At 34.9% G+C, this 65332-nt stretch overlaps 10 protein-coding genes across 15 annotated transcripts; 7 read left to right on the top strand and 3 right to left on the bottom strand.

Moving 5' to 3' along the window:
• The first annotated feature begins 5770 nt into the window (after positions 1 to 5770).
• Positions 5771 to 9946, top strand: LOC101208506. Its single transcript, XM_031881571.1, has 3 exons — positions 5771 to 6543; positions 7690 to 8799; positions 9420 to 9946. Exons 1-3 carry the CDS (start codon positions 5834 to 5836, stop codon positions 9469 to 9471), a joined length of 1872 nt encoding a protein of 623 aa, XP_031737431.1. The 5' UTR covers positions 5771 to 5833; the 3' UTR covers positions 9472 to 9946.
• A 491-nt stretch (positions 9947 to 10437) lies between these two features.
• On the bottom strand, positions 10438 to 10896 carry LOC105434626. The gene has a single exon (XM_031881181.1). The coding sequence runs from the start codon at positions 10894 to 10896 to the stop codon at positions 10438 to 10440; it is 459 nt and encodes a 152-aa protein (XP_031737041.1).
• A 2209-nt stretch (positions 10897 to 13105) lies between these two features.
• LOC101208989 (protein RNA-directed DNA methylation 3) lies at positions 13106 to 37413 on the top strand. 2 transcript variants are annotated; one of them, XM_031881096.1, is made up of 19 exons: positions 13230 to 13363; positions 13689 to 13888; positions 15127 to 15389; positions 15507 to 15662; positions 15747 to 15905; positions 16003 to 16086; positions 17399 to 17466; positions 17554 to 17895; positions 18001 to 18055; positions 18181 to 18336; positions 18431 to 18574; positions 18653 to 18755; positions 18830 to 18982; positions 19098 to 19155; positions 19259 to 19311; positions 19487 to 19556; positions 33877 to 33913; positions 34018 to 34069; positions 34160 to 37413. In XM_031881096.1, exons 3-19 carry the CDS (start codon positions 15132 to 15134, stop codon positions 37099 to 37101), a joined length of 4890 nt encoding a protein of 1629 aa, XP_031736956.1. In that variant the 5' UTR covers positions 13230 to 13363; positions 13689 to 13888; positions 15127 to 15131; the 3' UTR covers positions 37102 to 37413. The 2 variants fall into 2 exon arrangements, with proteins under 2 accessions (XP_031736955.1, XP_031736956.1); XM_031881095.1 differs by lacking the exon at positions 13689 to 13888 and having other exon boundaries at positions 13106 to 13363.
• Positions 21853 to 29124, top strand: LOC116402111. 3 transcript variants are annotated; one of them, XM_031881097.1, is made up of 3 exons: positions 21853 to 22439; positions 22533 to 23265; positions 28219 to 29124. In XM_031881097.1, the coding sequence occupies exons 1-3, from the start codon at positions 21887 to 21889 to the stop codon at positions 28220 to 28222; spliced, it is 1290 nt and encodes a 429-aa protein (XP_031736957.1). In that variant the 5' UTR covers positions 21853 to 21886; the 3' UTR covers positions 28223 to 29124. The 3 variants fall into 3 exon arrangements, with proteins under 3 accessions (XP_031736957.1, XP_031736958.1, XP_031736959.1); XM_031881098.1 differs by having other exon boundaries at positions 22533 to 23290; positions 28244 to 29124; XM_031881099.1 differs by lacking the exon at positions 28219 to 29124 and having other exon boundaries at positions 22533 to 24258.
• Positions 29271 to 33198, top strand: LOC116402112. The gene is made up of 2 exons (XM_031881100.1): positions 29271 to 29425; positions 29510 to 33198. The coding sequence occupies exon 2, from the start codon at positions 31673 to 31675 to the stop codon at positions 32822 to 32824; it is 1152 nt and encodes a 383-aa protein (XP_031736960.1). The 5' UTR covers positions 29271 to 29425; positions 29510 to 31672; the 3' UTR covers positions 32825 to 33198.
• Positions 37414 to 37636: 223 nt separating the features above from the next.
• Positions 37637 to 42048, bottom strand: LOC101207535 (probable pectate lyase 12). Its single transcript, XM_004150323.3, has 4 exons — positions 41413 to 42048; positions 40256 to 41162; positions 39494 to 39699; positions 37637 to 37933 (listed from the first exon to the last, which is right to left on the bottom strand). Exons 1-4 carry the CDS (start codon positions 41553 to 41555, stop codon positions 37720 to 37722), a joined length of 1470 nt encoding a protein of 489 aa, XP_004150371.1. The 5' UTR covers positions 41556 to 42048; the 3' UTR covers positions 37637 to 37719.
• Positions 42049 to 44247: 2199 nt separating this feature from the next.
• Positions 44248 to 47514, top strand: LOC101209479 (SHUGOSHIN 2). Of its 2 annotated transcripts, XM_031880558.1 has the most exons (13): positions 44286 to 44431; positions 44644 to 44679; positions 44762 to 44940; positions 45018 to 45055; positions 45231 to 45339; positions 45458 to 45481; positions 45576 to 45644; positions 45725 to 45760; positions 45838 to 45937; positions 46021 to 46072; positions 46152 to 46307; positions 46415 to 46570; positions 46682 to 47514. In XM_031880558.1, exons 3-13 carry the CDS (start codon positions 44794 to 44796, stop codon positions 46977 to 46979), a joined length of 1185 nt encoding a protein of 394 aa, XP_031736418.1. In that variant the 5' UTR covers positions 44286 to 44431; positions 44644 to 44679; positions 44762 to 44793; the 3' UTR covers positions 46980 to 47514. The 2 variants fall into 2 exon arrangements, with proteins under 2 accessions (XP_011649425.1, XP_031736418.1); XM_011651123.2 differs by lacking the exon at positions 44644 to 44679 and having other exon boundaries at positions 44248 to 44431.
• Positions 47515 to 52678: 5164 nt separating this feature from the next.
• Positions 52679 to 54073, top strand: LOC101207777. 2 transcript variants are annotated; one of them, XM_004150324.3, is made up of 2 exons: positions 52679 to 52888; positions 52989 to 54073. In XM_004150324.3, exons 1-2 carry the CDS (start codon positions 52835 to 52837, stop codon positions 53691 to 53693), a joined length of 759 nt encoding a protein of 252 aa, XP_004150372.1. In that variant the 5' UTR covers positions 52679 to 52834; the 3' UTR covers positions 53694 to 54073. The 2 variants fall into 2 exon arrangements, with proteins under 2 accessions (XP_004150372.1, XP_011649427.1); XM_011651125.2 differs by having other exon boundaries at positions 52684 to 52892.
• A 3747-nt stretch (positions 54074 to 57820) lies between these two features.
• LOC101209724 (zinc finger protein ZAT5) lies at positions 57821 to 59889 on the top strand. Its single transcript, XM_011651870.2, has 2 exons — positions 57821 to 58129; positions 59219 to 59889. Exons 1-2 carry the CDS (start codon positions 57877 to 57879, stop codon positions 59770 to 59772), a joined length of 807 nt encoding a protein of 268 aa, XP_011650172.2. The 5' UTR covers positions 57821 to 57876; the 3' UTR covers positions 59773 to 59889.
• Positions 59890 to 60787: 898 nt separating this feature from the next.
• On the bottom strand, positions 60788 to 64602 carry LOC101208023 (ras-related protein RABC2a). Its single transcript, XM_004150325.3, has 6 exons — positions 64102 to 64602; positions 62930 to 62998; positions 62611 to 62676; positions 61956 to 62077; positions 61632 to 61760; positions 60788 to 61294 (listed from the first exon to the last, which is right to left on the bottom strand). The coding sequence occupies exons 1-6, from the start codon at positions 64244 to 64246 to the stop codon at positions 61178 to 61180; spliced, it is 648 nt and encodes a 215-aa protein (XP_004150373.1). The 5' UTR covers positions 64247 to 64602; the 3' UTR covers positions 60788 to 61177.
• Positions 64603 to 65332: the final 730 nt, after the last annotated feature.

Genomic DNA, 65332 nt, shown 5'->3' with positions numbered 1-65332 from the left:
AAAAGTATTTAATTCAAAAAATAAGTTATTTTGAAAAGAATTAGAAACATAATTTTTTAAAGTATATTTTAAACAACTTTTACAAAAATGAGTTTCTTCAAAAATATTTTTATCTTAAGTAAATCCTCAAACGAACTCTAATCCTTTGAAGATCATGCCAATTATCGTTTAACTAAACCAACTTATGTGATACATCTAATAAACAAATAGACTTTATATTAGCATTTAATTGTTTTTGTTTTTATTAGCCAACTATTTTTAAAATGAAAAAAATGTAATGATTCATTTGTCCACAAGTAACATATCATCTTCACTAATCAGTGGCTTCACTCAATCAAAATCCTCAACTTGTTTATACAATCAAATCAAAACAAGACTATGTTTCTTGATTCACTAATCAAATGATAAACAAACAAAAAAAAAAATTAGGCAAGACCACAACCTCCAATGATTTTTGTTTTATTTTATTTACCATTTTGGTTTACATGAAAAGATAAAGTTGCAAGAAATAGTGAGGAGTTGTATGTGGAATTAGCTGTCAAAGAAAAATATTATATTTGAGGAAGGACTTCAAAATTTGTCGTTATTTATTTATTTATTTTTAAACATGTAGGTGTGAGAATCGATCTTATTTTACCCACGTATATATTCGTCTTCTTTTAAAAAAAAATTTAAAATCCCTAAAGATAACAATAGTTTGTTAATAGATTATGGATAGTATAAAATTTTACTCCCATTTATAAATATTATTTTAATTTATTTTGATATAAATATTTAGAAAACTGTTTATCACAATAACCTCATTCCAAAACTATTTATTAAGGCCATAATTTCTCTCACACTGCTCCCTATTTCAACACTCATCATTTCTTTTACCATTCCTATATTTTTTTTTCACGTCCAAATATCATAAGAGGACGAGCGATGAACACTCATCTTCTACCCTTTTATGTCCCTATCTCTATTTCAAAGTGCATTCAATATATAATAAGTTTTTAAAACTACACTATTTTAATAAATTGTCCTATTTAAGTACTGAATGTAAAATCAATTTTAAAAATAGAAAAATGAAATTAATTACTAGTATTGGTAAAATGATTAATTTGATGAACTTATATCACTGTGATGTATTAATAAATGAAATAAATAATAAATTTTAAAGAATTAATAAACTAATTATAAAGTTATTAAGAAATAAATTGATATTATATTAATCACAATCATCATTAACTAATTACAAATATAATCAGTACTTTTATTATTGCATCCGTTCTTTACCATTTATGTAAAAATAAATATGAGTGTATGTGTATACACATAAACTAATTTATTAAAAAAAAAAAAAGTATATATTAAATTGTTTCATTCAAATCGAGCATTTTAAATGCTTACAGTTAATGGAGATAAATGATGCAAGTTAATAGCTTATTCTTGTGTTTAAACTACAAATTTTGTACCAATGAAGGACATATACGTATTCTCAACGTCCTAGTTCTCTCAATCTAGACAACTCTTAAAGTGTAAAAAGAATATTTCAAGTAAGTCAAAAGTGATTATGTTTTGAAGAAACATTTACTTTTAGTTTTTTCAATAGGAACACAAGTGAAAGCTAAATTTATTTTCTTGTTTTAGCACTCAAAATTTAAGTCTATGTGAGGTTACAGTTAAAATCAAAACTTTCCAAATTTAGGTGTCATTTGAATTATTTAAGCTTTATTAAGTAATTCTTTCCTTTTTATTTTTGGATTTTAAAAGTTAACAATATTTTTTATTTATTTTTTACAACAGTTTAATTTATTTTGCAAAAACAAAATTTTAAAAGCTACAACCATCGATAAAAGTTTTAAAAATAAAAAGCAGAAATAATTTAATAAAACAAAAACAAAATATTAAAATGGTTACTAAACCGGTGAAAACTACGGCTTTAACTTTAAATGCATTATTATTCTTCTCTTTTCTTCATTTTACAACTTTTTTCTTTTTCCATTTTTTTTCCAAGTGTCTTCTTCCTTTATTCTTCTTCTTTTATTTTAAAAGTTTTTTTTTTTTTTGTTGTTGTTGTTTTTCTTTTTATTTCTTCTTCCGATTTTTTATTTTTATTTCTTCTTTCACTTTTTCTACATTTCTTTTTTACTTCGTTGGGTTGAGTAAGTATTAGGCATATTTAACATGAATAAATAAAGTGCAAATAACCAAGTATTAAGCATTCAGTAGCGAGTATCTTATGTTTAGCTAGTATTTAGTATATAACATAGGGTATATAATCTAAAGCATAGAGCATAGAACATCAAGCATCATGCATCATGCATCATGTACCGGTCAACATTCTTAATAGCAGGTTGTTAGATTATTTAAAGAAACACAAAATATCTTCATTATCTTTAGGATCATTTATAAATAGGAAGTTAAAAGATCTTTCTCAAATATCTCATTTAAAGAAAAAGATAAAACACATTCTTTATATTTAAGAAAATTTTAAGGTAAATAAGTTCTCTTTCTTAGCTCCTTAAAAGGCAGAAGTTTTGAACGTAAAATTCATTATTCACAGTTGTTGTTTTTATGTTTATATTTTTTGTGAAAATTTTGTACGTAGGTAAACCAGTTTATCTTCTGCATTATGACAAATTATTGAAGATCGTCAAGGGAGTTGGCAGAGTATCGATTAATAAGAGAGTTGACAGTTGTTGCTCTTACGTTTATATTTTTTGTGAAGAGTCTGGATTCGTCTTCAAAGAGATTCAAGTTTACCATCAGTGAGAGTCTGAGTTTATACGATAAAGTTATTAAGTTATAGTGATAACTTGTTAATGTAACTTTAGGGTTAAGTTACAAACTTTTGAATCTAACTGATATTTCTTATATGAGCAAAGAAACTCTCATATGTCGTATTTGTCGAACTAGATTATCAAAACATTCTGTGTTATATGTTATTTTGTTACTTGCCTTCTGTGTACTTTAACTATACTTGTAGTTAAATACTTTTGATATAGCTAAATGTCATTTAACCTTTGTTATGTTAGCTATTCCTGAAGTTAATCACGTTAGTAATAGCTGGAGGGTATTATTTATCATCTCACCTCTTTTTCACACACAACTGGTCTTAAATTCACAATGTGCTAATGCAAACAAAATGCTTAATTTAAAAATGAAGCATGGTCTTAAAATGAAGTTTAATTTTTTTAAAAAGGAAAACATAGTTTTTTAAAAAAGTTAAAAACAAAAAAGTCTTATTAATCAATTGTCTTTTTTAAAGATAATAACCGACTACTTTTTTTTACTTTTCTTTTTAAAAGTACAAATTCACACCACACAACAAAACCGATGTCTATACCTTATCAAATCAGCGTCATTAACCAGTTGAAAAATCTCAATTTCCAAAAATACGATCTAGAACTAATCTAATCTCATCCAACTTACAATTTCGTAAAGCATCATAACACTCTATATTGTATATCAAAATATTCCAATTTTTGTTAGCTAAACTAGAGTTACTTATCATATTTTTCATTATTATAGCAAAAACGAAGAAGAAAAGGGGAGAATAATAGTTAACCCTCCCTTTAATTTTAGAATATTTGAATAATGTTCAAAGTGTTGAAATGTCAAATAGACTATATATTACTAAACTTTTTTTTCCCATAACTTATCCAACTCTTTGTTAAGATGGTAAGTTAGAATCTTATATGTTATTGTTGTTGTAATGTTTTAAAATAATACAATAAATTCAATCTATTATAATTGAATTGGCCATTGGATATTGTTATTGTATGATTATCCACAATATATCCGAAAATTAAAAAATTAATAATAAATTTCAAACTTCAAATTTAAGGTCAACACTTTGAATGATATGAATGATGTCAATATCATCATGTCTTTAGGAATAATATCTTATAATTTGAGGTAATGAATGTATAATAATTCATAATTAATAAATGTAATATCATATACTATAAAAAAAACAATATCAAACATTTATCGTTCATTTTTATAGTATAGATTACCAAGTTGTGCCTTAAAAATTATTTCAAAATAAAAGTGTCACACCTTATAAGTTTTCAAGTCAGACATGGATGGAAACTCATATTTAATAATATGATCGATTTTAATGAATATTCGATGGACATTAATTCTTGCAATATAATTAGAGTTTTTCTTTTCTTTTCAAAATAGAACAAAACTTGAAAATATTTATACAGAACAATTTTTAAATAAGAAAAGCTTACAAACCCACAATATAAAATAACAAAAATACCTTTATGATTAATCAGTCACACACGTGAAAAAAATGATTTTTTACTCAGTCTAAATGATCTCGTAGCTAGCAAGTATAAACGATCTTGTACCATTCTACTTAATCTAAACGATCTCGTAGCAAGTCTAAATGATCTTGTACCATATCAAAACGTTTTGTTAGTGATGATAATCTATCTCTATCTATTTGGAATAGACAACTGATCGTTTAGATATTAGTATATGATCGTTTAGATCATGTACTAATATCATTTAGATCTTGTACAAGAAGAAAAAAGTGAAGATGATAAATGAAGATGAAAAATAAGTAAAAATGGTCAACATTATTTAAAGAAAAACCTAGAATTTATAAAAATATCATAATTGTTAACTACAACAAATATTTTGATATTTTGTTATAAGTATGAATTTGGGTTTTTACAACTTTTATGTATATTATAGATTAGCACACAAAATATAGAAAACACAAATACATTAATTGATAGGAATTGCAGTGACACCACATGAGGTGTATAAAATGGAATTGTTTGAAAAAGTGAAAACATCAACTTTTTTTCTTTGAAAACAAAGAGTTAATCCACGTGAGCATTGAAATTTTGAACTTAAATTTGGTTCATACACGAAAAAGCATATATATATATAGAAAGAGAGAGAGAGGATAACTATCAAACTAATAACTAAAATAAATTAAATTTTATAGTAAGATTATCAATACAATGATTTCAATCCTCCCATGCATTGAAGTGCTTAGAAAAAGGTTAGACCTTTTGTTTATCTAAAAATTTTACGTACCCAATAACTAATCATTTTTATACAATACTACATAAACCACTTTTAACTTTAAGCCATAACCTTCGTATTTAAAGGAGAATTATTAAAAATAAAAATTTTAACCATTTATTTTATTTATAAAATAATACAAAATTTCATAAACAAATTTTTGATTGAGACTGATGTCCTTTTATCAAATATTCTTCTTCTCATGTCTCATTGATAGATAGTAATATAAAGTTATCAATTTTTATGATTGATATAATAAAAAAATTTGTTCGTTATAATTTGTAAATATTTTAATTAATTTTACTATATTTAAAAATATTTCAAACTTAAATTGTCAATAATATTAGTTTAGCTTTTAAAAACTTTTAATAAATATATTTTAACAAACCTCTAATCGAGCTTAACCAACATTTTTCTTTTTTAGATATGTGAGAGGTGGGGAATAGGTCATCTCGAAAGAACATGAAAAGTGACATAACATCCCTAGTTATCCACATCGAACATCTATGTGCATCTCATCAAATTGTTCACATGATGAAATATTTGTTTGTTGAAAATATGATGAAGAAGTGAAATACACACGAATATTATTCACACTTGATATTATAAATAAATAAATAAATAAAAAAGGGAAAAAAACGACCAAAATTGGGTAAACATGAAGTCAACTCCCAAAGAAACTAATCTCTATATAAACCCATATAGTATCAATAATAATCAAAATCCCCAAAACTTATATATATATATATATATATATATATATTTGAAAAAGAATAATAGAAAAACCTTTTAAAATATAATGGAGGTTACCGGGAGCGGCAGAGCAAGGGACCGCGGCGGAAGTTCATCAATGGAGATAGAGCGTCGTTCCCTAAGAGCAATAACGACCTCCTTCTTCGTCGAAGTTCTAACCGGACCTTGGTTCATGGTATTCGCTTCATTCCTAATCATGTCCACCGCCGGAACGCCTTACATGTTCGGCCTTTACTCCGGCGCCATAAAATCAGTCCTCGGCTACGACCAGAGCACTCTGAATCTAATTAGCTTCTTCAAAGACCTAGGCACAAACGTGGGCATAATTGCCGGACTAATCGCGGAAATCATGCCACCGTGGGTGGTTTTGGCGATCGGAGCAGGGATGAATTTCGTGGGATACTTCATGATTTGGCTATCGGTGACGGAAAAAGTGGCGGCGCCGCCGGTGTGGCTGATGTGCCTTTACATTTGCATAGGGGCGAATTCGACGTCGTTTGCGAATACGGGGGCGTTGGTGACTTGTGTGAAGAATTATCCGGCGAGAAGAGGAGCGGTTTTAGGGATTTTGAAAGGATATGTGGGATTAAGCGGTGCAATTATGACGCAATTTTATCATGCGATTTATGGAGATGATTCGAAATCGTTGATTCTTCTTATTGCTTGGCTTCCGGCGGTGATTTTGGTGGTGTTCTTGAGGACGATTCGGATTATGAAGGTTCAACATCGGCCTAATGAACTCACAGTTTTTTACAGGTCACTTGCTCCAATGATTTCCTTTCTTAGTTCTTTGTTTTTGATGGAAATAAATCTTTTTCATTTCATACCTATGTATATATTGGATTTTAAAACACCTCTAAATTTTTAGTTTGGTATATTTTTATTATTCGTCGGTTTTAAATTAGGATGGTCATGTTCATAGTTGGTTTTTAAAATCTGTTTCTTTTTTCTCTACAAATTTTTGTATCATCTTTTTATCATTTTTTCTAACTAAAGTAGTTGGATTTTTAGTTGAAGACTCTGAGATTTGCTTTTTAAGTATTGATATTTTCAGTGGATATTCAATTTTAGTTTATGGTATTAAAGTCTACCAATTAATTTGGAACTTACATTAATTTTCACCTAATTCTCTTTATTTTTAAATTTAGTCAAACTTTTACTACATAATTATTTTTAATTGAATAATGGAAAGTTAACAAATTTCAAAGGAGATATTAGCTAGTAAAAACTCAAGAGTAAATAAACGTATAAAATAATAAAATTTAGAGATAAAAGTGGATTGTCTTAATTACATAAAAACAATCGTCAGAGTTTATTAGAGTTTTTCTTTTTTAATATAGATGAAAAGTTGCTTTTTTTTGTTTCCCTTGATTTTATTACATAGTTGAAAAATGGAATATAATACACTCCACAAAGATAGATGCACCTTCGTGTTATTGTTATAAATTTTAAAGTACAATAACAAGGGCAGAAGTAAAATAAATAATAATAATAAAAAAAAGAAAAAGTGTTTGCAGTGTTAATTATACGCAAACCTAAGAAGTAACGTATTTACGTTAAAGTATATTTAATAGATATATAAAAGTAGCAAAAAAAGAAAAAAAGTACCGACCAAATTATTATTACTACTTAAATTAGAATACATGGATAAATATTTATTTGGAGTCTCTTATTTATTATTTGAAAATGAAATATTTGTCCTCATCTGCTAAGCTGTGTTAGACTCTGAAGTCAACAAGATTTGTTAGAATTTTTATTTTTCATTCCAAGATTTCTTACATTGTTTAGATAAATTATTTACATTTACATTATTTATTGAATATACTAACTTTAATCATTTAATTAATGGTTTTGTTTTGTTTTGTTTTTTTCTCTAAAAAGATTGAATTTTATTATTGACAGATTCTTGTACGTTTCTCTTGCTCTAGCCGGGTTTCTCATGGTGATGATCGTTCTTCAACAAAAATTTAATTTCTCCCGTATTGAGTACAGTTCCAGCGCCGCCGTCGTCGTCTTTCTCCTCTTTTTTCCCGTCTTCATCGTCATCGCCGAAGACTACAAATTCTGGCGCATAAAACTATCTCAACTCCTAAATCCTTCTCCACTCACAATCATCACCCAAAAGCCAACACCGCCGCCGCCGCAAAACCTCGGAACCTTCGGCATATCTCCCGCCGTGAAACCGACGTCATCAACGCCGTCCTGCTGGACAACCCCACTGAAGCCCCCTCCAAGAGGTGAAGATTACACGATTCTACAAGCGCTCTTCAGCGCCGACATGTTCCTTCTTTTCCTCTCCACCGCGTGCGGCGTCGGCGGCACTCTCACCGCCATCGACAACCTCGGCCAAATCGGCGCTTCTCTAAAGTATCCTAAACAGAGCATTAGCACATTTGTATCATTAGTAAGTATTTGGAATTACCTAGGGCGCGTAGTTTCGGGTTTCACCTCCGAAATTTTCCTCAGCAAATACAAATTCCCTCGAACCCTAATTTTAACCTTAATTCTCCTCCTCTCCTGCGTCGGCCATATCCTAATCGCCTTCAACCCTCCTGGCGGCCTCTACTTCGCCTCAATCGTAATCGGATTCTGCTACGGCGCTCAGTGGCCGATTCTATTCGCCATAATCTCAGAGATCTTCGGCCTCAAATACTATTCCACGCTTTACAATTTCGGATCCGTTGCGAGCCCGATCGGGTTGTATTTTGTGAATGTTCGAGTCGCTGGACATTTGTACGACGAGGAGGCGAAGCGGCAGTTGGCAGCGTCCGGGATGAAGAGGATGCCTGGAAAAGAATTGAACTGCGTTGGTGTGGATTGCTTTAAAATGTCGTTCATTATAATCACCGGAGTTACACTGCTTGGTGCTCTATTCTCATTTGTTTTGGTTCTTAGAACTAGAGCCTTTTATAAGACTGATATTTATAGGAAGTTTAGGGAGGAGGTTGATGAAGGTGAAGCTGCTGGAAACGACGTCGTTTCCAATAATGACAGAAATGTTGAAGCCAACAAGTAAATTAAAGCTAGCTTTACAAAGTATTTTGATCGTTTTTTCCGTTAGATTACTTTAATTAGGTTGTAACTATTGTTGTTTATTATTTATCATTTCATCTTGTGGAATGGAATTTTTATTCACATCATCAAACTAGCTAATCTATCCATCTTTGTACTAATTTAAATTGAAATACATTCGAGTGTTTGGGCTTATATCCATAAAATTGAAAATTGAAGTAACCTTTGGAAGTTCAATAGAGAAAAATATACTATTTTAGACGTAATTAGGTTTGCAAAATTGATCTAACTAATTCTTACATTGATTTGGTTATAAATTTACTAATGGTAGGATGATTTTGTTAGCTTCTATTGAAGTCGTTACCCTGCTGACGAATATTACCACTTCATTGCATACGTATCTATAATAAACAAGTTGTGTATAAGAGAACTTTGTTTCAACTACGGGAGAGTGTATGGGTCAACAACAACTATGTGAATTATATGATAACTATGGGTAGCTTGGGAGGGGACATATTTGAGGGTCTAATTATTAACCGCATTTATTTGTACATTAAATATTATTTTGCAATCATTAATTCTTTACTTCTCACGGATGATTCAAACATTATTCTTTACAGCTTTGGAGTTGTTCTAATGGAACTAGCAACAGGAAAGCAACCCATTTTCTAAGACACCTGCCAGGAAAGCAACAAGAAAGCAGAATGAGAGAACTAAAAGGTAATCTGAAAGAGATGGTAGATCCTAGCATATCAGAGGCTCAGGTGGAGAACGCAGTCAAAGTGCTAAGGATCGCACTTCGCTGCACGGCTAAGATTCCATCTACAAGGCCCTCCATGAAAATGGTGGTTCATATGCTTGAAGAGGCTGAACCTTGTAACTTTATTGACATTGTTGTCAAGAAAGAATGTGAAAACTAAAAGTAATCAGCAAGATTTGCATCATTACTACTGCAGTAGCAAAAGGAGAGCATTTATTGAGTTTAGTGTTAGGTCATAATAGGATTTCAAGTCTTTCTCAAAAAGCTTGAAATGCCAAAGGAGAACATTTCTGTTAAAAACGACCTCCTGCTTTAGCTATGAAGTTCTACCTTATTCAAACTTTATAGAAAGATGAGATTAAAGTGAAAAATATTCCTTAAACTCAAGAGCACGACTGTACGGAAACTTGTGACACAGTTGTACAATTTATAAAACAGATCCGGATCAAATAAGGGCATAAAACAAAATATACACTCAGAAATTCATATTCTGCACAAATTTCAGTCAACAGAAATTTATAGAACAGATGCCAAAGGAGAGCATTTCTGTTAAAAACCAAATACCATATAGAATGGTTGTTACACACAACGTAATACAAACATTGTAAAAAAAAATACAATGCGTAAATATTCTATAAACAGTTCACAGTAGGATAAATAAAAAGAGAAGGAAAATCTTGAGGTTGTAGAAGAAAAGTCTTCAACTTAGAATTGTCAGTGAGATGACTTTAGTGATCTTGCAAACAACACATGACACAATTTTATAACCATCTTCCACTTGCATTAAAACAATGAACCTTTTTTACATCGTGATCATGCAAACAACTCAAGCACAAATCAAGCAAGTATACAACTATTACTACGTACCAAGACGAGTACTAATCTTGTATGCTCGACTTCTGAATGTATGAAATTGGATTGGTACACGTTAATCTATTGTGGCCTGTTTCTTTACATCGACCACATTTATGCAATTTTGGTGCTTCACCGACACTTGGAATCCTATTTTTCTTCGGTCGACCAACTCTTTTCACTACTTTCGGAGGTAAGACAGTCATATGTACATATTCTTCACTTGTCTTCCATTCCGACTGATTCCCAACTGGGTAGACGGCCTCCGAATATGCTGCCAACAAACATTCATTAGTGTAATAGTTAGCACATAAGCTATAAACATTTATATTGCGATCCCGTGCTACAGCAATGACATGTGCACATGGTAGTTGCTCAGCTTGAAACTCCTTACAAGTGCACTCTTGAGTATGAAGATTTACGACCTCCTCTTTATCTAAATCTTTAACATGGAATAGGTAACAATCAATTGGGTTGACTTTCATTGTCAAAGCTCATTCTTGTTTCTTTTGTAGAACTAACTCTGCCCATTTAGTCAACGTAGACGTCACTTTAATGCCTTCTTCTCGACGCTCCCAAAACCAACGTTGTAGCAAAGCTTGAACGTGTTCAAGGAATGAAGCAATAGGCAAATCTCTAGGTTCTTTCAGTATAGAATTCATGGACTCTGCTATATTTGTTGTCATCATATTATATCGTCTTCCTGGACGGTGAAAACGAGACCATCGTGTTATTCCAACGTCGTTTAAATATTTTCTTGAATCATTAGGAAATGCAAGAATACTTCTCCACGCTTCTGAGAATGTTGATTCACGATATGTTCTAGATGCATTGTAAAACAAAGTAGCTATAGTGTCATTCTTATATTTATCATTCAAATTTTGAGTCAAGTGTTGGACACAAAGTCCATGGAATGCGAAGGGAAAAACCGATGTAATACAATTAGAAAAACATGTTTTTCGATCTGTCACGAAGCCTAGATTAGGCACCTCTCCTATTGCACCTTTCAATTTCTCTAAGAATCACTGTATTGAAGCATCTGTTTCTCTGTCCACCACTCCAAAGGCAAGAGGATAAATTTGATTGTTACCATCCAAGCAAACAACAACTATCAACTGACCCCGATATTTGTTCTTAAGGAATGTTCCATCCATGACTATAACCGGTCTAATGCAGTTTAAGAATCCTCGAACACATGGACCAACAGCCATAAAAAGATATTTGAAGAAACGATCATCTTCAAGTTCCATGTGAAATATTGTACCTACATTTGCAAGTTTGAGAGCTGTAATGAACTTTAGATTTTCCTTTGCAATATTTTGTAGGAGCATCTCTATGTTGTGGGATGTCAAATGATTCACTATTCATCTCTACTGGCTCCCATGTAAAAGTCTCATATTTCGAATCATATGACTCATATGATTCCCATATAGCCGAAGTGGTCCCTATCACGTTATCACACAAGCCAACTTCAACTTCACAAACATGAACTTCATTCTCATTTAATGTATCCATTACAATTGGAGGATGAGGGTTTAAGTTATGAGCTTGGTTGCTGCCATATACTGAATTGTAATCTTTGCTTGACACTTTTTTGCTTTGATTACTTTTAGGTTCAAATGACGTATAAAGGGACCTCTAATGGATTTTCACTAAGAAGATAAAACTTCAAATCATGGCCATTGCTTAACTCAAATGGAGGAGCTTCGTGTTCCACTTTTATCTCATATATTCATCTTATCATTACGTCGAACTTTGAAGGGTCAACTTCTGCAAGGTCATATAATTCTGCCTGTAAATCTTTATGTGTTATTTCTTTACTGACAACGATGCCTTTTAACATGCCTCATTTGTATTTTCTTCGCCTCTCATCCCACGTACCACCGTAACGCACTAACATGGAAACATGTGACATTCTTAAACCACCTTATACTTTTCAATTGCTGCAAAAACTGATTTGAAGTTAGAATTTGACATATCACATAAACAAAGTTTATTAAAAAACAATAGTTAAATACTAAATAAAACGTGCATAGTCACACCCTCATGTTTACGATATTGACAGCTACGAAATGTTTAGGATATTGTAAGATACAAAAAACAATAGTTAAAAGTCATCCTAAATCAATTTATTTCAAATTAAACATTTCAATTTAAGAACATGCGAAATTTCTGCGAGATGTTTGTGAGATGTCTACCAGATGTTTGCGAGATAAAATAATAATAATAATAACTTGCTAACATCATTTGAAACATCTCTAAAACAACCTTAAATCAACCCTAAATCAACTTGAAACAATAAAAAATTATATTTGATTTTAAGATGCAAATATATATACATATAACACAACACGATTCAGATTCATATTTAAAAAAAAATTAAAACAAACCACAATGTGTGACATGTTCGCCGGAGTAGATGATGAACGACACCGGAATAAAGCGAAAAGTTGACAAACTTTGAGAGAGGAGAAAAATTGCAAATAGGTTTTTTTTTCTTTTTCCTTTACATAATATATGAGAAGGAGAATGCAACAAATGAGTTTTTTTTTTTCTTTACGTAATCTATGAATTGAAATTAAATAAGGATATTTTCGTCATTTCACCTCCAATTTATTGTAAATGTCAACTTTTTTTTACTATCAATCCTAAAAGTCTTTATCTACCACATTTTTTTGCCTATTTTTTTTCGTTGATTCCCCCTCTAACATCGCACTTCCATTTCCTCTTTCAATTTGCATGTTCTTTCTATTTCTTCGCATTTCTCCGCCCTAGCCATGGCGTCTAAGGGCAAAGGTATTGCCAATGATTCTTCTTCCGGTGAACGGAAGCTTCGCGATGACAATACTTCCTCCGCTGCCCGCAAGAGGCGCGACCGGAGCGTTCTCCAGTTTTTCGAGGATGTCGCTCCCGAAGTCGGTGGCGAAAGCGACAACAGTGATTTTTTTGATGGTAGATTCTATCTCTATCTCTCTCTTTCTTTTTTTTTATCAACTCATCGTCGTTGTTTTCGTCGCGTTTAGGGGTTTGGTGTACTGTTTGAAGCTTGTTTGTGTGTTTTATTGTTCTACACTGTGTTAGGTTTTGATAATTTGGTGTTGTTTCTATTGAAATTTGTCTGTTGGAGGTAATTTGTGAAGATGGTCGTATTATAGGCTCGTTTTGTTCGTTCTTGATGATCCGTTGTCTAAGACTATTTTGCTGCTTTGAGAAAGCTCGTTGAAGTAAAAGTTCACTCAAACGTTTTGATTTGAGAGGCGTTTGTCTCATTGTACAGGTTGATGATGATTTTAATATATTTGCTTAACATGTGGAGAGACTCGCTGCGTCGTATACGCTGCTGCTTCTAGCGAGATCGATTGAAGTAGCTGGAGTGTATCCGCTGCGGCTCTCTCTTCTTGGGTTTAGAGGCCCTGAATTTGTTTGTTCATGATTGAACTGATTTCGGAACTCAAAGCCGCCAGTTGTCGCAATTTTGTGAGTCATTTTTTTTTCCTTTCAAATTTCTCTTGTATCACTGTCTTTATATTAGAAGGTTTTGGTTTGGTTTTTTACTATGAGGAGGTATAAATTTTGGTTTTTGACTATGAGGAGGTATAAATTTTGGTTTTAAAGAGTGCAGTTTTTATGCTAAGCTATGAACTTCCCCCCCTCTATTTTTACACAAAATATTTGGAAAGGAACGGACTGGAAACTAATAGAAGTATGTCAACTAAACTCTCTAAGCCAGAACTAGGCAGCTGTGTACGAAAGTTGTTACAGCAAAGAATTAACTCAGAAAATGGGCAACTATGAAAGGCGTGGGAGTGTACTCCAAGAGGGCGTATGAACTTTATCCATCAGTTCAGTATTTTAATTTTTAATGTTTACGTTCATGTTAACCGTGAGTTGGGTGCATCTTCACTATCAGTTTCTTAAAACCATGGTTTTAGCGTACATAGGGCAAACTTACTTTTAAATAATAAATTTGGTTTTTGAAACTTATATTTGGGAATAACAATTATGGATAGGGAGTGCTGTTTTTTGGCCTCTTTGCACTCAATTGGGCCTTCTATATGTGCAGGTCCTTCATTTTAAAAGGAACGTTTTAACTTTTAAAATATTTGGTGTACTTGTTTGAGGTGCGTAGAATCATGCTCGAAGTTGACACTTCGGCACTGAAACCTGAAGGTTAAAATTTTAAGAATGGGATTACTTTTTTGGCTAAAAATTGCAATTTACTCTATTATTTTTATTTTAATAACTTCTCTGTTATTCTCTTTTCTCATTGGTATTTATACTGTGGAGTTTCAAAGAACTGAATGATATTTGTTAGTTCTGTTTGTACAATCAATTTGGGTTCTTGAAAAAAACTGGATTCAGGTTTCCCCCCCTCTTCCTTCTTCCTTAAATGATGGGTTGGTTTGGCCCCATTTTTTGACACTAAAAAAAATTGAGCTGAACTGAGTCCCTACTTTTTTATCTTTCTATCATAGGGAATTGAGTGCCCTTGATCCGTTGGCTAGATTCCCTAGTGTCCCCTGTCCATTAACAAGTTCATATATCATATAAGAATTCGGTCAGAAAGTCCGTATTTTTTCTTTTTTGCCCATGGTTAACGAAAAAAATCAATGTTTTTCTGTCCAAGTTGGGGTGTACATATTGCCTCTGTAAAGAGAAGCCTCAAGACAACCTATTCTTTTCTTTTTACTTAACTCTCTTATTTGGCAAAATAGATCTCATGGACATGGAGGATAATTTGGGGACATTACCGACATTTAAGAATGATGATGCAAAAGCTCAAGATATTCCATTCTTCCCAAAAGAAGAGGAAATGAATGAAGAAGAATTTGATAGAATAATGGAGGAAGTCTACAATAGAGCACCTGGATTAGGTGCATTTGCAGAAGAAAATTATGAGAACAAAAATTCCACTGGAAGAAACCCTCCCGCACAATCTGCCAGGGATACTATCTCTTTGTGGAAGGTTAAATGCATGGTATGGTGCTTTATCAATGGAAACAAATGCTTCAGGCAATAATTTAGCATCCACCTTTAACTTCCATTTTTTCTAACTTCATATGTTGATTCTTATGGTTTGGAATTTTATTTGTAGGTTGGGCGTGAGCGGCAATCCGTTTTTTGTCTTATGCAGAAATTTGTTGATTTGCACTCATTTGGTAACAAGCTACAGATAAAATCTGCGTTTTGTGTGGAGCATGTAAAAGGTTTTATTTACGTTGAAGCTCCAAGGCAGTATGATTTAATTGAGGTAACCTGAGACTTTCTGGTAATGCTAGCATAATTTTAGTGTTTGGTAACATGTACAACATTTGATGGGTAACTCTGGTTCCAGGCATGTAAAGGCATAACTGGAATATACTCTACTCGTGTAGCTTCTGTTCCCGAGAATGACATCTCTCAGTTGCTTTCTGTTCGAAGTAGAGTTAGTGAAGTCACTGTGGGTACGATGGCCCGTGTAAAAAATGGAAAATACAAGGGAGACCTTGCTCAGGTAGAGCGTACTAATTTGGGGAAGATTGGGTTTAAGCATTTTTAAAAACAAAATTCCTTTTTTTTTTTCAAAAAATAATATTCGGTGATTCCTTTAGATTGTTGCTGTCAACAATGCACGTAAGAGAGCAACAGTGAAGCTGGTTCCAAGGATTGATCTCCAAGCTATGGCCGAAAAATTTGTATGTAGTTTTGAATACCTTTTTAACTCTTATATCTTGAATGGGTGTTGTGTAATATTTTTCTGCTTGTTGCAACTTGCAACTACTATATGATCCCAAATTACTTGAAACCAATATATTTTTCCTACAGGTTTTTTCTTGCTTATTCCATTTAAATATTTCGATAGTTCTTTTGTTACATTTGTACACCACAAAAGTGTAGTTTTTTCTCATTCTTTCAACCTTAGCTTGGTTTTTAACCTTTTATTCAAGGATTTTACGCATCAGATTCTTTGTGGAGTTTTCCCAAAAAAAAAAAAAAAGAAACTGATCCTTTTTTAAATGGTAAATGCAGTTAAGGAATTAGGAAAAGGAAGAAATAGATCCTTTTAGGCTAGGGAAGGTGATTATATTTTTGGTCATGGGGGTATTTTTTATGGAATTGATTTCTTATTTAAATCACTAATATATTTTTTTCTTTTTTGGGGGAGGGGGAGTCAATTTTCTCCTTGTGCTGATAATATTCTGGCCTTTTCAGTTTCTGAAGCTTTTACTTTCAGTCAATGAATCTGGGATAGTGAAACAACCTTGCGGAGAAGAAAAAGTGTTAAATGCCCAACTTAATTGATTTTTTTTATCGGTGTAGCCTTATGGATGCTAAACTTATACCAAACATACACTGTACTTTTCAAGTGTGCTGAGTGTTGCTAAACCGTAGAAGGTTGAGTGGGTGTGTGGTGGGGGTAGTTCTTCGATTTGTCCTTGCCTCCTTGGTCAACTCCATGCATATTTCTATTAGATTGTAATGAAAAAATGTATCTGCTTTGGGAGGAAGGCATTGTAGTTTAATGAGTTTAAGAAGTCAATTGAATACAGGGTTAAATGCCGAACAACTTAGTTGACTTTTTTTTATCAGTGTAGCCTTATGGGTGCTAAATTTATACCAAACATATGTACTTTTCAAGAGTGTTGCTAAACCTAGAAGGGTGGGGGGGTAGTTCTTTGATGTGTCACTGCCTCCTTGGTCAACCCCATGCATATTACTACTAGATTGGAATGAAAAGATGAATCTTCTTTGGGAGGAAGGCATTGTAGTTTAATGAGTTCATGAAGTTAGTTGAATTCAGAATCTCATTTCACATGTTTTTCTGTATGAAAAGATTTGGTTGTAGATTTTCTCATAGAGTGTTCAATCGTAATTTGTAGGTGCAGTTTCTGATATAAAAATCTCTCTGTTTCTCTGGTTTCTTCTATATATACTTGATGCCTTTATGTTTTAAGAGAAATGTTATGTACATAAGTTGTCCTGAGATGATCTCTTTTTTCATTATAGGGTGGAGGAGCTGCTGCTAAGAAAACTGCCAATCCTGCCCCACGATTGATCAACTCTAGTGAACTTGCGTAATAAGAAATAGTTTGTTGCTTTTATTATGTTTACTCTCTTTATGGGTACATTGACATTGAGATTTTTTTCCTTGCCTTTTACAGCGAATTTCGACCACTTATGCAATTTAGACGTGACCGTGAAACCGGAAAGCTATTTGAGTTTCTTGATGGGATGATGCTCAAGGATGGATATCTATACAAAAAAATATCTTTAGATTCATTAAGCTGCTGGGGAGTGATGCCTTCTGAAGATGAGCTCTTAAAGTTCAAGCCTTCTGAGAGCAATGAGTCCAATGATCTGGAGTGGCTTTCTCAACTTTATGGTGAAAAGAAGAAGAAGAAGAAGAAGGTTGTTACAACTGAAAAAGGGGGTGGAAAAGGAGAGGGCTCATCAGGGTCTAGTTCCACAAGCAGCTTTGGAGATCATAATCTTGTTTGTTTTGGGTGAGTCCTTAGTTATATTTTCTCAATAATTGTGCTAACAGATTTCTGTGGGCTCATAACTCAACTACTTTGCAATGGTATTGGTAATCTTGCTGTCCCTTGCAGCCGGAAGGATTTTGGGATGATATTAGGAACATCGGAAAAAGATGATAGTTACAAGGTATGTATGTCACTTAAAATTTATTTTATTTATTATTTTTTAAAAATCATGGGTATCATCACTTAATTCTATTGCTTGTGATTGATCAATACTTTATTTCTTCTTTCTTCATTTCTATTTTCTAGATTTTGAAGGACAGCCCTGATGGATCTGTTGTGGTGAATGTGCAACGGAAGGAGTTGAAAAGTGGGGCTTTAGATGCCAAATTTACTGCTGCTGATCACAATGGAAAGATCATCTCTGTTTCAGACAATGTCAAGGTTTTAGAAGGATCATTGAAGGTTTGCTCTCTCTCTCTCTCTTTTTTAAAACCATCTACTGTTGGTGTACTGCATATAAAGTAGCCTGTTTTAAACAATTCATTTGAACTTACAGGATAAGCAAGGAATTGTTAAGCATGTATACAGACACACACTGTTTGTGTATGACGAGAATGAGGTGGACAATGATGGTTATTTCTGCTGCAAATCTAACATGTGTGAGAAAATCAAGATTTCTTATGATGTACCTGGTGGAAAGGTTGTATGAACTCTCGTTAATTTTTTTAATCAGTTGTTTAGCCTGTGCCCAATCCAACAATTTTTCTTCTCCATTTAGGAGGATGACAAGGGTTTCTCTGGTTTTGAGGATTTCTCCTCTTCTCCCAAGTCACCTTTATCACCTAAAAAGCCGTGGGCAGAGAAGGAAACTGGTCGTGAGTGTATGTGTTATATTACTGATGCATGGCGTTTTTGCTCAATATATTATTTTTTTGAGGACCTTCTCTGTATGCAGACAACCGTGATGACAGAGCAGATGGAATGTTCTCCATTGGTCAAACCTTGAGAATACGTGTTGGTCCTTTAAAGGGATACCTATGTCGTGTTATAGCCGTACGCAAAAGAGATGTTACAGTGAAGCTTGATTCTCAACAGAAGGTTCTTACAGGTGTGTTGGTTGTGATTGTACCTTGGCCCTGTTGAATATTGTATGAATACTGGTTGGTTTGGAGGGTAGTCAAATTTTCCTCTGTTATTTAATTTCTTAAATTTAATTTCCACAGTCAGATCTGATTTTCTTTCTGAGGTACAGAGAAAGAGCTCTGCAGCAGCACCTCTTAGGTACTTTAACTACAAGTATTAATGTCTTGTTGATCAGTTTGCTATAGATTGTACCTTCTCTGTTTCTTTACCTCTCTCATGCAGTACAAAAATCATTTTACAGTGAGGATCCCCTAAAACCGTTTGATATTCTGGGAAATGAAGGCGGCTCCCAAGGTTTGAATTCGTGTTTGAAATTTTGCAACTTACTGTCTTGTGTGAATTGGTTCACTTGAATGTTTGAGATGTTATATTTCTTTTTGTTTGAGTTGTTTTATTTTGCCATTTTCATTTCCTCTTAAAGTTCTCTTTTGGAAATGATTACTTGTTTGACACACTTGTTCTTTTTAAGATTGGATTGGCGGAGGGGGGTCATCTGCAGGTGGTGATGGCTGGAATTCTGCCAGGCCTTCTTCAGAAAGGTATGTTTTTGGATACTGGTACATGGATATTCTTTTTCTTTCTTCTTCTTTTTTAAAATATAAATAATAATTATAGTAATCGTTATTATTTTCAATTCTTGATTTAAACTAAGAAGCAACTGAAAAAAGCAAAGCATTTATGGATAGGTTAACCTTATTATTTTACACAGTCAAGTCTGAGCTTTGTAGAACATGATTATCTACCTGGTTTTCAATATATCGCTGTTGGTCGAAGTAGGTTCTCTTGAAGTTATATGAACCCATGATCAGGTGAAGTTGTATAAGGTAATTACTTGTGGATAGATCCTTGAGTGTGTACGTTTTGTTGAAATGCATTCAGTCTCATCTACCTGGCTTATGCATTCAGTCTTAAGCACAGTTTGTTAAAATTCCAAATGCCCAACTCTCCATCCCATGTTATTTAAAAGCCTAATTAAATCTGGCAGTCCACTCTCCGAATCTCGGTTCCAGCCCCTTCTCCTCTTCATCTTCTACTCTTCACTGTTGTTTGCTCTACGACTGTCGCCCAACCAACAGTGATCTTCGGTAGCACTAGTTATGCTGCTGCTTCTTTTTCTCTCACTTTAAGTTTGCTGTCTATTTAAATCTACTTCAATGCAACCTAAAATTAGTACTATTACAATTGATTGGGCATTATCATAAAATATACATATATATGCATGTGTGTGTGTATATATGTATGTGTATGTATTTATCTATATGTATATGTATGTATCTAGAAGAAAATAATAAATCCTTAACACATTTGTATCTTAGTTTTTCAGAAATTGGTGCATCATCGTATTGTATAGTATCTGTTTGTACGGCCATGTATATTTTTATCCATTGAAAATTTATAGTGCAAATTATCATGTTTTGACCTAGCAGTAAGAAATGAGACATTCTCAATAACCAAGAGGTCATGGGTTCAATCCATTTTGGCCACCTATCTAAGAAATAATTTCCTACAAGTTTTCTTGACACCCAAATGTTGTAGGGTCAGACGGGTTGTCCGTTAGTCGAGGTGCACGTAAGCTTGCTTGGACACTCACAGATATAAAATAAGTTTCTGGTGCAATGGTTGGTGCGTTGTATGATTTTTTTTTTTTTGGTAAGGAGTGAGGCAGTGAATGGTGTCACAGACATATTTTTCCAAAGTGTGTTTACCTTTGGTTATATGCTTCGATTACCCCCAGTTTATCCCATCTTTACTTTGCATAACTAGTTTAGGTGTTTGCTTTCCATTCTAGGTCATAAAGCTTGGGTGTGACGTTTCGGCATTTTCATATGCAAGCCTGCCAGAGAAGAAAATGTTCAAAATGTACTATAGGGGAGGCATACCAGTTGAATCCCCGCCCAAGCATTAGTTGTACTCTTTGCAAGCAACCCTTTTTCCTTGCAACTGACAGTCTTTAATGCTTATTGTAACGTCTATTAAAATGTATTTCTTTCTTTTCCGCGTTTTATAAATAAAATTTCCCTAAAACGCAAAGGAAGGTTACGACATACATCGACGTTACCCACAACTCTTGGATTTTGATCGGCTGACTTGTTCGTGAGTTAGAACAGTGTTAGTGCTTCAGTTTTCGCCTCCTCCATCTCAGCTTTATCACGGGTGAGTATCTCAATCGTTCAGTTAACATTTGCATTGCTTTCTTCTTCTTCTGTAACTCTTTGACAAGAACATCAAACTCCATTGTTTTCTGTTTTCATAGCATGGTATACCCATTGAGTTAGAAAAAACTCTCTAAAGTCTACATCTTCTTCTTCTTATACTTCTCGACTTCAACTTCCTTCGATAACCCATCAAACTCAACCTTCTTCCCATCCATATCACAACACACTCCCCTCCAATCCTCCATTTATAACAACTTCATCCCATCCATAGATAGCTTCTGTTTTTTGTTTAATAACAGCTGCTGTTTTAAATAGTTTCTGTTTTTTTTTTATAACTTAGATCATAGATGGCTGATGAAAGTTCGAGAAAAGATCCGGCATGGAAATGTGGTCAATTGCAAAATGACCAAGATATAAATAACGTTTGTCTGTGGATTTTGTTCGAAAGTAACAAAAGGAGGGGTATATAGAATGAAACAACACCTCGTTGGTGGTTATAGAAATGTCACCGCCTGTACAAAATGTCCGGATCACGTGAAGGAAGATATTAAAGAGTACATGTCCAAGAAAAAAGAGATTAAAGAACAAAGAAATCTGATTGTGGACATTGATGTAGAAGATTACGATATTGAGGATAAAGATGGAGTGTTAGTGTAAACAACAAAGCAACACTAAGGGGCCCGAGCTTGAAGAAGCCAAGGCAAAAGGGTCCAATGGATGCATTTTTTACTCCTAACCCAGAAACTGTGGTTCAAAATAGAAAGGACAAAGGAAAACAAACTTCATTGAATGCGACATACAAGAAGGAAATGAGAGAGCACACCATCCAAAGAATTGCTCGATGGTTTTATGATGCAGGAGTGCCTCTGAATGCTTGCACATATGAAAGTTTTGCCCCTATGATTGAGTCAATTGGACAATTCGGTCCTGGATTGAAACCACCATCTTATCATGAGTTAAGAGTTCCATGTTTGAAGAAGGAATTAGAAGCAACAAATGAGTTGATGAGTAACCATAAGGTAGAGTGGGCCAAGGTTGGATGCACTGTTATGGCTGATGGATGGACCGATAGAAGAAATAGGACATTAATTAACTTTTTAGTTAATAGTCCTAAAGGCACCATGTTTATTGAGTCCATCGATGCTTCATTTTATGTGAAAGATGGAAAGAAGATGTTCGAGTTACTTGAAAATTTTGTAGACCAAATTGGAGAAGCGAATGTTGTACAAGTAGTTACCGATAGTGCCTCAGCAAATGTGATGGTAGGTAAGAATGTAGACTACTTACAAGTTATAACTTTAATTTATTAGATTTAGTTGAGTTCTACGTTAAATGTGTACTTATTTTCTTTGTTAATAGGGAGATTGTTAGAAGCAAAACGGCCACAATTAATATGGTCTCCGTGTGCCGCTCATTGCTTAGATTTGATGTTGGAGGATATATACAAGATCTCGAATATTCGCAAAGCATTGAAAAGAGGCATAGAGATCAACAATTTCATATACGTTCGTCCTGGATTGTTAAACATGATGCGACGTTTTACTAACCAAAAGGAGTTAGTTAGACCAGCTAAGACTCGTTTTGCTACTGCTTGCATTACATTATCGAGTATACATCGTCAAAAGAATAATCTGAGGAAGATGTTTACTTCAGATGAATGGAAGGACAGCAAATGGAGTAAGGAGCAACAAGGGAAACGAGTAGTTCAGACTATTTTGTTGGCTAGTTTTTGGACTACAATTGTTTTCGCTCTTAAAGTATCTGGCCCACTAGTCCGAGTTCTTAGATTGGTTGATGGCGAGAAGAAGCCACCTATGGGATATATTTATGAGGCCATAGATAGAGCTAAGGAGGCTATTGCTAAATCCTTTAATAATAATGAAGAAAAATACAAGGACATTTTCATCATAATTGATAAAAGATGGGAGCTTCAGTTGCATCGTCCTCTGCATGCAGCGGGGTATTATTTAAACCCGTCATTCTATTATTCGAATCCTAACATCCAGGAGGATGATGAAATAGTTAATGGACTCTACTCATGCATAACGAAAATGGTTGCTTCATTGGAACCCGAAAGACTCAGAATGATGAGGTAGAGGTAATGCTAAAAGAGAGAGATCTGACATTGAACGCATTGAAGGAGAATCTTCACTTAGCCCAAAACCGCATGAAGAAATGGGCAGACACCAAAAGAAGGGAGTTGAAGTTCAAGGTGGGTGATGAAGTGTACCTAAAACTCAGACCTTATAGGCAGAGATCCTTAGCTCGGAAAAGATGTGAAAAGCTGGCACCAAAATTCTATGGGCCTTACACAATCATTGAAGAAATAGGAGATGTGGCATATAGATTGAAACTTCCACCAGAAGCGAGTATTCATGATGTGTTCCACATCTCACAATTGAAGCTCAAGCTAGGTAAGCAGCATGTTGTGCAGCAACAACAACCTATGTTGACAACAGATTTCGAGTTACAACTATGGCCAGAACAGGTATTGGGAATTCGCTGGAATAAAGATTTGGGAGCTAACGAATGGCTAGTCAAGTGGAAGAATTTATCAGAAACTGAAGCAACATGGGAAGCTGTCTATCAAATGAATCAACAGTTTCCCACATTCCACCTTGAGGACAAGGTGAATTTGGAACCGAGGGGTGTTGTGAGACCCCCAATCATACATACGTATGTTAGGAAGGGTAAGAAGGGAAATTCACCAACAAGTAATGAGAGAGAATGAGTGGGAAGTAAGAGAATGTGCAGGTGGGTCCCACTGGGTAGGAATTTGAGGGTGAGTATAAATAGAATGATTGGGAAATAGGGATAGGGATCTTTTTTGTTAACCATAGGGAAAAGAGGGGCGGCAGCAGCCGTAAAGGGGAGGGGGTATCCTTCTTGTAAAGGATGCTGGTATGTTCTTGATATTTACTGTTCTTGCTTTCATTTCATATTGTAGCTGTATCTTTTGGCTATATACATAAATAAAGAATCACAGGGGCTGTCTCTATTTAGCCATTGTTGAGTGTTTTATTAGAAAGTGGGTTAGAATCCTGACATTTGGTATCAGAGCCTAACAAAAAAAAAAAAAAAAAAACTGGGTGTTGTTACGCGTCGCATGGCATAAAGACAAATGGAGGAACGAATGGAAGGAACCGAGAAGGAGCTGTTGAGCATGAAAGAAATGCTACTGGAAATGAAGAAATCTATGGAAAGACTAACGGAGGAACTAAGAGAGAATCATAGCTATAAGAAAAGAGATGAATCCGGAACATCTGATGGATCCAGCATGAAGTTGAAAGGAAAAGTAGAAGAATCGGAAGTCTGTAATGAGATAAATGGAAATAATGTGGATCGAAGTAAGTACAAAAAGTTAGAAATGCCTATGTTCTTAGGTGAAAATCCTGAATCCTGGGTATATAGAGCAGAACATTTTTTTTAGATCAACAACCTGCCAGAAAACGAGAAGATCAAAGTGGCTGTGGTCAGCTTTGGGCAAGATGAAGTGGACTGGTACCGGTGGACACATAATAGGAAAAAAGTAGAGTCATGGGAAGACTTGAAAGGGAGGATGTTTGATTTTTTCAAGGACTCAGGGCAAACGAGTCTAGTGGCACGCTTGATTAGGATTCAACAAGATGGATCCTACAGTGAGTATGTGAAGAAATTTGTCACATATTCAGCTCCTCTCCCTCACATGGAGGAAAGTGTGTTACGCGATGCTTTTCTGACCGGTCTGGAACCCAATCTTCAAGCAGAAGTCGTTACGTCTCGAACATTGGAAGAATGTATGAGGGAGGCTCAACTAGTCAATGATCGGAATGTAGCAATGAAACTGACTAAGACCGAGGGCAGGACAGTGGAACCAAAGAAAAAAGAAGAGTATGCAGGAAAAATCCAAGATGGAACAGACAAAAGCTACATGAGGAAAACAGATTTTCCCATAAAACAAGTAACTATACCTATTAAGGGTAGTTATCAAAAAAATGAACCTCCTATCAAACGACTTTCAGACGCAGAATTCAGGTCCAGACTGGATAAGGGCCTATGTTTCAAATGCAATGAGAAGTATACGCCGGGGCACAGATGTAGAGTGAAGGAAAAAAGGGAGCTGATGTTATTTATCATGAATGAAGAGGAGAGCAAGGAAGAGAAAGACAAGATAGAAGAGGAACCAGGGGAAACAGTGGAATTAAACCACCTGGATTTTGCAGAAGGAGAGGAAATAGAATTGAAGACAATCCATGGGATGGCATCGAAGGGAACGATGAAGCTGAAGGGAAATATAAAGGGCAAAGGAGTGATAGTGCTGATTGATAGTGGAGCAACCCATAATTTTATACATAACCAGACAGTAAAGGAAAAGAACTTATACTTGGAAAAAGGTAATCCGTTTGCAGTTACAATTGGAGATGGCACCAAGTGTACAGGCAAGGGTGTTTGCAAGAGAGTGGAATTGGAACTACAAGGGGTTGTGGTGGTGGCTGATTTTTTTGCTATTGAGTTGGGAAATGTGGATGTAATATTGGGTATGCAGTGGCTGGATACAACAGGCACCATGAAGATACATTGGCCATCTCTAACAATGTCCTTTTGGTCAGGCAAACAGAAAATTATCTTGAAAGGAGACCCATCCCTCATCCAAGCAGAATGTTCCCTGAAAACCATTGAGAAAACGTGGGAAAATGAAGATCAGGGTTTTCTGTTGGAATTCCAAAAGTATGAAGTAGACACGGAGGTGGAAGTGGAGCAGGAAATGAAAGGGGACGAGGAAGAGATTCCAATGATTAAAAATCTGTTACAACAGTATGCAGACATCTTTGAGGATCCAAAAAAGCTACCCCTAAGAGAGAAATAGATCACCGTATATTGGTTTTACCGAACCAAAGGCCCATCAATGTCAGACCATATAAATATGGTTATGTACAGAAGGAGGAAATTGAGAAATTGGTGGTGGAAATGCTGCAAGCAGGTGTGATACGTCCCAGTCATAGCCCTTACTCCAGCCCTGTTTTATTGGTCAAAAAGAAAGATGGAGGGTGGCGCTTTTGTGTAGATTACCGGAAACTCAACCAAGTAACCATATCGGACAAATTTCCTATCCCAGTGATAGAAGAACTGCTGGATGAATTACATGGAGCCACGGTTTTCTCAAAACTAGATCTGAAGTCCGGTTACCATCAAATAAGGATGCAGAAGGAAGATGTTGAGAAGACCGCGTTCAGAACACATGAGGGTCACTATGAATTTCTGGTAATGCCCTTCGGTCTTACAAACGCACCAGCCACCTTCCAGTCCTTGATGAATCAGGTATTCAAACCTTTTTTAAGAAGGTGTGTATTGGTATTCTTCGATGATATACTTGTATATAGCAAGGATATATCAGAACATGAGAAACATCTAGGGATGGTATTTGCAGTGTTGAGGGATAACCATCTATTTGCAAATAAGAAGAAGTGTGTCATAGCTCACTCCAAAATCCAATATTTGGGGCATATAATTTCGAGTAAAGGAGTACAGGCTGATGAGGAGAAGATCAAAGACATGGTGAAATGGCCTCAGCCGAAAGATGTCACGGGTCTGAGAGGATTTCTGGGATTATCGGGCTATTATCGTAGGTTTGTGAAAGGATACGGAGAAATTGCAGCCCCCTTGACCAGATTGTTGCAAAAGAATTCTTTTGCGTGGGATGAACAAGCAACCGTGGCTTTTGAAAAATTAAAGATGGCCATGACTACTATCCCGGTGCTAGCACTGCCGAATTGGGATCTACCTTTTTTAATCGAAACAGATGCTTCAGGGACAGGATTGGGAGCTGTACTTTCACAGAATGGTCACCCCATAGCCTTCTTCAGCCAGAAATTGTCGACACGAGCTCAGGCCAAGTCCATTTACGAAAGAGAACTGATGGCTGTAGTATTATCAGTGCAGAAATGGCGTCATTATCTATTAGGAAGGAAGTTTACAATTATCTCAGATCAAAAGGCATTGAAATTTCTCCTTGAGCAGAGGGAAGTACAACCCCAATTTCAGAAATGGCTGACCAAACTTCTGGGATACGATTTTGAAATATTATACCAACCTGGATTACAAAACAAAGCAGCAGATGCCCTTTCTAGGATGGAATATCCGCTGGAAGTAAACTCCTTGACGACAACTGGCATTGTAGACATGGAAGTGATAGACAAGGAAGTCAACCAAGATGAGGAATTACAGAAAACCATTAAAGAATTGAAACAGAATCCAGAGGGAATTAGCAAATTTAGCTGGGAGAATGGGAAACTGTTCTACAAGAAGAGAGTGGTATTATCAAAGAAGTCGTCAGTGATCCCCACATTGCTGCATACATTCCATGACTCCATATTAGGAGGACACTCGGGATTCTTGAGGACATATAAAAGGATGAGCGGGGAGCTGTACTGGGAGGGAATGAAGGCTGATATAAAGAAATATGTGGAACAGTGTGAGATTTGTCAAAGGAACAAATATGAGGCCACGAAACCAGCAGGAGTATTACATCCACTTCCTGCTCCGGAAGCCATACTAGAAGAATGGTCAATGGATTTCATAGAAGGGTTAACCTAAGGCAGGGGGAATGAATGTGATAATGGTGGTGGTAGACAAATTGAGCAAGTATGATTATTTCATTACTATGAAGCATCCTTTCACAGCCAAACAAGTGGCGACTACATTCATTGAAAAGATTGTCAGCAAGCATGGGGTTCCAAAATCCATATTATCAGACAGGGATAAAGTCTTCATTAGCCACTTTTGGAATGAATTATTTACAACTATGGGTACTAAACTGAAAAGAAGCACGGCGTTCCACCCACAAACGGATGGACAGACGGAAAGGGTAAACCAATGTCTGGAGACATACTTGAGATGCTTCTGCAATGAGCAACCTCAAAAGTGGCATAAGTTCATTTCATGGGCTGAACTGTGGTATAACACCACTTTCCATTCATCCATACGCTCCAACCCTTTCAAGATTGTATATGGGAGACAACCACCCCCAATTTTATCCTACCGAACCCAAAAGACTCAGAATGATGAGGTAGAGGTAATGCTAAAAGAGAGAGATCTGACATTGAACGCATTGAAGGAGAATCTTCACTTAGCCCAAAACCGCATGAAGAAATGGGCAGACACCAAAAGAAGGGAGTTGAAGTTCAAGGTGGGTGATGAAGTGTACCTAAAACTCAGACCTTATAGGCAGAGATCCTTAGCTCGGAAAAGATGTGAAAAGCTGGCACCAAAATTCTATGGGCCTTACACAATCATTGAAGAAATAGGAGATGTGGCATATAGATTGAAACTTCCACCAGAAGCGAGTATTCATGATGTGTTCCACATCTCACAATTGAAGCTCAAGCTAGGTAAGCAGCATGTTGTGCAGCAACAACAACCTATGTTGACAACAGATTTCGAGTTACAACTATGGCCAGAACAGGTATTGGGAATTCGCTGGAATAAAGATTTGGGAGCTAACGAATGGCTAGTCAAGTGGAAGAATTTATCAGAAACTGAAGCAACATGGGAAGCTGTCTATCAAATGAATCAACAGTTTCCCACATTCCACCTTGAGGACAAGGTGAATTTGGAACCGAGGGGTGTTGTGAGACCCCCAATCATACATACGTATGTTAGGAAGGGTAAGAAGGGAAATTCACCAACAAGTAATGAGAGAGAATGAGTGGGAAGTAAGAGAATGTGCAGGTGGGTCCCACTGGGTAGGAATTTGAGGGTGAGTATAAATAGAATGATTGGGAAATAGGGATAGGGATCTTTTTTGTTAACCATAGGGAAAAGAGAGGCGGCAGCAGTCGTAAAGGGGAGGGGGTATCCTTCTTGTAAAGGATGCTGGTATGTTCTTGATATTTACTGTTCTTGCTTTCATTTCATATTGTAGCTGTATCTTTTGGCTATATACATAAATAAAGAATCACAGGGGTTGTCTCTATTTAGCCATTGTTGAGTGTTTTATTAGAAAGTGGGTTAGAATCCTGACACATTATTCAGACAACTTTTAGCAATCAGACAAAGGGACAAAATATCTCCAGGTAAATTTCAACTAAACGATTACTCAACGATACTAGCAACAAGCTCTTCTATTAATATATATATTTTTTTGTTTGTGCCTATAGTGGAATGGTGGGATAATTTTGGACAATCAACTCCAAACTTGCAAAAGTTTACTGTGAGAATTTTAGGTCTTACTTGTAGTGCAAGGATGCGAGCGTAATTGGAGTGTGTTTGAACAGGTTACCTTTCCTCTCCTTAAGTACATTGAGAATGATAATCAAAATTTGTTGGTTCACTGACAATGAAACTTTCTAATTTTTCAGCTTCATAGCAAGAAACGAAATAGGCTTGCTCAAAGTCGTTTGAATGATCTAGTGTTCATCAAATACAACAGAGCACTAAAACGTCGATACAACCTACGAGATATTGTCGACCCCATCTCCTTGAAAGATATTGATGATAGTAATGAATGGTTGATTGGAAGATTGGATGACGATTCTTAGGAGGATGATGAGTTGGTATTTAACGATGATTCTTTAACGTGGGGTGATGTTTCTAGAGCTGTCGGAGCAAAAGAACCATCATTCTATTCTAGAGCTAGTACCTCTAGACTTGACTATTGTTTCATGTTCATCCTCGTCTACCACGCAACGGAAACAAGTAAATTTAGATGACTTCGATTTGGAAGAAGAAGATACTGATGGCTATAAGTCTAACGAAGGATTGAATGAAGACGAGGATCAATTTAGTGATGATGAGTTTGATCTTTAGGGATGAACTTTTATTTTGATTATTGACTTATTGAATACTGGGTAGTTTTTTGTTGTGTTTTGTTGTTTAGGCTACTTATATTGGGTACCTATATTTTATACATTGTTGCTCTGCTATATGTGTGTATATATATATTTTCTTATCTTTTTATATATAGTGCGCCTTATGAAAAAAAGCTTGCCCTTTTTTTTGCGCCTTGCACCTAGGCTCCAGAGGACCAATGCGCCTTAGTGCGCCTTGAGCCTTCAAAAACACTGGGGACAGTTCATCGGGCTCTGTTGCCCGGATGGAGGAGCGAGTTATGGAGCTAGATAACTCCCAGAAGGATATAATAGAAATGATAAATGGCATGTCAGAGGACTTTCAAGCCACCCTGGATGTCGTTAGAAATGAAATCGTAGAGGTGAACACGAAGGTGAACCTTACGATGCGAGCGTTGGCCAATCAAGCTCCAGCTGGAGGAGCGATCGCAGTTGGCAAGATAAAGATCCCGGAACCCAAGCCCTTCTGTGGGGCAAGGGATGCAAAGGCATTGGAAAACTTTATCTTCGATATTGAGCAGTACTTTAAAGCCACAAACATCGTGGCAGAGGAAGCCAAGGTGACATTGGCAACCATGCATCTATCTGAGGATGCAAAGTTATGGTGGAGGTCCCGATACATTGACATTCAGGAAGGGCGTTGTGTAATAGACACATGGGACAGTTTGAAGAGAGAACTCCGCTCGCAGTTTTTCCCTGAGAATGTCGAGATTCTGGCTCGACGAAAACTGCGGGAATTAAAGCACACTGGAAGCATTCGGGAGTATGTGAAGCAGTTTGCGGGGCTGATGTTGGACATATCCGACATGACCGAAAAGGACAAGATCTTTAGTTTTGTTGAAGGACTGAAGCCGTGGGCAAGGACTAAGCTATACGAGCAGAAGGTCCAAGACCTCGTATCAGCCTATGTGACAGCTGAACGCTTGTTTGATCTGTCTAGTGACGTTCAAGAGACGAGACGTCAACAAAAGCTCTTCACTTGGAAGAGATAGAAACAACTGATCGAATTATCCCGAAGTTGTCAGTGGAAATAGAAGTCCCGGTAGAGACCGCAAGCCTCCTCAGTCAAATACAGGGAACAACGGGCAGAGGCCCAATAATCAGAGGACATCCCACGCTTCTATCAGTTGCTACATTTGTAACGAACCACATCGGGCAAGGGAATGCCCAGATAAAGCTGCCTTCTATGTCTTTCAGGCCTCGTTAGCTGCAGACTCAGATGACACGTCGGGGCCACCAGAGAAGGAAGTGGAGCAAGTAGAAGAAGTTCAGAATGTTAGAATGGGAGCCAAAGAAGGAAGTGGAGCAACTGTAGGTGGGGACCACAAATGAGTGGAACGACGCACGATACAAGAGGGACCACTGTAGGTGGGGGGAGTGAATATAAATAAGGGAGAGAGAGAGAACGGGTAGCTTTTGTTTTGGGTAGTAAAGAATCCTATTGTTTTATTCTTGAAAGATAGGATAGCAGGAGAGGGAAAGGAATCCATCGAATGGGCTCATAACCAATTCGGTTAGAGTGTTCTGTATTATTTCTGCAATTTTCATCTTAGTAATATCGAGTATCCTTCATCTTTATATATTGGAAGTGGGAATAGCTGGTATCCCATCACTAACCCCACCGTTGTGCAGACAGACCTTAGGCAACCTAAAGGACTGAGAACGATCTCGGCCATGCAACTGAGAGAGAACTGTGTTCGAGAAGACACAAGGTGTGTCGTTGAGAAATATGGAGATGGGAAACGTGAGAGTTTGCCCATGCCAGGATCGCCTACGGAGAATAATCATCGTATGGCACAGTCAGAGTCACCTAGACTCTGGAGACAATCAAAGAGATTGTCGAGTGCAGGATTCGCTAGACCTGCAGGAGCTCCGTATAAAGCACAAGGCTTTTTGCGTGAGGAAGAGAATTGGCGGTTGTGTGTCAACAACCGTGTCCTAAAGCAAGCCCCGTGGAGAGGGCCAATTCTTGGGTCTGTGAGCATGACCCAACCTGTTGAAACTTACACTGAGGCGTGTAGTCATGCGTTGAGTGGTGTCCTACTGCAGAATAGACACCCTATCGCATTTGAGAGTCAGAAGAAGAGTGCCACCGAGGGCAATTATACAATGTTTGAAGAAGAAACGCTGGCCATAGCACACAGTCTGAGGGATGGGAGACGGGGTTCCCATAGATTAACGTTTGTCAAAGAGATGAACAACGACGTTGCCTGCCATTTCGGTACTCGGCCGAATCTGAGTTCGAATCAAGCAAGGAGACGAAGAGTCATGCCCAAACCTGATTTCGAGTCAGAACGCAAGAAGAGCAATCGTGGGGTTCCACATGTGTCGGCTCGTACACAGGCCTGTCAAGCTGATGTCCCAATGCGAGACGCGTCAACAGAATCCACGAAGGAAAACTCTGTCGCTCATGATGGTAGGAGTTCGACGAAGGCCGGCCAATTAGCGCAAAGGAACGGGGGTCGTTCGTTGGAGGCAACACAACCGGGTGTTACAGCTATGAAGAAATCATCAACTGAAGGAAGTCCAACCATGAGTGTTGGTGACGGACAATATGTATTGTCGCGTCCTGTTGATTTTTCTTGTATGAAGGAGCCTCAGACTCGTAACCTTGCCAAGAAGTGGAAGCGTAGATTAGACACTGTTCGAGCCAATTTGGAGATAGTCTCAAAGCGGTTGAGAAGATGGGCAGATGGGAAGCATCGCCCCCTGGACCTTCATGTGGAAGGTCAGGATATCGTGACGCCGCGACCTGAACTGATGCGGTTTCTGAAGATACGAAGATCTTCACCTCGTGAGAGCACACGAGGAATCAACAGAAGTTGAAGAAGAAGACCCATGGGGAGGATACACAAGTTCGTGATGAAGCAGAAGAGCCTCCTCATGGAAGAAGCCTGTGGAAGACGTACCAAGACCGTGAAGCATGGAGGCAGAAGATCGAAGGATTCCAGCTTTGCCAGTCGACGGGGACGTCAACTGTTTAAGTGGGGGAGTGTGTCACGGACATATTTTTCCAAAGTGTGTTTACCTTTGGTTATATGCTCCGATTACCCTCAGTTTATTCCATCTTTACTTTGCATAACTAGTATAGGTGTTTACTTTCCATTCTAGGTCATAAAGCTTGGGTGTGATGTTTCGGCATTTTCATATGCAAGCCTGCCAGAGAAGAAAATGTTCAAAATGTACTATAGGGGAGGCATACCAGTTGAATCCCCGCCCAAGCATTAGTTGTACTCTTTGCAAGCAAACATTTTTCCTTGCAACTGACAGTCTTTAATGCTTATTGTAACGTCTATTTCAATGTATTTCTTTCTTTTCCGCGTTTTATAAATAAAATTTCCCTAAAACGCAAAGGAAGGTTACGACATACATCGACGTTACCCACAACTCTTGGATTTTGATCGGCTGACTTGTTCGTGAGTTAGAACAAGTGCCGCACAATCGTCGAGGTGCACGTAAGCTTGCTTGGACACTCACAGATATAAAATAAGTTTCTGGTGCAATGGTTGGTGCGTTGTATGATTTTTTTTTTGGGCAAGGAGTGAGGCAGTGAAATTAACTGGTGGAGATACGACCATTAGAAATTTATAATGCTATGGTATGAAAAATTGTGATGGATATTTTTTGAACACGCGTGCATCAGGATGTGTTATGGTCAGTCAAATGTTGAAATTCTCGTTTGTTTATGTCTGAATGAATACTTTTATTTGTTGTATCTAATCTATAAGCCGTTTACTGTTTGCACAACTTAAATACAATATTTTTAGATTTATCTTATCTAGCATCAAATTGTTGCTTATTGAGACATTTGTATATATGGAGTTAACTGCCTTTTACCTATGTACCTTTACAATGTTATTTATGTGAATGCCCTGCAGAAGTCCTTGGCCCAGTTTCCCTGAGTCTGGTACCTCGGTTGGTTTTTCTCTTCCTTCTCCCTCTGTTGTTCTTTGTGCTGTTAAATGTTAATGTTCCAAAAAAAATTCCATGCATATCTTTCTTCCTCTTTTTGGTTGCAGAATGGCCCAGGGTCCAGTTCTACAAATCCTTTTGGTTCTGATGCTAAAAATGGTACACTTAATAGGGTGTTTTGCTTTAGTAAACGATGCTTTATTTTGCACGAATGTTATTTATGAGAAACTGGTTGTTGCTTTATTACAGATGAAGATTCTCCTTGGATTAGCAAGTTGACTCCAGAGGCAAGCACATCCTGGGGTGCTGCAAAATCAAGTGTAGATACTGCAAACGACGGTCAAGCCTCTGGATGGGGAAAGAGCGATTCTAAAATTTGTTCAGATGGCAATGCCTCTGGTGCTTTGGGCAAAACAGTAGTACCTAGTGGAGATTCTGCAGGCTTTACAGATTCAGAATCTGGAGGTTGGAAAAAGAATCAAAGTGCTAATTTTGGTGATGATAACGCTCCAGTCGAAACTTCTGCCGATAGGTGGGGCAGCAAAAGTAGATCAAGTGGAAGCTGGGGCGATCAAAATGCTTCAACCACTGTCTCTGAGATTCAGCCAGCTGGCAAAGGAAATGCAGGTGCCTGGAATGTAGGCACTGCCAAGGATGAGTCAGGTGGGTGGGGTAAACCAAAGAACGTTGGGGATGTTGGCAGTTCTGCTTGGAACAAATCTACTGCTGGTGATGGAGACGGTCAAAACGGCAGTTGGAATAAACCAAAACCTTCTAATCACGATGGAAATGTTGGAAAAAAAGAATGGGGACAGGGTAATGAAGCCAGTGATAATGGTAACAAATGGCAGAGTTCAAGGTCTGATGGTGGAAAAAAATGGGGCACTAATGAAGCAGAACGTGAGGGTGGAAGCAGTTGGAATACATCCAAGTCGTCTGATGTTGGTCCTGCTAGTTGGAAAGATAAACCCGACTCCTCAAGTTTGACAGCTCCTAAAGGAGATCAATGGGCAGAAGGTTGGGATAAGCAGCACAGTTCAAATGATACAAAAGCCTCTGATGACAATTCTTCTTGGAATAAAAAACCTGTTGAAAGTGGGAAAGATGGCGAGCTTAAGAATCAAGGCAGTGGTTGGAATGTTGGAAAAACTTCTGGTGGAGATTCTGCATCCGGATGGGGTCAGACCAGCAAGGAAGCTGATTTGAGTGATCAAGCAGGTAGCTGGGGTTCTAATTGGAAAAAGAATTCTGATACCAGGAATGAAGATTCTAGTTCGGCCAAGAAAAGCAGCTGGGGTTCTGGAAGTGGAAATTCTAACTGGGGAGAGAAAAGCAATTGGAACTCAGGAAATGAATTTAATGCTATCACCGGTGGTGCTGAAGCTCAAACTGACGTTTCTAATGATACCTCAGGTTATGGGAGTTGGAAGCCAGAAAGTAGTGATAGAGGAGGATATCGTGGAAGAGGTGGTTTTAGAGGAAGGGGTGAAAGGGGCCGGTTTGGTGGCAGAGGCAGATCTGATAGAGGTGGTTTTGGCAGAGGTGGTTCAGACAGAGGTGGTTTTGGAGGCAGAGGCCGTGGGAGGTGGAACAGTGAAGGTGGTTCAAATGATGGTGAAAATAAAGGATGGAGTGGTGGTGGCGGCGGCGGCAGCGACAACAAAGGATGGGGCAGTGGTGGTGGAGGCAGCGACAATAAAGGATGGAGCAGTGGTGGTGACGGCAGTAACAATAAAGGATGGAGTACTGGTGGTGAAGGCAGTGGCAATAAAGGTGGTGGTGACAACAAAGGCTGGGGTAGTGGCAGTGGCGGCAGCAGCGACGATAAAGGATGGAGTGGTGGTGGAAATGGTGTTGGTGGTGGTGACAATAAAGGATGGGGCAGTGGTGGTGGCGGTAGTAACGACAATAAAGGATGGAGTGGTGGTGACAACAAAGGATGGGGCAGTGCTGGCGGCAGCAGCGACAATAAAGGGTGGAGTAGTGGTGGCAGTGGTGGCGACAATAAAGGATGGAGTAGTGGAAGTGGTGGTGGCGGTGACGGTTGCGGAGATAAAGGGTGGAGTAGCGGTGGTGGTGGCGACAACAAAGGATGGGGTGGTGGTGGTGAGTCTGGTGACAAGGGGTGGAGTAGTGGAGGTAGTCGCGAATGGGAGAAATCTGGATCAGATCGAGGTGGATTTGGTGGCAGAGGTCGTGGAAGATGGAGCAGTGGAAGTGGTTCAAATGACAGTGACAGTGGGAGTGGGGGGTGGAGTGGTGGTGGTGATAGATCAGACCGAAGTGGAGGTGGATTTAGAGGTAGAGGCCGTGGAAGATGGAACCAAGAAGGTTCCTACGATGGTGACAATGGAGGGCAAAGAGGTGGATATGGAGGCCGAGGACGTGGGAGATGGAATCAAGAAAATGGTTCAAATGAAGGTGGTGACAATGGTGGGTGGAGTGGTGGTAGAGGTGGATTTGGAAGTCGAGGCCGTGGAAGTTGGAATCAAGACGATGGTGGTTCAGGAGGATGGAGTGGAGGAAATGGTGGTAGAGGCGGATTTGGCGGCCGAGGTCGTGGAAGGAGGAATCAAGACAGTTCAAATGATGGCAATAATGATGATAAACCTGCAAGCTGGAGCACAGGTTCAGGTAATAGTGGAGGGTGGAACAGTGGCGGTGGTGGTGGTGGTGGTGGTGCAGGATCTTGGAACCAAGGAGGTGATGAAAAGAACCAGCAGCAACATAGTTGGAAGTCTAGCAATGATGGCGGTCAGGGATCTGGTTGGAAGGAACCAAGTGGGAGTGATCACAATAATTGGGAATCATCTGGTTCTTCTGGTGCAGGTAATAGTTCTGGGTGGAACAATTCGACTACAGGCAAGGAGACGGAAGAGAGTGGTGGTCACAACAGCTGGAACCAAACGACAAAGACGGATTCTCAAGGTGGAGGCTGGCAGAAGTCAGCATCTAGTTGGAATGCCGGAACTGAGAATCAAACAGTGACCAAGGATGTGAGTTCAGTTTCTAAAGATGGAGGTTGGGGAAAGTCTGCTGAGCCATCAACCCTGGACAAAGAAATAGCCAACGTAGGTGCCCAAGGAGGAGGAGCAGCAGGTTGGGAGAAGCCTACATCTAGTTGGAATACAGAGCAGTCTCGAGGCGAAAACAACAGCGGAGGAGGACGAGGAGGAGCTCGGGGTAAATAAGGAAATCATTAAACATAATCTTCATAACATTATGCCCCTTTTGGGTCATAATGGATGTTCTAATAATCACAAACTATTGAATTGAGCATGCTTTGATTAACTAAGGAAATCATTAGGATTCAAATATCTTTCTCATTGTTTGAGAGTCTGTCTTGACCAATTGCTTCAATGATATTGTTTCTTGTTATCCTTTTTCCTCTTTGCGTTTTCTCCTAATGCACGTTGTTTGTCTATGAATTCTCGATTTTCAAGCGTATGTGTTAACAATTGATCTTGACAGTTGATAATAACTTTTGAATTTCCGAATGACAATGGTGTGGCACAGTGCAGGGCGGTGTTTTGCTTGTTTTGGGGGAGACAGACAATCATCCTCACATCCATTTTCCACATGCTGTGTATGTAATAATAGACAAGAGATGGGGTCGTTTCAATAGATTCCATTTTTTCAATGTTTCACCCACTTTAAGACTTACCATGTTTTACAATGTTTGAAGTTTACTTTATCTTATATTAAATATTGCTGCACGTAGCGAAAGGGAAAAGAGATCTGGAAAAGATGGATGTTTGTTCTTTTTTGTTTTATATTATCTTTTCTTTTTCAATGAAATTCTTCAATTACTACAATGACAATGTTAATAATAAGGCATCGTAGACAGTAAATAGGGTTAGAATGATCATGTTAACAGCTGAAAGAGATGGCGGTGGTGCATTGTTTATCCCACCCCCGCCGAATATCATCCCAAAGTAGTCACCACCACCATCGCTGCCACTGGATCCTGAGCTGCTGGAGGAGGCTTCGTCTCCAGGGTACGAGGTGCTCTGTCTGTTCTCCCTACACAAATGAAAATGAAACAAACTTAAAACATAATATAATATACAAGATTAAGCAGATGGGTTCGAGTAATATGCGTAACATGAAATGAAATTTATTGCCTCGATTTTACATTATCATGAGATCAAATCATGAGCATTAATAGAAATAAATTCATTTATAGAACTCAACATACAAAGAAAAAAGTTTGAAAACTGTGGTCTCTCTTCTTTGATCCACTTGGGAAAAGAGAAGTAGGTGAGTGAGAGGTCATAAGTTTGATTATAAATTGAAGCTGATAAGTAGGGTCCACCATTTCCAAATAATATAGAGAAAGAAAGTGGGACCTAAAAGACATAGCTGGAAAGCAAAAAACTTTATATATATATATTATATGTATATATATATATATATGAAAAAGGAAATAGAAAAGGTACAAAACTACTTATACCATACTACTAACCAAGAGATCAACTTTTCACCACTGCTATTCATTGATTAATTTAATGAAGAAAAACCCCCCACTTGCCTCAACTGCTCATTTTCTCTGTACATACACATGTTCGCCCTTTTTACCCTTTTTTATGTTTACAATTTTAAAAAGACAATTCATTTTTTCCTTTGGTCCATAGGACAACTCTACTCTTCTAATTGAGCTAATGTTACTCACCTTTAAAGTATCCTAAATCCAAGAGTTCAATATACATATTAAATATTTACAAGTATATCACATCTTTATAAATGCTCCTAAAAGACAATATATCATGTATTTAATTTTGTATGAATGCAAATACTAATAAATATATTCATAACTCAATTTTGGAAAAAAAAAAAAAAAAAAAAACAACTTAATTATTTATTTAAATAAATTTTCTGACTTTACATATTTTTTTGATATCGATACATCCATAAAATTGAAATCTAGATATTGACATCAATATCGATATTTTAATCCTTAAATGTTACCCAACAAACAAGAAAAAAAATGTAGAAATTACTTGAGAAGCTAAGATAACTAACCATTCTAGGGTGTCGGATGTACACGAAGCTCTAAACATAATATTGGTGCTATCTTATTTATGGCTAAAATACAATAATCACAAATAATAATGATGTTTTTGCTATATATCTTCATCATTTCCGTAACAATATAGAGGGACAAATTCAATAGGTTAGAAGAAGAAAAGGAGTGATCATGGTGATTATACATTTGATTTGAAGTGAATGTGTATATAACCCCGAGTAGAATTTACCTTTTCCCAATGAATAAATAAGGATCTAAATAAGATTTTGATGTGTAATGGAAAGCAATGGGTCTTATTTTCGCAGTGCACAAGTGGACAGAAGAGGCAAAAAGACAAAAAGAAAAGAAAAGAGAAACAAATAGAGGTCTAGTGTGAGGACAAAAAGAAAGCAATGGGTCTTATGTTTACTTTCTCATTTCCCACAAATTACCACTCCAATTTAACCTATTCTTTTTTGTTAAAATATATCATTATCTATGTATACTTAAATTTGATCAAACAGGGAGTATGAGAGCATTTTGGTAAGTGGAGGAATAAAAAAAAGAAAGAAGGGTACCTGGAGCCACCGAAGACGCCGGCGTTGAGAGTGAGCTGGTCGACAAGAGCGGCGGATTTGGGCGGCAAACTGGAAGCTTTAACGTACATATTGCTGAGTCCTTCGCCGGAAGGCACAAAAAACGCTCCGTTTACCATTATGTCCCCCTCCGTCCTCCAGTTCCACTCCGACCAATCTCCCGCGTTCGTGTCCACGCGCTTCGTCACCTATACCAAACGACAAGGTTTTTTTCACTGCTTCAAAACCAATCATAATAATTCTCTCACACGTGTGTGACTTTTTTAAATTCCCTTTTTTTTCAACATAAAATTCGTCAGGTCAAAATCAATTCTGAAGGAATTAGTTAAAATTTTAACACTAAGAAAAATAATTTTCAAAAAGGTGCTTTTGTTCTTGAAGATGTGTTAATGGATGGATGGAAATCACTATAAAACTTGGAGTGAAAATTTTTAAATTAATAGAAATCTAATCATTATCAAATCACCATTTTTAACCATTGTATTTCCTTTTCAATTAAAAGGTTAAACCTTTGAACTTTTCTCCAACTTCTTCTTCTTTTCTTTTTTTTTTTTACTTTCCAACAATAGCTCTCAACTATTTCACACATTATAATATTTTCATTGTCCAAATTTGAAAACAATTTGTAGTCCAAAAGTAATTTAAAAGAAAATTATTTTAAACTTAATTGCCTCAGCGGAGCGTCCCATAAACGCGCCGGTGAGCTTTATTACGGAGTGGATAAACTGAGTAAGATGAACGTACCTCCTTCGCATTGGGATTTCCTGGAGCAATATACCGATTCCCTTGGCTGTTGATCGTCGGATTACCACTCCCGCCGATGGCGTACATCTCCCACGATTGGAAATCGTTGTTTACAACGTGAATGTATCCCCGTCGGCACCGCGGCATTCTCTGAACCAGCTTCTCCCCGAACAAATTAAAAGCTATTGTCACCTGCATCCCTGAATCCGGCGTGAACCCATCGTCGTGCCCTAACAACATCACCTCATCGTGGTGGGAGAAGTAGTTGTTCGAGATCGTGATTCCCGTCGATCCCATTATGGCGTCGATTAAGCCATCGGTACAGTACGAGAGAGAACAATGGTCGATCCAGATGTTGCGTGAGCTAAAGATCGATATTCCATCGCCGTCGGACTTTCCTCTGTATCCGACATGCGTAGGGGACGATCGGATGTTGGTGTGACCGGTAGGGACACAGTGGTGGATGTTGATGTTGTGGATGATTACATTCGAGATGTATTGGAGTGTGATGCAACCGCCGCCGGTAATGTGGACATTGGCGCCTCGGCCATCTAGGGTTTTGTAACTGTTCATCATGAGTTCGTATTTGAGTTTGATTGTCATATCTGCAGCAAAGACGATCCAAAGAGGTTCATCTTGAACCACGGCGTAACGGAGAGTTCCAGGTCGAGGGTTTACAGGGTCGGGATCGGAGGAATCTGTAACTACGTAGATCTGACCTCCTTTCCCTCCCATGGCATCTCGGCCGAATCCAATGCCGCAATCGGCGAGTCGTTGGCGATTAGCTTGCCAGTTTGAGTCACAACGCCAACAATCGTCGATAGGGTTTGCAGTTTGACAGGAATTGGATTGTCCTTTTGAATGAATGGACAACATTTGTCTTCTGAAAAAGGAATCATTCACACTCCTGCAAGAAAGAGAGATAGCCTTGTATTAATGCGGGGGAAGCCATAGAAACAGGGGAGCAGCAGCTTGAGCAACACAGTAATGCACACCAATTGTTCGATAAAATGTCAACTAGAGTTCAGGTGCAGAACCCCATTTGGGGTGTGCTCTTTTTACAGCCAGGAACAATGGAAATGGTGGATACCCAAGATTCCAAACAGAGAAACCAACAAGATTGAGTCAAATGTGATAATGGATGAAGAAATTGTTACCTTTGAACTTGATAAGCAACAGTCTCAGGATCTGGTAGAAGATTTGGCACAGTGAGATTGAAGTTGAAAGTTGCCATGGTAAGAGGAAGCAGAGTGCAGCTCAGAAACCAGATGAAGAAGAGAACTCCAGTAGTAGCAAACATTGTTTGGAGCTGCTTGAGAAGAAGTAGAAGAAGAAGAAAAAAAAAAAGAAGAGTCTTTTTCAGAATGAAGACTCTCTTTCAGGTACCTTCCTCTGAAATGAACTAAGAACAAATCTGGTTAACTATAAATGAAACTGCAAAACAACATAGGAAAAAGAGAGAACATGGGGAATGGCAAAAAGGGTAAAGAAGGAAACTGGAAAGTGCTTTATTTTACTTTGTTGTTAGGGTTTTTGAGGATCAAGAAGGAATGGAGAGCAAGACAACTGTGTCTGAAAGAGGGTATGTGAGAAGGAGAAGGAGAAGGAGAAGGAGAAAGAGGAATGGTTCTTTCTCCCTTCCCTTCTCTTTATTCTCTTTTGCGTGTCCTTTTGCAGACTGTTGCTTACATTTTTCTATCTGGTTTTTTTTTTTTTTGGTTGGCTAAATTTATTATAGGGATATGAAATGTTAGTATTCTTCTTCTTCCTTCCCATATCTCTGTATTAAAAATTATTTGCTGAGATGAGACAGTCTGTTTTAACGTTCCTCTGCATTCAAAACTATACTTTCTTTTTTATTCTTCATTATATATATATATGTGTGCGTGTGTGATATTCTTCTTCATCTTACCTTTTTTCTTTTACTAACAACTTTTTGTGTTTCATGATTACTTTCTTCAAATATTGGTTTATTTGTAGTTTCTACTTCTAATTGTCAAATGTTTGGATTCCTAAACTATATTGAATCATGTGGTCTGAAATGAAACTATATTGAATCATGTGGTGTGAAATGAAACTATATTGAATGAAATGAATGTTAAGAGGTTAAGAGGATGTTGGATGTGATTAGTAGAATATGAGATTTTAAGATATTAATTGGTTTGAACTGTTTCGAAAATAATTGTATTTTTAAATTTTTTATAAATATAGCAAAATGAATCAAAATATCACATGAATCGAAGTCTGTTTATTTCTATCACAATAGTTTGGTTTTTTTACACCACACGCAATATTTTGAAAAGATTTATCTTTTAAAATAATATTTATCTTTTAAAATAATTTTCTAAGATAAAAAAAATGGTTAATTTTTTTTTCTTTTGCCCTTTTCAAATTATAAAGAGACCGAATATATGTCAAATCATATTTAAAATTGCAAAATATACAGCAGAAACCAGCCATGAATAAATAAATAAAGAAATAAAAATATGTGTAATAAAATGAGTTAAGGTTAACCAAATCAGAAATAATGATATCTTCAAAATAATAATATGATAAAAAAACAGATATGTAAGAAGCGACCTCCAACATCCAACCTCCCACATGCTATTCTATATATCTATTTTCTTAATGAAACCAATTTTGACTTAAAATTTTGCTTTACAATAAATGGTTGGTGGTTGGATGAATTTGATTGATGCCTCCCTTACTTAACACATATACATAATATATCTATCTATTTCATTTTCATCAACTTCCATTGTATTCAATTTAATTTTAATTTTTTAATCAACAATATTTCATGTTACTAATGATTAAGGATGGTTGGGTTTAGTTTAGTTCTTTTTATTAAAAAAAAATTGACCAATTAAACTATATTCAAGTTCCATCAACTACAGTCATCTACTCTTAAGAAGAAATAGTTTGAATAATGTTGTGGACAATTGAGACCTAACATGTAATAAAAAGACAAGGTGAGAAACATTAGAAAGTGACATTTCTATTTGGTATGAGACAAGCTTTAAAAGTTTAAAGAATATAGGTTTGCAAAAAACGCTTGTGATAAAATAAAAAAAGTGACACAAAAGTACTTACGATAATATAGAGCTCGTGTGTACACAGTACGATGAGATCAAATCTTTAACTTATAGGAAGTAAGACCATATCATTATAACATATGAACTGAGTTTATTTCAACTAATACATTATATTTTTTCTCATAACATAGGTCTGAAAGTTTGAAAACAACACTTCTCTACAGGTTCTTTTTAAACAGATGGTCGTTTGTATTTAACACTATGAAAACTCAACTGCTTTTCTTAAATTTTCTTGCAAATATTTCAAACACACAAATATAATCGACAACCTTCTTTTATGCTCTCGAGAAGTGATTGTAATGTTTGAATTAATTTTACTAAAAAATGAAATCTAAGTAACTTAGATTGAGACGTTTTTTAAACTAGACTTTTATTTTACATATTTTGGAACGTATCCATTTAAAACTAGTTAGCTTTGTGATTTTTAGGTTGAGAAGAATTTGCTAATATAACAATAAGTTCCAAAGTATTAACAAATACGTGATAAGAATTTTTGTCTTTTTAATAGATATAACAAAATTTAGATCTAGCTCTCGAAGTCTATAAGTATATTGATAGAAAGTCTGTCATTAGTATGAGTTTATCATAGATAAGATTTATCATTAAAAAAGTTTAAATTCGCTTTCTTTCCAATCGTTAAAAAAGTGTTACTATATACTTGATAATAATGTATGTATTCAAATCCAACCTAACGGTTTATTATTTATTTTTTTTTGGAAAAAATTGCTTTTCATATTGGGCTTATGAAACCATTACGGCCCAATATTGCCCATCAGCTCATGAGATGTTTGGTTCGGTATACGTAGGAAGATTTAAATTAGGTTCGGAACTTGCTTCGGACAGCCGTTGAGCTGCTTGAATAATATCACATTACAAATTTACCCTCAAACGTTTATCAATTTCGCGCTCAATCCGAATCCTCGCAATTCATTTCCACTCTTCGGTCTCCTCTCAGCAGAAGACACTTTTATCCTTCCTTCCAAGATCTCTTGTTTAAGTTTAAAGATTTCAGGGTTCCACCGTAAATTCTCCAGCATGGAGAATATCATTTCGCTCGATCCGGAGAACTGCGGTGTTGTAGGTACTTTCTTGATCCTTTCCTTCTTGTCAAATTCTTCAGATTTCCGTTTGTTTCCGCTTGATTGGTATTAGTACAGTTGGAGTTCCGGAAATTTATTCCGTTTCTAGGCATTGGGATTGCTTAATTCGAACTCTAATTGCTTCTGGGCTTTATATGGTTTACGAAGGGTTCTAGGTTTTGCTTAATTAACTCCGGTTGTTTCTACCGTTTAGGAGTTCTGTAGATTTTGGCTGAATTATTGAATTTAGGTGAACTACCTCGGGCTTGTTCTAAGTAATCAAAGCAAGCGATTTACAAGTTTGTCTTAGTGACTGAGAAAGTTGGTTTTAGGTCAAAATGTGAATGTGGCTGGGGAGAAAACGATGGGGAGCTCCAAAGTAGGAGGTGGGCAGAGGAAAAGGCTTTCCGATATAAGCAACTGGAAGGAGCAACCTACACTGCAGAAGCGAGATACGAAGACGCAGCCGGGTTTGCTTATGACCTGTGAATATGTTGATAAGTTACAGAAGGTAATTCTGATGTGTTCTATAAGCTGCCCTGTTTGATTGGCTAATATTATTGATGATGTTTTGATTTTCTGTTCCAGGAAAATATGACACTCATGAAAGTTATCGCGGAAAGAAAGTATCCTTTTCGACAGTTATATTGATCCATAACATTGAGAACCAATTTTCAGAAATTGCAGCAGCATTTTTTTTCCATAACGTTGATCCATAAAATAGCATTTTTTTTTCTTCTTCTGAGTTTTCCTTTTCCTTTTAATTGGTGAAGTTTTTCCTTGATGAGTATTTTCAAATAGTCGCATAATTGAGATAAGTGGAAAGGAGTTAGAGAAATTGAGAACCAATTTTCAGAAATTGCAGCAGCAGAACATGCAACTTGCCCAAACAAACAGTCAAATGCTGGCGGTAATTTTGAATCTACTTTTTTCTGTCTTGAGTTTCCATTGTATCACTTTTTCATGGGAAACTAGTAACCTAGAAACTAAATTTAATACTTGGAATCGGGTTTTTTTTCCTTTTCCAGGAACTGAATTCATGTAAAGATCGGGTGAGATAAATTTCTGTAATCTGAAATTTGATTTAGTTTGCACATCAAACTCCCTTTAAGTTGCTGCAACTGAAACTAATTTTATTTTATACAGTTAAAAGCGCTTCAGCATGAGCTTGGATGTAAAAATGGCATTCTTATGTCCAGAAAGCTGGATTTGGAGGTTACTTCGATTCCTTTTAGACATTTCAAAGTTGCAATTGAGTGTTTATTGATTACTGACACTGAAAATTTTCTTCCCAGAGTAAAGGAAAATCAGCAACACTTCAACCTGGAGAGGTGCATAAACAATACTACTGTTATTCTTTAGTAAATATTTCTTAGGTTACTTACGCATTTCTTTTCTGTACCGCAAGGTAGGGACCACCGAATGTAATGAGGCAGAGGAATCTACAAATGCAAATCAGGATAACAGGCCTTGCAAATCTAACAGGCGACGGCAATCCAGACGACAATGTAATTGACAGTGCACTAATTACCTTCAGCTTCAAGATATACATATTGTCGTTTTTTGAAAACCAATTCTCTTCTGAGTGCAGCTTTTGGCACGTCAAGTCTTCAGACAGAAGTTCCAAAGATTGAAGGAAAAAGGTTTTTTCGTGGATTTAATTGCTTTATTTGGGTTTATCTGATTTTAGCAAAACCATGATCTTGGTTTAATTTCTGATAGGCCTTGTTTGAGACAGCAGTCTGCAATGTTCAAAACCGAGGAACCCCTGGCTGCCAATGATATTTTGGAGACAGAAAATTCCAATTCTAATGATGCTTCTCAATGTAAAGAAACTTCAGTTCTACAAACAGAGGTGCAAAAGGTTGAAAGCAAGAGGTTAGTGCATGGATATTTAGTTGCTTTATTTGGGTTTTGTTTTCAAGATGTGCTCAAAATGAAGCATAAGTACATACTGAACATTAGCTTCATTGAATTTTCAATAGGCCTTGTTCCAGAAGGCAGTCTGCAAGATTCAAAGCTGAGGAACCAGTTACTACAAATGACTTACACCAAATGGAAACTTCCGATTCTACCAATACTCCTCAATGCCAGGAGACATCAGTTCTTCAAGCAGAGATTCAGAAGGTTGAAGTCAAAAGGTCTGTTCGTGGATATTTAGTTGCTTTGTTTGGCTTCATTTCTAAAATTATTCCAGATAGTATAGCATACACGAGATCAATTGACATGAGCTTTACTGACTTTCTTATCAGGCCTTGTTTGAGAAGGCAGTCTACAAAATTCAAACTCGAGGAACCAGTGGCCATCAAAGACTCACTTGAGATTGAAAATTCCAATTCAACCAGTACTGCTTTTCCATGCAAAGAGACCAAGTGTGAAGTTGTTCCAACTTCATCAGTAGGAAAAGAAGATTATGACAATTCTATTGATATATCAGAAGTTCAAGAATGTCGGAGGACATCTGTTGGTAGACCGTCGAGGCGAGCTGCTGAGAAAGTTATCTCCTATAAGGAAATTCCACTTAATGTCAAGATGCGCAGACAGGTATGATCAATCCTAACCAAAATTGCTTCGTCCTGTTGTCTAGAGGAGAGATTTGTGATATTAGTAGATATTGAAGACAAGACTGCAACACCAGTTTTGTATCTGTATTCTTTGGTAGATTAGATTCTGCTCTTACTGTAAAAAGCTCTAGTTTGCTTCCTTGTACCTTAAGACTTAAATGAGCTCATTGCATGAAACCAAACCTTACAACACCTGTCAGACTAAAGTGACCAATTAGTTTTAGGACACTATTTTATCTTTGAAACAACACTCTCGTTTTGCCTTAGCAAAGTTAACTAATGCATCTAGTTGAACGTAGCACAATGAGGAAGCAATGGTATTATGTTTCCTTTGCCATTATCTGATGCTTGATTAGTTCAAGGGTTTGTTTTCTCTCACTTTCCATTGGCATGTTTGGAAGGATGAAATAGAATGATGAGTTTGTAGTGGGTTTTAATTCCAAGCCCCAATGTTTGAATCGAACATTTTGGGCATGGTTTGTAGTATCAAACTTATTCCCTTCCCTCAATTTTTAACTCAATCCTCTTTCTCGTGGTTTTCACATTTCACACTCACACTCTCGTTCTTGTTCCGCTCTCAATTCTCCACTCATTCCAGCACTCTCAAATTGAATACCAATCTTTTTTTTCTTTTCTTTTTTTTCCTGTTTTACTCTTGCTGCTGCTGCATGGCCTTAGTTTTTCTTATCTGATATGATTGAATATGCATATTCTTTTGGAAAAAAAGATCGAGTCCCAGTTTGTTAAAACCAAGAGAATGTACAGCACTAAGTACTGCTACATTCATTAGTGTTTTAGTCTGCTTTTAAACAGTTTTGAGTTTGGAAAAAATAGTAGGGGGAAGAATTTTTGTGGTAGGTAGTGGTGTGTGGACCCCAAAAAAATTTCACCTGCTCTCACATGCTAAAGCAGACAAGGAGACACTAAACCAAAAGAAAAAGGTGGATTTTATGTTTCATCTTTTTCTTCTTCAAATCCAAACCGCGTTTGATCCTTAAGTGTAAAAGAAAGAAATATATATGTATATAATACACACACACAAAAAAAAAAAAAAAAAAGGAATCAGAAGCCTTTGAATGTGTTCCTTCTGGCTGCATAAATCATTTGTATGATTTGGTGAATATGTTTGGGATTCACCCAAATTACTATTATTATAACATCATCCGTAGACTATGCTAATTTTGTAATTCAACTTAAATGTTTTCAAAGGTAAACGATTCATTGTATTGTTATGATAAAATGCATCTGAAAGTATAGTGTGAATTTCTGGTAAAACCTTTTCGTGACTATGCAGAGAGGATTCCAGCACATTGCCTTTTTCTTTCTCTTTTCTTTTCTTTTTTGTTATCCAACATATTATTGGTAAACTTGAGTTTTCCATTGTCATTTGTTGTGTGGTATAGTTTATTATTGTTTGAACTTCTTGCAATTTAGTCCTTATTACCAAAAAAAAAAAAAAAAGTTACAATTCATCCGTGTTTTAAAATAGAGTAAAATTAATCGAACTCTCTATTATTTATTTTAGATTTTTATCGGTAACAAGAATTTTGTTCTCCATAACAATTTTTCTTTTTAACATTTATTTGTGTAAAGACATGATTGTTGCATTTTATATTCTCTTTGTTCATAGGTTTTTTCCCCTTCAAAAAAGACAAAATAATTCCATCATTTTGAATCTGAATATTGAACCCATTCATGACAGATTGAACATAATCATCAACCAGCACTGTATGAATATGACAATGCAATAAACTAATAGAAAGTAATGCATATTTTTTAAAATAATTAATAATTTAGAGCTAGACTTAATTTTTAAAAATAAAAACAAAAGATAAAATGATCGGAAATGGAGACTCAATACAAACACTTCATAATTTGACCATTTAGAAAGAGAAAAAAAAATACTCATATCTTGATTACTAATAAAAGAAATATGAGGTTTTTATAATATGTTTATAAAACTTTAGAATAGAAATCAATCTTAAAATTAAGAAGTTAAACTTGTCACTTAACTAAAGTTTAACGTTGGTAAGTAAAAATTTCTCTCTTTCCAACGTTTTCTTTGAGTCTATCTTGGTTAAACTAAATTTTTACAAGGTCAATGGGTAAAATAGTGAATTTGCTGTCTTTTTTGAACGTTTTCTTTGAGTCCACATTGACAATCAAATCCAACAATAATCATTATGGAAAACTATCCTCACCCTGCTTTAACAATATTCATGGTATATGATATGCTATGGTAATCAACTCTGATAACCACCTTTGGCTACCAATTTCTTAAGTGAAGATGAGTACATTTGAAATCTAAAATGATCATTTCCAATACCCAACACCAACGACTATCTTTGGCAAACAACTCCAACAATGAACTCAAATGAGCAACTTAACCAACTATGAGCAACTTGATCATTGAGTGTTTTAAAGAAAAAATTGAAATTATTTTGTTTATATAGTGTTTAATATCCTCATTTTACTACAAGTTTATTTACTTTTTTTTTTTTGCGCAAATGTATTGTAATAAATGTTGGGGTGGGGATTTGAACCCGAGATCTCTTATCCACAGGAACATATAGGTGACAGTTGAGTTAAGCTCATGTTGGCAGTTTTTTACTTTTCCATAACACTCAAAATCGTTTTTATCAATGTCAAATTACTATTACAAATAACATAGAATAAGTGAAATAAATGACTTTTAATATGCTTAACTAAGTACTTTTACGAACTATATATAAATCAGGGAGAAAAAATTGACGTTTAACCTAAACCAACTTATTTTAAAAACTTTATTCGTAAAGTGATATTTCAAAGACGTACATAATTAACTATCAAACGCTCTCTCTTTAAGCCCATAGATTATAGATACCTCTTTTTTTATTATTATTATTAGAAGAATTAGGGATTAGGCTGTTTTTCTTTGTTTCTTTCTTATGTTTGTTGCAACTTGGAATGAGTCACAAAGCATCTTAAAAGACAATAACATTATCTCCAAGGCTCCAGTTTTATTTTTCTATTACTTGAGTGGGAAAAGAAAAAAAAAAAAAAAAAAAAACTTTGGTCTCCCTCCCATCTCTGACTAATATTGAATTTTATACTCTTAACTATTCATCCACATAATCAAAATATATATATATGGCTTTATATTTCGGTGCTTTTAGACTATAATTTTGGGGTTTTGTTGCCTTTCGTTTTTGGTCAAAAAGAAGTTTGGGTTTGGACTAAAATTTAGAGCCATTTTGGGCAGAATAATGATCTATTTGAGTAGTTGTTCATATGACTTCATCATATCAAAAAAATATATATATATTTTTCTATTCTTACAAAGGTAAGTGTTTTTGGAATGGGAATCTTGAATTTCTTTAAAGTGTATTCTTTTTTCTTTTCTTTTCTTTTCTTTTTTTTTTATTTTGAGGGAATGTCTCACCAAAAAAAAAGTTTAAAATTGTTTGATTTGCATGAAAAATGTTTGTTGAAATTTTGAAAAAGTATTTTAATTAAAATGCTTTTCAATAATTAGTCTTGATATATATATATATATATATATATAAATAAATAAATAAAGCATGTACCATTGTATTCTATTTAAAAGTGATGATAAAAAGGGGTATTTAGGTAAAGAAAAAGTTAGGTTATGAGCCAAAGCCTAACATGTTTATAACAAATTACCAAATTATATACAAAGTCAAACTTTAAAAGGTTAATATTTTTTTAACAGTTTTTGTTGCTCGAAATGCAATCAAAGCCTCATGGATCATAGGTATATAGGTAAGGACAACTATCACTTATGTACGAGATCTTTTGGTTTGAAACAAAAACAAAGTCATAAGCATTTATGCTTAAAGTGAATTACTTATTGTTTCATAACTAAACCTATTTAAAAATCTATCGAGAGAGAGTATGACTTATTACCCAATTAATTAAGTGGAAAAAGTGACTTTCTAACTTGTTCATAATCCACGTTACTTAACAAATGAACATTTCTAACTTGTTTGGAATGACCTTTTAACAAGTAAAAACATTTCTTTTTACAAAAATGTGGAGCGAGAAAATCAAACCTCTAACTTCAAAGTTGAAAATTATAAGTATTACGTCGACTTAGCTATAATCTTTTTCAGTGTAACACCATTTTTTAAAGCACTTGAAACTAAAATGGTTCCTCAAAACAATTCTATGTAAAAATGTAAAAGAAAAAAGGGGTTAATACTTTCACATGTGCAAACAACACGTGCCTGCCAGATTTAGCTATACAATATATGTTGGGTTTAGCTTTACATGGTTGCTTTCACATTCCATCTCTCTTTCTTGTAGCCTATGAACCAAACATTCAAAAATCAATTCCCCACTCCACAATCCTAAAAGCATTTTTAGCATTTTCCTCTTTTCTATTTTTATTTCTTCACAATTAACATCATCTTCAATTTATTTGTTTATTCTTTTTCTAAAAGAAAAGAAAAGAAAAGAATAATAATTTTCAAGAAAAAAGACAAACATATTACAACAAACTAATTGTTAGTTCATTTGAGGTGTCAAGTTATAAGTGGACCAAATCTATATATATATATTATTATAATATATATATATATATATATATATATATATATATATATATATATATATCTCCATTTATTTGCTTATACATATTACTTTAATGAAAGTCAAATATTATTATTTGTTAGCCTGAGAGAGTTAATATGGACTATCAAAAACAATAACTTTATGATTTTGTGTTTTTAAAGCATATCCTAATTCTTTTTATTATTATTGTTAAAAAAATATTTTGAAAAAAATATGGGTAATTATTATTTTAGTTTCTAAACATTAAATTTTGATTTAGATTGTGTTACTTTTTTTACTTTTAAATATACTTTTAATTAATATTTAAAATGGTTCTTTTCTATTTGTAATTAATGGTTTAATTTTTTTTATATACACAATACAAAAATTAGTCTTAGTCTTAACTATCTACATTTGGGAAATAAGTTCATTTTTGCATGAAAATCATTATCATTCACAATAGGTAGTGTTAAATGTATAATATTGTTTAAAAAACCTATTCATTATTCTAACTATAAGTAAGCATTGATTAGTTGGAGTTGATTTGTGGGTTAAACTCTCACTCAGTTCCGTAAATATTTAAAATTTAAATAAATCCATATCATTAAAAATATAAATAAACTATTAGTCAATTGATCGATCGATCAATCTTGATCCGATCAAGTATTTGAATTTTTTTTTAAAATGTTGTCGATTTGAATTTTTTTTCAATCCTACACCAACTAAACCTCTCCATATCTCAACCAATCGCTTTTGATTCAATCAATTTTGGTGAGCTATCAAACCCAACCCTAATTCTTATTTATAATTTATGATCAATTCTATAAGTGATATGATATATCATTTATAAATTTAAAAGTAGAAGTTTCAAATATAACAATTATAAATTGTTTTGACATCATATTATATCTAGCAAGTACTCAAACGAACCAAATTATTATATTTGGAACTCATACTTCTTTTTTCAACTAAAAATGGATAGAAAAATGAGTTTGACGAGTAGAGTTATATCCCAACATGTATTCAACACTTGAACTTATTTTTTCATTATTATAATTAAATCTCTCTCTCTCTCTCTCTCTTTCTTTTTTTCTTCTTCTTCTTCTTCTTTAATAATGAATATATATATATTTGTTCTATAAATAGCCTAATTGGTATGAATGAAAGACCCATCACACAAAAAGTGAACAGGAAAGAAATGCCAACAATTCTCCTCTATCAATAGTTACACAAACCCCTTCTCTATCTCCTTCTTCAAATTCTTCTGAATTCATCACTACAATTCAATTAATGGAGGCTGAATGCTCATCTCTCACCTGGGAATTCTCCACTCATCAAGAAGATGTGGGTATCTAATTCTTGTACCCTGTTTTTATTTTGACATCGTTCTGTTTCTGGGTTCTGTTCTAAATTGCTCAACTCCTTCAATTTCTTTCTTTTTCAGGGAATGGAAGAGCTTAGGCATGCTCTTTTGTACACAACTTTGGAGCTTGAAACAACAATCATGTCAGCAAAGGAGGAGATTTTGAGGAGAGAATGTGAAATTATGAACTTGAGAGATCTTTTGAACAGAGCCATTAAAGAGAAAGATGAAGTTGAAGCAAAATGTGGGAAGTTGATGTTTGAGAATTTGTTTCTGCTTGATCAACACAAAATTCAAGAACATGAACTCACTCCACAAAGTGATAGTGACTCTAGTAAGATCTTTGCTTGTTCTGATTCTGATGATAATAACACAATTCAATCTTCTCAGACTGACCTAATTGTGGGAGACCCATTGTTGTCAAATGAACACCCACCAACTGTTTGGAAAAATGCCTGTGAGAGTGAGAAGCCATTGTTATCTCAAGAACTCCCTCCAACTGATTGGAAAAATGCCTGTGATAAGCCATTGCCACAGAAAGGCAAGCTTCTGCAGGCTGTAATTGAAGCTGGCCCTCTTCTCCAGAACCTTCTCCTTGCCGGGCCGCTGCCTCACTGGCAGCACCCTCCACCGCTCGTCGACTCGGGCGATATCCCGCCGGTGATCATTTCACCTCGCCCTTCACAACCCCTACCTCAAAGCTCACCCATTGCCACTAGAAAGAGAAGCCATTCATTTCTGTCTGATATTTCTCAACATCCTCTCAAGCATCAAAAAGTGGTTTAGTAACAGTCTCAATGACTCTAATTCCTCATTCTCTCTAATTCTTTTCAATGCCCTTCTACTTAATTTATTGTCATCTTTTTTCTTTTTGCTGTGATTGTGAGATGTGTAATTTGGAGTTTGTTCCATTCTCTATCAAATCACAATTACACCAAAAAAAAAAAAAAAAATGTGGGTTGAAAAGAAGAAAAATAAGGGGGAAATTTCTCATTCACTTTGATCCAAGTACAAAGTACTTGAACAAATTCTTTCGTGATGCTGCAAATGCCATACATTTGAAGAACAACTGTGGCTTTGTTTATGGATCATTTTTCAGTTCTGTACCATATAACTTTTTATTACTAATGAAAATCAAAACTTTTGCTGCTGAATGTTGAGGTTAAGAGTTCATTTTTGTGTATTTTTTAGCCAAAAATTTGGGCCCTTCTGTCGCTTTTGCTCTGTTTTAAGAGATGAAGTTATGATTAATACATGCAAGGAAATAGATCTTCACAAAGATTCTGTCTCTGTCTCTCAAGTATTTGGAGATCCCCACCATTCATAGTGGGTATGTTGTGGCTTTAATTAGTGCAACAATCTTTCTAGATTCCCTTTCATTATTAAAGCATTCAAAATATGGCCTTTGTGCAAAAGGGAACACAATTTACCCAACATTTAGTTGGTTAAACACACTAAAAGTTAACTTGATGCATGTTAGGTTTCTGTTCTAAGTCTAGTTAGAGATTGAAAACTCAATGAGATTTTTATTCTTGTTATCATTGCCATTTTTCGTGTAGTTAGTCATTAAGATAGAGTTATTGATTATGTTAGTGTTATGTCAATTTCTCATTATGCTCTACACTAAATGAAAAAAGAGGTGAAATAAGTGAAAATGTAGGAGTGTGTTGTTATAATGTATGTTTTAACTAAAAGTTAAATATGTCTTTCAACATGTTAAAGCGAGATGAATCTGTTTGTTTCGTAAATAATATCATGGATATTACAAAATGACAAAAAGAATCACGTTGTTAAATGTTTAAAGACATATTCTACTTTTGTATATGCAACATTTGAATGCTTTGAAGTTATATACTTAGAGATGAATTTAAGCCGTTATATAAGTATGAACATGTTGTTTCGGTGGTTTTTGATTTTTTTACCTTTTTTGAGTTGTGCTAACGAGATAAAAAGATCTACTTGTATTTTTAATATAATCAAGAATGGGAGATAATTATTTATTGGATTCTAAACATGTGTGTTTCTTTTAACATGATTTGAAAGCAAGATTATATTTTACTTTTTTTTTTACTATAATAACAATAGTGATGATAAATCAAATATTTTAACTTTTCAGGCATTAAATCATATCAATTAGGGTTAAATTGAGGTCATGTAGTTTATTATTATTATTAAATTGTTTAAAAGTTGGTATATTCAGGTTAATGAGGGAGATTATGTTGATATCATTAATTGACTAATATACCTATGAATGATAAGTATGTTTGATGACAACTAAGGAGGAATAGATTGAATTGGACTATTTTTGTAACTTTTATTTAAAAAGAAAATAATCACTTTGTTAAGTGTTTGATTTTACACTTTCATAAGGTGATTTTTCAGGACCACTAAAAGAAAGAAAGAGAGAGAAAGAAAGAAAAATTTGAATATCCCATTGGAGCCAATGCATTTTATTTTATATATGGTTAGAAAAAGATATATTAGGTCCCAAAAAAAGTCATTGAAAGTATTGAAAAATAAGGCTCATCTTTCTTGAAAGCGCGTTTGGCTTTACCATCCAACCCCACATCCCCATCATCATCCCCTATTCCAAATTATGACCTCACTTCCAAATCACAACTTATACATATACATATAATTATGTGGATGTATATATATATAATATATATATACAATTATGTAATAATGAATTTACTCGATGTTGATCATGATCATGATGATAGCTATAGTATAAGTAATTCTAGAAACAAGATGATTCATTCATTATCATGTCTCATGATATCATTAAGTTAAAACAAACGGTATCTAAACTAGCTCTTGTGAAAGTAACACTTTTAGTCTCTCTTTTTGTTTAATGTGATATAGTGAGTTTATGTTTAATATGGTAACAAATTAATCTATGTTGGTCTTGGATAAGATTCCATTTGATAATCTTTTTGTTTTTCTATATATTTTTTTTAATTTCTTTAGTACAAATGTTGAATTATTAGAAAATTTTCAAAATTTGAGAACAAATAGTTTTAGTTTTCAAAATTTTGGTTTCCTTTGTAAAATATAAATAGAAAGTAGATAACATTACAAATTAAAGCACAAAGTATAGAACAAAGTATAGAACAAAGTATAGAGTTGTAATGAGCCTCTCTAGACTTAATTTTCAAAAACAAAATAGTTTCAAAATATAGTAAAATTTGAGATTTTATCAATAATAAAACAGTGACATCGATAAACAGTAATAGAAATTTATCAATTTTTATCATTGATAAAATCTAAAATTTTTAATTTATTTTAATAAGAGAATATATTTTTAAATTAATTATTTAAAATATTTTAGAGTTATTTACAATTATTTACTTGTTGACGTTATATCACTAATTAATCATATAAAAAAAAAAGGAAAGTTTTACATCATCACAAGAGATGTGTTGTTGAAAAACTTGGTTTGAATGAGGCAAGTGAAGTTGGCAATTTTAGGCCCATTGCCAACCCATCAAATGCAAACCAATGGGCTTCCTTTAGGAAAAGGACAAATATAAGTGATGCAATTTCCATCCCTAATTCAATTTACCCTAAACAATTTAATAATGGACATTTTATAAATAATAATAATATTTTAAAAAGTTATAAATATAGTAAAACTATCATCGAAACATTTGTATGATCTATCAATAATAGATCAATATTTACGACATGATCTAATAGATTTCTACCGTTGATAGACTTTGATAAATTTTGTTATGTTTACAATTTTTTAAAATTATTGTTATATACTTAATTATTTTGTATACAATGACTAACCTTTTTTTTCTTTTCATTTTATTTTTGAAATATATGCATGTAATATTGGAAGTTAATTACGCAAAAAAATTTAGTCAATATCCTACCTATTTTCGCTACAGTTTTTCTTTCTTTTCATGATTCATTAACTTCTTAAAATCTCTTCTTCACATTTCAAACTCCATCAAGTATCAACTCACTTGAGTGAATCTTTCTATTATATTTCATTCACAGACATATGAAGATTACAAAAGGTTGCAAGCAAATTGAAAAAATACTAATATTATATTCAGTCACTTCTTGATCTACGAATAATTTTATTTGCCATTCATTTTAGATTAAGATTTTGAGATGACGTAAACTTAATTAATAGACGAGCTCTTCCATGTTAATTTAGACACAAAATGGAGTTGAATCCATTCGTTTATGCCCTAAATTAGAATTTAAAAATTGCTATATAAAAACAAATATATCAAAGTCAATACTAATTTTAATTAATACAAATCTAAAATAGGTATACCTCTAACTCCACCTATCTTTACTCATTAATCTTTAATTCTAAAACATACTAAAATTCTAATAATATTTTATCATTACTCTATCAAATAGTTGACGAATTCATAAACAAATAAAAATTAATACATGTTCAATTGTGTGAGAATGAGATTGGGTTATTTTTAGATATATCAAAATGAACTAAAGTATTTATGAAATATGTATACACTAAATCATTTATCAGTATAAAATTTTGTTATATAAATATTTTCTAAACATTTTTACCATTCAAAACAATTTTTTTAATTTTTTTGTGAGGGTGAGTCAATTTGGGCAAAAACAAATGAGCTTTTTCAAAAATTTAAAAAAAGAAAAAGAAGAAGTTGGAAAAACTTCACTGTCCTTCCTCTCTTTACAAATCATTAACCAAAATTTTCTTTCTAAATTTGCAATTCTTTCTGTTATAGTTCTCTCTTTATTCTCTTCTAAACTTGAACTTTTCATCAATATATTAAGATAGACAGCTAACTCAGATTTATTGTTCTTTTTGTTGTCATTTTGACTTCATTATATATATATATATATATATATATATATATATATATATATCACATAGATGTTTGTATATGAAAGTGGGTGAAGAGATCAGAAATATTTGATAGCAAAAGAAAAGAGAGAAGAACTAAGACTCAGAAATTGGATGGAGATGGGTCACAGCTTTTTTAGTGAATTGTTGCCAAATAATTGTGATGTTATTGGTGAATGTCACAGCTTCTTAAATTTCTCTTCTTCATCTAATTCTTCGAATATTGGTCGAGACGATGGTGGCAAAGACGACGAAGATATGGCGAATTGTCTTATCCTTCTTGCTCAAGGTGAACCTGCAGCAGCTTCTCAACCATCTTCTTATTCATTGGGAAAGTTCTTCAGGAGAGACCCAGAAGGGCAAAACGGTAATTACAACTCTCCTTTTTTAGCTTCATACAAATTAGAAAATCAATATATGGTCCTCAAATAATTTAGTAATTAATAGGTTTCTTTTTTTCTTTTAGAAGAGTAATTAATAAGTTTCTAAAATTGTTTATTTTACAAAAATAGAAAAAAACTGATATCGCACGTACCATTATCGATTATAATTGTAATAAAATGTCTCAATTCATATAAATTTAATTGACTTAAATCACAAGTTTCACACTATAATAACATCCAAACTTAAGAAAAAGACGTTAATTAGTACAGTTCCTTACCGTTTATAGTTTTAATTGGTATAACCCTCCACATAATGAATTGATTTTTACCCTAAATTATTTTATATTTATTTTCCTATATCCACAAACTTAGACTCAGATTATTGAATTGTCTGAATGATATATTAGGTATTGCAAATATTTAATATATTAATAAAAAAAAAAGGAAATTAACAAAAATAATAAAATGGATTTTTCTTTTTTACTATATTTGAAAAACATCTAATAAAAACCTATTTAAAAAAAATGAAAATCTAAAAATGAATACATTATAGTTCTAACTAAAATTAAAATTTGTCATATCTACAAATTCTTTTATATTTTTACTCGTTAATATTTTAGATTCGTTTATATTTACTTTATATTTGTTATATATATAATGGATAGTTATAGTAATTTTAAGAATATTAATCAATTATTTAATAACATTCCAAAATTTTCAAGTGTAACAAAAATCTATTAGTGACGAGCATCCATAAGTTTTTATGGTCTATGAGTGATACACCAATATTTGTAATATTGTCTATTGATTTCTACGTTAATACTCGGTAGAACAAATTTGGTTATATTTGCACATTTTTTAAAAATATTACTGTATATGTTATACTTTTTTAAGCAAAAATTGAAAAAATAGCAGAGTTGAACAAAAAATATTTAATTAAAATCAGATATAATCAACTTTTTAAATATATATATAAATATTGTATAAATGAGTTTGTTTATTGTTATTAGTTGAGAAAAATGAAGTGTTTCAATGAAACGGCTACATTTCTGAGTCCTTGTTTACAATGGCAGGTGCGAGCAAGGCAGCGGATGGTTGTGCCTACGAATGCAAAACCTGCCGCCGAACATTCCCATCCTTTCAAGCCCTCGGTGGCCACCGCTCCAGCCACAACCACAAGAACACCCCCATTACCCCCACCGCCACCCCCGCCAACCATAATTCGATCTCCACCACATCCCCGCCCAATAAACAGCTACAACAACGATTCAACAACAACAACAACGTTTCAAACCAATTGGATCAGGTTCGCATGAGCCGAACCGTTTATTACAACAATCTCAAACCCGCCAATCATAGAATTAAGGTCCATGAGTGCTCTGTTTGTGGCGCCGATTTCATTTCCGGCCAAGCCCTCGGCGGGCACATGAGACGCCACCGCCGTGGCTACGGCGGTGGAGCTTCGAGAGATTCCAGTGAGATTGACGGTCGTTGTTCTAAAAAGCAGAGAAGTAATTTATTGTGTTTGGATTTGAATCTCAATCTTCCGGCACCTGAAAATGATAAAAGAGAGAACTCGGGTGTTGTTGCAATGGCTGCCACGAATTTGGTGGACTGCCATTACTGAGAACATTGAGCATTTTTGCATAATGAATGTATGATTTCTAAACGAAAAATATTATGTGTGTTTGATACGTATGTTTATAATTCCAAATTTCAACGAAAAGCACCCAAGTAAATACTATCCCAAAACCACGATTAACCAAATAAGTTTAAAGTTACAAATTCAAGTTTGAATATTACACATCCTCTTTACTTTCTTTTATTGTTTTTAAGATTGATGTTTAAAACTTGCATTTCAATTTATTTGTTTTTTCTCTTGTTGAGTTTTTATTAGAATTTCGAAACTTTCATTTCTATGCGAATTTAAACTTCATTCAAAACCTTGTTTAATAAGATTAAAATACACCTTCTTAAAAAAAAACGTCGTTTAAAAGTTCACAAAATGCTTAATAAGATTGAAAACCAAGTGATAATATTTGAACTAAAAAAAAAAGCTATAATGTTAGCTTCTCATTAATTAAAATGGAAGTATAATTAATTTAGTACCATTCTTTTTATTTACAGATTTAATACCATTTAGTATCCATACTTATCATTATATGGTTTAATGGAATCATAATTATTAGGAGCTTTTATTATCCATATACATCATATATGTTATGACTGCATTTATTTATTATCTAGGTATGCCATTGCTTTTATAGAACGTGAGTTCATATGCATTTGTCAACAAATAAAAAGATCACTTACCAAAAGCAAATATTAATAATAAAAAAAAGACATTAAATCCTAAAATTGAAATAAAACTATACTATAAATTTTAAAATCAAATCACCGAAAATGTACCACGGATGTAGGTTGGTTTAACTAAGAAAATATAATCCACATCCCCTTCACTGAAACAAGAAATTAAAAAAAGATAACGAGCTATTTAATAAAATTTAAAATTTAACAACAAAATGAATTTCTTGATATATCTTACAAATATATATATCAATAGACAATTAATGATCAAAGTTCTCCACTTCATCACTTTAGGAGAATTATTTAAAGCATTCTATAGATTTAAGACCAAAGTATAAGGAAGCTTCTACAGCATAATAGCCCTTATCAATATATAAAACTAAAACAAAAAATAAATAAACAAACTGTATTCACATTATCTACATATTTTTTATTACATATTTTCACTCAAAATCTGTCTCAACAAAATTCAGCAACTCATTTTTGCCCAAAATATAACCAACCATATACAGAGATCCTAAAGATACTATTGAAATGCATTTTTAAGATAGAAAAAGAAAACTGCTGGAAACAGTGGTAGCCAAAATGGAATTGCAAAAGATCATGGAATCTTCCCCTTGGTGTATTTTCTTGGGTCTGTTCTGATCAACATTTTCTACCAGCAGTATCTAAGATCTTCTAAATCTGTTTCTGTAAGTTCTGTTTTGTGCCGTTACACGGTTTTCTCAGTGGCAACAACCCCTGTCGTTCACTTCCACTTCTTTGCGTGCTTGTGTTTTGTCCAAAATTTTCTGTTTCACAACAACAGATCCATTTTCCAGTAGACTTGGAACTTCCATCATCTGGATTATATACGATAAACCACTTAGACCATGCCCAAAGGCCATGAAATAAAATATATTTGGCATTGAAGATCGGGTTTCGATCGTTCTTTACAGCCAACCCAACATGGAAAATAAATGAAAGTTTTCAGTAGTAGTACTAATAGTAATAATAATAATTTATAGCTAGTGGGACCCACTCCACAAAATGACATAAAAAAGACACCCCTTCTCCCTCAATAGTTTTGAACACACCTCTTTTTCCCAATTTTTCAAATCACCCGGTGTACGCTGTGCAGTGACCATACTTAGGAGCACTGTCGACATTTAGTTCCACTATAACAATTAAGAGTGTTACCTTTGAAGAGAGTTCTTTAAAGCATCTGTCGACATTTTCTCGAGTTCGAGCACTGCACTCAAGAAATAAACTTTTATGCTTCTTGGCAACTTCCATGCCTTCTTCTGTTGTTACTGCTCTGTCACTACCCTGTCAATAATATTCAGTGAACATGGCAGCCACACTTAAAAACATGATTTAAAAATTCTCTCCTAATGTAATGTAAGTTGGAATGAAGGATTAAAGGTTTGACTATTATCAATGTTGTCCAATGCATGATAGTTAAGACAGTATGGAAACAGAATGTTGACAAAGGATGGATGTGGAATAGTAGTACAAACTTACCCGATCGACTTTATTTCCTACTAGAATCTTTATGCACTCACGATTGGTTAAGTACAGCTCTACTTCCTTTGCCCATACATTTATCAAGTTTGTAAACGTCTCCCGCCGGGTAACATCGTACACTAATGGTGAAACATAGATCAGTGTCAGGCCTCATGAAGTTCAAACTAAATTCAAAACATTCAATGGTGAGAAAACATGGCATGAGAGATAGTTTCCAAAATAGAAAGATATCGGATACTTATAAAACGCAAGAAAGAAAACATGGAAAAAGAACACAACATAAATGAGGAGAAAAAAGGTGTCAGATGTTGTTGGCATGACGGAAAATAAAACAGCCAACTGCTTTGAATGGAGCGTTTGTTTTCAATACTGCTTAACTCGGACAGGCAAACAAATGCCTCAACTTCTATTAACTGTCTGTATGAGAGAATATAAAAGATGAAGGTGAAGCATGATTCTCAGTCTCTTTAGTCTATTTCTAATGTCAATTCGCAATTCTAGTTGTCTCAGTTACCAAGAAAAAAGTCTCCATATGCTCTCAAATTCTGATTGTTTTTCATTTAATATCATTGAACAGAGTCTTGATTAAACTTTCGAAGTTTATTTTCAGGACAATTGTGGAAAGAGAATTTTTGTCTCCTTTCTATCATACCTAGGATGATTCCATGTGCGCCTCTGTAGTAAGAGCTTGTCAATGTTCCAAATCTCTCTTGTCCAGCTGCATACAAGAACATAGGATAAAGACATGCTCGAAAGCATCAAACTGGCAAGTGTCGTAAACGAAATGGGGAAAAGAAAACCCTCGACAAAGAGCATTGAATCACATTAGTTTTTTATAACACCTGAACAACTGTTATTTTCTCACGTTGGATGGGAAAAAGAAAACTTCATAAAATATCCTATGTAGATAAGCTGGGACAAGTAAAATAGTAAAAATGTAACCAGAAAGAACTAGTCAATCATCCAGTTACCTGTATCCCAAATTGTTAGCTTCAATTTTTTTCCACCAACTGTTACCATCTTGATCTTGAAATCCACACCTGGAGCAATGCACAAAATGGAGATTACACGAGAGCAACGGGAAGTTAAAGAAGGCTGCTTCTCCGCAGCACACTTAAACAGAGGAAGGGAGGAGTTGTAAGGTTAAAATAGTATCAACCATCCAATCCATCTTACATAATATTCTTGCTTTTTGTTGCAACAGTATTTTAAACTTAAATGGGACATGGAACTTTGTGCAGTAGTGATTAAAATGGGGAGTGATGCATTACAAACATTTGCGATGCACAATTTACAGTCCAATCCATAAACCATGATAATCACAAGCTTCTCTCACAAAAATTAATTGTTTGAGAAAGAAAGAAAAAAAAAAAAACTACTCTCTCTAGGCGACCTTTTAATTGTCACTACAAACTCCTCAATGATGAAAACCTTAAGGGCACCCTGCACCTGCATCACCAAGTATAATCTGCTCTTTCGAAGGACACAATAGCCCTCCTAAGTCATGAATTGCTAAATGATCCTAAACTCAAAACTTAGTTGATTGGTTATGGTAAATTTAATTATATCAACGTTTTAACACTTCTCTCACTTGTGATATGGGCTTGAGAATTCCTAAAATACCCAACAAATGAAAATTAATATTAATAGTGTGGAAATGACAATATTTCAAACACAAAACGTCCTGCTCTAGTACATGTTAATTCACCAATGAACCTAAAAGCCCAAATGCGTTGTGGTAAATTTAATCATCTCGATACTTGTTAAACAACAAGTATATGGGAACAAATTTTACTAAACCACAAAGTTGGTTCAAAGCCACTAGCTCACAGTACAGCAACACTGTAGCCCTTGAAATTCCAGAAAGCATTCTAGCATATAAATCCCAATTCAACAACTTGAAATATCAGAAATCAATCAGAAAACTATAAACAGCAAAGTAACCACAAAGAAGAAGAAAAAATAAGAGTATCTGATCAACATATGTCCAACCAACCAACAGAGCTATCGAGATTTCTTTGAGGATTAAAATATGAACAAAACTCAGAAATGGTGCATCTGGGTATGAGAATTAATCATCAAAACATGCACGCGCACACACACACACACACACACACATATATATATAGAGAGAGAGAGAGACCGATGGTAGGAGAAAGATCATGAACAAAATTGGAGATGTAGCTAAGGAGAATACTGCTTTTTCCAACACCAGAATCCCCAATCAACAAAATCTTGAAAGAGTAATCGTAACTAATGCATCTTCCTTTTGAAGAAGAACCCATCATTTTTCTTCTTCTTCTTCTTCTACCTCACAACTCACAAACAAGCAAAACAAGCAACCTTTTTTCTGTTCCACCCCTTTTAAAGTTTCTTTGAGAGTAACCTTTTCTCAGAAAGAAGAAGAAGAAGAAGAAGAAATCAAAATCATTGGGAAAAGAGAGAAATAATTCGTTTTGAGAAGAATGGAAGTGTAACAATGAAGGAGCTGGCGAGAGGCGGTAGTGTACGTGTGTACAACTAGTCATCGATGGGCTCTCCGCTTTTTGTTTACTTCTATGGCCTGCAACAACACCCATTATTTGTCTCTTTGTTCAATTGTTCGTATGAAAAAGGAAAAAAGTCTTCACGAATTTTCAATTTTTTTTTCTTTTCTTTTACATTTAAGTGATCCTTTCCATTGAATTTCATTGCAATTATCTATAGTTTTTACAATGGAGTGGGTTTGAAATCGGTTAAAGAATTAATTAGCGATTTAACTAGTTGTTCAAGTCAAAGTCTAGTGTATAGTGTCTAGCGTCATTTCTTCTTCATTTATACCCATTAATTTCTTTTACAAATTATTAAGTTCACAAGTGAAATGAAAGGTTAAATGCTTGTGTAGTTAAGTTTACTATAACTCAAACTTAAATTTCTAGATGAATTGAGAATTTAACACCATCAAGTTTGTTTGAAGTTATTTACTTCAAGTTATTTGAAATCAATCCAATTTTTCTGCCCTTAATTTCTCCTTTGCAACTAGAGGTTTTTATTTTTAAATACTAGCAAAAACTAACATATCTTTTAAAAGTGATTTTTTTTCACAAAATAAAGAAAAACAGTTACCAAACATAGAAAAGTTGATTGGTTTAAGTTTTGAATTATGTAATGAAATAGGTTACCTTCTCCTTTTCAAAATTATCTCTCATCAATCAGAAACAATATCTCATTATTTGAACCTTTCAATATAATAATAATAATAATACCAAAAGAGAGAATCTTTGGAAATTATTTTTGAAAGCAAAGGATTGTGTTTGTCCAAATCCTTTTTGGATGATATTGAAGAGATTCACCAAATTATAGGTATAGTTATATTAGAAACATACGGATTAAAA

The sequence above is a fragment of the Cucumis sativus genome, chromosome 2, assembly GCF_000004075.3.
Source record: "Cucumis sativus cultivar 9930 chromosome 2, Cucumber_9930_V3, whole genome shotgun sequence".
NCBI classification, from domain to species: Eukaryota; Viridiplantae; Streptophyta; class Magnoliopsida; order Cucurbitales; family Cucurbitaceae; genus Cucumis; species Cucumis sativus.
Note: the sequence above shows the minus strand (reverse complement) of the source record. Positions and strands in the feature narration are given on the sequence as shown.

Coding starts and splice junctions, on each gene's coding strand:
- LOC116402111 (XM_031881097.1), top strand. CDS start 21,887: ATGGATGCATTTTTTACTCCTAACCCAGAAACTGTGGTTCAAAATAGA. Junction 22,440..22,532: donor CTCAGCAAATGTGATGGTAG/GTAAGAATGTAG, acceptor CTTTGTTAATAG/GGAGATTGTTAGAAGCAAAA.
- LOC101209724 (XM_011651870.2), top strand. CDS start 57,877: ATGGAGATGGGTCACAGCTTTTTTAGTGAATTGTTGCCAAATAATTGT. Junction 58,130..59,218: donor AGACCCAGAAGGGCAAAACG/GTAATTACAACT, acceptor TTACAATGGCAG/GTGCGAGCAAGGCAGCGGAT.
- LOC101208506 (XM_031881571.1), top strand. CDS start 5,834: ATGGAGGTTACCGGGAGCGGCAGAGCAAGGGACCGCGGCGGAAGTTCA. Junction 6,544..7,689: donor GAACTCACAGTTTTTTACAG/GTCACTTGCTCC, acceptor TATTATTGACAG/ATTCTTGTACGTTTCTCTTG. Junction 8,800..9,419: donor AGAAATGTTGAAGCCAACAA/GTAAATTAAAGC, acceptor TATTCTTTACAG/CTTTGGAGTTGTTCTAATGG.
- LOC105434626 (XM_031881181.1), bottom strand. CDS start 10,896: ATGAAAGTCAACCCAATTGATTGTTACCTATTCCATGTTAAAGATTTA.
- LOC101208989 (XM_031881095.1), top strand. CDS start 13,189: ATGGCGTCTAAGGGCAAAGGTATTGCCAATGATTCTTCTTCCGGTGAA. Junction 15,390..15,506: donor TGTGGAAGGTTAAATGCATG/GTATGGTGCTTT, acceptor TTTTATTTGTAG/GTTGGGCGTGAGCGGCAATC. Junction 17,896..18,000: donor CATAATCTTGTTTGTTTTGG/GTGAGTCCTTAG, acceptor TGTCCCTTGCAG/CCGGAAGGATTTTGGGATGA.
- LOC116402112 (XM_031881100.1), top strand. CDS start 31,673: ATGCAACTGAGAGAGAACTGTGTTCGAGAAGACACAAGGTGTGTCGTT.
- LOC101208023 (XM_004150325.3), bottom strand. CDS start 64,246: ATGATGGGTTCTTCTTCAAAAGGAAGATGCATTAGTTACGATTACTCT. Junction 62,677..62,929: donor GCTAACAATTTGGGATACAG/GTAACTGGATGA, acceptor TCTTGTATGCAG/CTGGACAAGAGAGATTTGGA. Junction 61,761..61,955: donor TAGGAAATAAAGTCGATCGG/GTAAGTTTGTAC, acceptor TATTATTGACAG/GGTAGTGACAGAGCAGTAAC.
- LOC101209479 (XM_011651123.2), top strand. CDS start 44,386: ATGGAGAATATCATTTCGCTCGATCCGGAGAACTGCGGTGTTGTAG. Junction 45,482..45,575: donor TGAATTCATGTAAAGATCGG/GTGAGATAAATT, acceptor TATTTTATACAG/TTAAAAGCGCTTCAGCATGA. Junction 45,761..45,837: donor CAACACTTCAACCTGGAGAG/GTGCATAAACAA, acceptor CTGTACCGCAAG/GTAGGGACCACCGAATGTAA.
- LOC101207535 (XM_004150323.3), bottom strand. CDS start 41,555: ATGTTTGCTACTACTGGAGTTCTCTTCTTCATCTGGTTTCTGAGCTGC. Junction 39,700..40,255: donor GAAATCCCAATGCGAAGGAG/GTACGTTCATCT, acceptor CGTTTGGTATAG/GTGACGAAGCGCGTGGACAC. Junction 37,934..39,493: donor GGCGTCTTCGGTGGCTCCAG/GTACCCTTCTTT, acceptor TCATTTGTGTAG/GGAGAACAGACAGAGCACCT.
- LOC101207777 (XM_004150324.3), top strand. CDS start 52,835: ATGGAGGCTGAATGCTCATCTCTCACCTGGGAATTCTCCACTCATCAA. Junction 52,889..52,988: donor TCTCCACTCATCAAGAAGAT/GTGGGTATCTAA, acceptor TTTCTTTTTCAG/GGAATGGAAGAGCTTAGGCA.